The 72,089-nt window shown below is 43.8% G+C and overlaps 2 protein-coding genes across 3 annotated transcripts in view; both read right to left on the bottom strand.

The window, feature by feature from the left end:
- Positions 1-498, bottom strand: part of LOC133903609 (uncharacterized) — a 964-nt gene extending 466 nt beyond the window's left edge. Inside the window, exons 1-2 of the mRNA XM_062345031.1 lie at positions 246-498; positions 1-67 (exon numbers count right to left, since the gene is read on the bottom strand). The exon at positions 1-67 is cut by the window's left edge and continues 466 nt beyond it. Of these exons, the coding sequence (XP_062201015.1) occupies positions 1-67; positions 246-438 (260 nt within the window). The 5' untranslated portion in view covers positions 439-498. The remainder of the gene's footprint in view (positions 68-245) is intronic.
- A 17,438-nt stretch (positions 499-17,936) lies between these two features.
- On the bottom strand, positions 17,937-44,283 carry LOC133903494 (wall-associated receptor kinase 2-like). Of its 2 annotated transcripts, XM_062344897.1 has the most exons (3): positions 43,130-44,281; positions 20,411-20,569; positions 17,939-19,254 (listed from the first exon to the last, which is right to left on the bottom strand). In XM_062344897.1, exons 1-3 carry the CDS (start codon positions 44,112-44,114, stop codon positions 18,263-18,265), a joined length of 2,136 nt encoding a protein of 711 aa, XP_062200881.1. In that variant the 5' UTR covers positions 44,115-44,281; the 3' UTR covers positions 17,939-18,262. The 2 variants fall into 2 exon arrangements, with proteins under 2 accessions (XP_062200882.1, XP_062200881.1); XM_062344898.1 differs by lacking the exon at positions 20,411-20,569 and having other exon boundaries at positions 17,937-19,254; positions 43,130-44,283.
- Positions 44,284-72,089: the final 27,806 nt, after the last annotated feature.

The following is a 72,089-nucleotide window of genomic DNA, read 5'->3' as shown; positions in this document are numbered from 1 at the left end:
TGATCCGCGTCTTCCGTGATCCTCCATTTCTTGTCCGATGTGGGAGGGAACTTGGGGTGCACCAGGGCTTCAGAAATTTCAAAATCAAGTTACTAGATTTGTTTATGGCTCTCTTTCTTCTTCATGAGTCGTTATGCTTAACAAGTTGATAGATTGCAATCATTATATATTGATTCCAAAATGATATATCAAGTTCGTTTCAGAAATCCGAGTAATGCAGTACACTAGCAACAGCTAGAGCTTACCTAAGGGTTGGATGTCGTACGTGTGCTTATTCTGGGTACAGAATACGGCCGAGAGAGGCGCCCGGGAATGCTTGCTTGGGACCCAAGGGAGAGCCACAGCCGCCGCCTGTTTGCCGGGTTGCATGAGCGCGCGAGAGAAGTTTCCCGGCGGCGGCGCCCGGCTCAGGAGGGAGTAGGAACTCACCGTCGACATCGCTGCTAGCTACAAGGACAGTGTGTATTGCACTTGGTTATGTATCTTGCTGCTGCTGTTTGCTGCGATCATCATACATGCAGGTGATGTGCCTTATATAGAGGCCGCGTGGGAGGCAACTGCTGGTTAGCTTTGCTTCGCCTGCCAGTTCGGAATATTTAGAGAACTGAACAAGCAGCTTTTATAAAAGCAATGCCAGCAAAACGATGCTAAACTTGCTGTCCACCCCTGCATCCTGTTCCTGATGCACAACGTACGGACATCAGAGACTAGTCTAACAACTTCGCTCAAGCGCCCAAAAGGATATCAAAGGAAAGGGTGGAACTAATCTTCACGTGCCTCAAAAATTACTCTCTCAGTCAATCACGTGGACCGTCCAATCGCAATCCAACGCTCCTTGTTCTTTCTTCTTCCACCTGCATAATGCCAGCGTATGCTCTCTCACCTCCTGCCTCTGGCGGCGTCCCCACGCCCTGCCGCACTATGCTCTGGATTTCGTGCTCTCCCGCCCCTGCGATGGCCCATTTGGTGGCATCCCTGCGGCCCAGCCACTTCGACCTCACGCCAACCACCACCGCCGGACCGGCCTGCCTCCCGCAACCTCCTTGTAAACCCAAAATCCCGGTGGAGAAATCCACCGATGCGACCCGAACTATAGTAAAAACGCAAAAGAAATATGCTTCAACCAACGTCAGCCTGGTAGATTCAGCTGCAATACCTGCCATACACGTTTAAGTACAAGCGTTTCAGAGGTTCCTGGCACTCAATATTTTCTGCCCTTAGATTTAGAATATGTGGCTGGGATTTCCTGACATCTCTACTAATAGCTGAGATCACAGAAATTGAGCATTTCAGAGGCTCTGAGCGCCCGATTTTTACTCCCTTCGATTTTGATCACAAAGCTGAGAGATCTAATGCACTATTTTGGGCTACAATCTGAAATTGGGCCTGAAACAATTGCAAAGTAACAAACAGGCTGACAATAAATCCACCTGTACTTCATTTTGAACAAGGCCCATATAAAACAAGTACTCTACAAAGAGATTCGACATAAACAAGTACAAAAATACTGTGAACAAAACAGCATACATCATCACAAGTATAGCAACATCCCTGGGCAACCTTGCACAGAACAAAGACATTGTGGCTCTTATGATCGACTGCTTGCCCAAAGCACGCTGGCCAGCAGCAATAACAAAACCATCCACCGATTTGGAAGACATGGCGTCCAAAAGCAAGAACCAGGAATTCCTGTCGACCAGGTTCAATACTAAGATATATACATCTAGACAACAGTTATATACATAGAAATATAAAACATCTAAACGCATGCGTTTAGACTTCATCTTTGGATGTAGAATGACACTATTAAAGTTACTTAGAAAACAAAGTCACCACTCCCGCGTATAGACAGTGCTTCGCTCGTTTAATCCAATCGGCTATCTGAGATGTGGCACCACTACGGGTTACTTGTTCTTCTATCTCTTCCTACTCATCATATTTCCTCACGTATCCATACGAGCCAGTTCTGTGGGGGTACACATTCTTGTGGGAGTTGGTCTTATTTACCTCACCAGTCGTTGTGCTTCCTTTGACCACCTGTACTCTATGAAATCATTCTAAAATGGTTCCACTGTCGGATAATCATCCTATTTTGGTGTCTGACCACAAAGTAATAATTTCTCCACAGCTTACCTTTGAAATTTTTGAATGCAATGGCCATTGTAGATAGGGCACGACGCTTCGCTTTGGCCATGTTGCATCCTTCAAGGTATTCATATTTTACCACCAACTTGCTTCACATAAGATCCTTGATGTTATCGGAAACTACCCACATGTCATCTAGTCTGCCTCTCTAACTTCTATATGTTATTGCAACATGGTACCTGATTGCTGTTCTGAATGGCCTCAGAACAACTTTAGGTCTCATGGGCTCCTCGACTGAATTGACCTCTACGATGATGAAATATCCCTCAGGCATCCTGCTAGGACCTCGGGCACTCCTCTCTTCTCCTGTCATCTCGTCACCCTCCGGAGCATCAGCATCAGGATCAATTTGACCCTTCGAAGCATCATCTTCGGCCCTGCCCTGCACAACCTCAGCGGTTGTCGCCAACTCAAATTGATCCATGTTCAGGTACGCACTCGGGCTACCGCCTCCCGTCTGGTCCAACTCCATGTTTGCAGGCTCATCTTGTACCGAGGCTGGAGCCAGATCTGAGGAGGGGCCTTGTATCGGAGGGGGACGGGACGGGGCCGTGCACAGTAGTTGGATTTTGTATGTGCCATTCCTACATAAAATTTTAGAAACAAAAGCACTTGATTTAGAGTTAAAATTAATAAGATATGTCAAATTATGGTCACAATATATGCATCGATTCACATTTAAAAAAAGATCAAGTAAAACGTGCAGATGGTTAGTAAGTCGTTGTCTTGCTCATGGAAATGTCATAATAGCTCATGACATATAAATATGCTAGATCTCAAACAATCATGCTATCATATCTCATAAGTAAAAACATAATATGTACAATGCTACATAATAGAGATATTGGCGATTTGAATTATTGCTACACATAATATGTACACGATTTCACCTTACACAATCCGAACTAATTTAGCGAAGTAGACAACAACTATATAGCAAAAAAAATTACAAGTTCACATTCAATTTGTGCTTAGAGATACATCCTATTTTCAGTAAAATATGAAAGAATGATTATTGAAAGCATCCTATGCAAGATCTAGCAAACTTGCATTTTTCACAACAAATAAGCAACTTTTGATTGAATTGACTAATATAATATGTAGATTTGCATTTTTCACAAACTTTTGGGAATTTGAAAAAAAAATGAATATAGTGAATATAAATTGGATCAAAACAACTCAATAAGGAATAACACGCAAGCTTATTATATGAGTCCATTCAACATGGAGGGCTCGAGGTGGACAAAATAAAGTTCCCTTTGCTTTTGCATAATGGCTAGGTTCAGACGATTACTTCAAGTGCTTATTTGCTAAAGGCATGTATTTCAGTAAGCACTAGCATATATGTTTGTTTGTATGAACAAGCATTCTCGTAAGTTTATGCACATATGTACTGTATCAGGTTGCCCCCAATTAACAAATACCGAACTAACACAGTGGTACTAGGAATAACAGTAAACCAATACAGAACTAAGTAGAAAGGAAATATTAATAGCAATAGCAGATTGGTTTCAGTATTCTAGAAATAGTAGTAAACCAATACAAAGTAAAGATTCTACATGGCAAGATAACAATAGCAAAGAATTAGGGCTAACAGATACAAACTCTACAAAATTTCAAAAACATGATTTTTGCCAGTAGACAAAACAACCTAGCTAACAACTGCAAAATTCAGAGAATAATTTACCTAACTAGCATCTTAGTGATCAAACTGCTACAACAATTTGCTCCACAAATTCTGAAGACTTCATAATCTCTAGACCACTCAATGAGAGAAAATTTCTTGCCTAACACCAGCAGAGGGGGCGGAGAGGGAAGGGGGCGGTGATGACTACGAGGAGGGAGTGCCTTCGGCGATCGACTGCAGGGAAGAGTCAGCGCGTTGGGAGGAGGAGCGGTGACACATCGGGATGAGGTGGCAGTCGGGGAGGATGCGGCCATCAGGAGGAGGCGGCAGTCGAGGAGGCGGTGGCTGGGAAGGATGCGGCGGTCGAGGAGGCGGCAGTCGAGGAGGCGACAGCTGAGGAGGAGGTGGCATGGTCGGGGAGGAGGCGTCGGGAGGAGGCGATGGTGGCTGGGGATGAGGCGGCGATCGAGGAGGTGGCAGTCGGGGAGGATGCGGCCTTCGGGGAGGAGCAGTGCTCGGGGATGAGGAGCGTTCGGAGGAGGAGAAGCGGGTTGAAATGGTGAATAGAACGAACAAGGTGAGCAGCTAAGTGTTGGTATATATATGTACAGAAGCATTAGTACCGGTTCTAGTTGCTTACCAGCACTGATACATGTATCAGTACCGGTTCTAGTTTGTAACCGACACTGATAAACGTATCAGTGCCGGTTCTATTTACTAACCGGCACTGATATGTGGAGTATCAGTGCCGGTTACTACTTAGAACCGGCACTGATAAATATTTTTTCCTGAAAATATTCTTCTATTGTTAAATTCAGTTGACAACTTGAAATACATAGAAAAATGATTAGAATTGAGAAAAATATAAAACCAATTTTTTTGAGTTTGTATTACTATAGCCTACATGATAAAAATACTTGCATACATGAAATGTGCATTGAATTATCTTTTTTTTAATTAATAAGTCTGCAATTTGTTAATTCCCTAATGAAATTATGAAATATCCATATAAAAAAACATGTGAAACCAATTATTTTAAACTTAATTTTTCATACTCTTTACATGAAAATTAATGTTAACCACTGATTCTTGGTTAACTATGTGATTTTTAGCTCTTTATTTGGTTTTCTCCTTTTAATCCAATTGAAATTCTAACCAATTCAAATAAGTCCGATCGCATGGTGCGGCACTCAGATCAACACTTTCAAAAAGTTACTTTTCACCATACATATCCTCGATACAAACACATGAAAGCTGTTTTCATTAAACGATTAATGTTTTGTTATGGTCGTGGCGTATGTAGGTAGCTTCCTCAGTGTTATCAATGAGAGGAAGTTCGATATTCTCTCCAAAAGTTGGCAGATCATCGAATTTTTTGCAGTCTTCTTCGTCGACAACATCCTCAACACCAATAATCTTTCTTTTTCCTTGAAGAACCACATGACGCTCCTCCTTGATAGCTGGACCCAGGTCCTTTACATAGAAGACTTGTGCATCATCCCTGGCAAGCACGAATGGTTGTTCTCTGTATCCAACGAGTATTAGGTCCACGGTAGTCATACCGTACTTATCAACCTTGACTCCCCTGGGAGCCTAACCCATTGGCACCGAAATAGAGGGACCATCAACTCGCCATATTCAAGCTCCCAAATCTCCTCTATGAATCCTTAATAGGTTTCCCTGTTGCCAACGCGGTCATAGGCATCAATACGGACACCGCTATTTTGATTAGTGCTCTTGTTGTCTTGTGCTCTCATATAAAATATATAGCCATTGATCTTGTATGCTTGGAATGTACGAATCAAAGTTAATTGGCCATTAGCCAGCAGTTCCAACAGAGCATCGTCGGTATCCTTACCCATCATGTGTTGACGTAACCAATTACCGAAATTATCTCTTTGCTCTCTTGCGATCAAATCATCTGACTTTGTTGGATTTTTGGAACGTAGCATGCTCACGTGTATATTGACATACGGGATCACTACAAGTGATTGTTGCAGAACTGTAAAGTGTGCTTGAGTGAATGAAACACGATCTTTGATATGGATTGAAGTATGACCTATCGTCCCTTTCCCATTTAGCCTCCCCTCATAGCGATATATAGGCATACCAATCACGTTCAGTTTCATGTAGTCAATGCAAACCTCAATGACCTCCTCCATACTCCACCATTGGACAGTGCAACCTTTCGGGTGACCTCAGTTATGAATATATTTCTTCAGAACCCCTATGAACCTTTCGAAAGGATAAATCTGATGCAAAAACACAGGGCCAAGGCTCTTTATTTCACCCACAATGTGAACAATTAGATGGGGCATTATATTAAAAAATATTGGAGGGAAAATAGTCTCAAATTGACATATAGTATGGACCATGTCTACCTGCAGCTTTGCTAATTTGTTCGGATCAATGACCTTCTATGAAATTACGTTGAAGAATGAACATAACTTTATGATTGGGTCTCGGATCTTATCCGGCAGAATACCTCTAATTGCGACTGGAAGCATCTGTGTCATCATCGTATCACAATCATGAGACTTCATGCCAACTAACTTCTTATCTATCATGTTTACTAAGCTCCTGATGTTGGAGGAGTAACCAGTCAGAACTTTGACATTATGCAAACAACCACACATGCAGATCTTCTCTTCCTTGCTCATAGTGTAGCAAGCTGTGGGAAGTTTTTTTTGCCATTGTCTAATTGTATGTAATGTAGGTCCTTCCTTAGGTTTATTTCTCCTAGGTCTAGCCGTGCATTTAGTGCATCTTTTATTTTCCCGGATATGTCTAATAAGGTACCAATCAAGCTATCAAACACATTCTTATCCACGTGCATGACATCGATTACGTGTCGAACCATAAGATACTTCCAATAAGGCAGCAACCAAAATATTGATATCTTTTTCCACATAGGAGCATGTTGTCCAGCCGGAATTTTTGTACTGCCTGGCCCCTTTTCAAGTACAACTCTAAGTGTCTTTACCATCTTAAATATCTGTTCTCCAATGCGAATCTTCAGAGCTTGACGATGCTCCATTGTCCCATCAAAAGCTCTTTTATTCTTACGGTATGGATGATCTGGACGAACAAACCTACGGTGACCCATGAAGATTATTTTCCGACTGTTCGTCAACCACCGCCTCCTAGTTTCCTCTAAGCACTAAACACATCCATTGTACCCTTTTACAGTCTACTCTGATAGGTTACCAAGAGGAGGCTAATCTGAGATTGTTAGGAACAACATTGCATAGGGTGAAATTCTCACGTATGTACTTATCCCATACATGTATGCTATCTTTCCACAATACAAGAAGATCTTCAACCAACGGTTTGAGGTACACATCGATATCGTTACCTAGTTGATTCGGTCCACTAATCAGCAAAGACATTATAAGGTACTTTCGCTTCATGCACATCCAAGGAGGAAGGTTGTAGATATAGAAAGTCATAGGCCAAGTGCTATGAGTATTTCTTGTGTTGCAAAAAGGACTCATCCCATATGTACCCAACCCGAACCTTATATTCCTCACTTAATCTCTAAATTCCTTGTATTTTGAATCGAATATCCTCCATTGTATGCCATCAGCAGGGTGTCTAAGCATTTCATCTTTCTTGCGTTGTTCAGCGTGCCATCGTATCAACTCGGCATTCGCGCATCCCATATGTACCCAACCCGAACCTTATATTCCTCACTTAATCTCTAAATTCCTTGTATTTTGAATCGAATATCCTCCATTGTATGCCATCAGCAGGTTGTCTAAGCATTTCATCTTTCTTGCGTTGTTCAGCGTTCCATTGTATCAACTCGGTATTCGCTTTGTTAGCAAATAATCGCTTCAAACGGATTTTTATAGGGAAATACTAAACCACCTTAACGGGGGGGGGGTCTTTTCTTCTTCCTCAGTTCCTCTTCACCCTTACACCATCTCTCTCGATATCATCAACGTTGCGCTTGTACCATGGTGCATTGCAAACACGACATGCTTCTAAGTCTGCATCCTCGTCGTGAAACAACATGCAGTCGTTTTCACATGCATGTATTTTCTCTACTTCCAACCCCAAATAGCAGACAAACTGCTTGGCATGGTACATATTTTCAGGCAACGCATTCCCCCTTGGAAGCAATTCCCTCAAGAATTCTAACAATTCATTGAAGCCCTTATCGGCCCAACCATTGCTAGCCTTCATTTGCATCAATGTCAGCACCAGATGCAACTTGCTGTGCTCATCTTTACAGTTCGGGTAAACTGGTGTTTTAGAGTCCTCTATCATATAATGGAACTTTTGATGTTGTCTTACACTAGTGAAGTCCTCTTACCCATCGCACAACATTTGCTCTAAGCCGTCTTCATTGTTGCCAACAAAAGTGTCCCCTCCATCGTTCTCGACAAAAGTATATTCAAATGCTGACATATCGAAGTCTTCGTTAGCCATCATATGGGTATAGCCAGCCTTGAAACCCTGCGAATCAAGTGTGCACAAATCTGCTCTATGTTTCAAAATTGCTTCTCGTTTCTTGCAGTCGACACACGGACAACATATATAGTGATCGGCACACTTCCTTTTTGGCTTCTTGTATACTGTGGCAACCCTCAGAAAATCCTCAATGCCAACAAATAACTCTGGCCCTCGATCCTCGTACATCCATGACCGATCCATCTGCAAATCATTATAATTAAACACATTCAACTTATAATCATTAAACATTTCAAAATCTAGAACAAATTCATTGAATTACCTCGCATCCTGATTGGTCCCTATTTGAAGGCCCATCTCCTTCTGGTACTTGAGCCTGGTCAGGGAACCCGCCTTGCAAAGGCTGTCGTGTCTGATTGCGACTCGTGGGTGGACGTGCCATTCCTACAAAATAGTATTATATCAATTGTGTTAAATTCACTATATTGATTAATGAATAGAGGAAATCCACTAGATTATTATTTAAATTCAAGACTCTCCAAATATACGCAAACCACATACTAGAAAATTGGAGCTAGATTTTAGGGGCATTTGCAAATACCTCCTTGATTTTTATTTTTTGCAAGGATGCCACTTGAATGACAGTTCTAGTGGTATTTTTGCAATTTTTAATGGCAATAACGGTTCAAGTAGTGAAAAATTTGTAATTGTCCATAGAGTTTAATGTACGCACCCACATCTATTTACATGTGACTATTAATCTACTCCTTTAATCATCTACAATGATAAAATAGCGATCTTTCTCTAATTTATATCATATTGGAGCTCTTGCTCATTCCAAAATTCAACACCAAGAAACAACCACCTAAGTTCAAATCTAGAGCAATATAACAACTAAATCCAACTAAGAATCAAATGTAGATCATCTCTATACATTTAACAATGACAAAGTTGCAAACTTTTCCTAAATTAGATCTCAATTGCATCTCTAAATCCATAACCATAGAACAAGCACCAACCATCAATCCTAGAGCAATCTACTAAGTAAATCTATCTAAAAAAGAAATATAAATCATCTTATTAACCTTAGAGTACTTGACTCCTCCAAATCTTGAATCCTTCAACCCAAGAGATGGCAAAAATGGCGATCGACGCTGTTCTGGTGGGCTTGCGGTGGCTCTGGTCGTGCTTGGGGGAGAAGGAGGGCTTTATACGGCAGCGCCCCATCAGTGCCGGTTCTTAACTCCTCGGTGGTTGTTCGCTTGTGGGAGTTTAAGAATCGGCACTGATATGTTAAGAATACCGGTTACTGTTGAACTGACACTGATGGGGCACTATATATGCAGTGTTTTGTAGTAGTGCCAGCCGGTCGAAGAGGTTCTTGGCGTTCCATAGGTAGCCGTCTGTGACCTTGTTGAGGGGCCAAGGCATCGCCAGCTCCATGGAATTTGGAGTCTAGATGGACACGGGTCTTTGGGACATTCTTTGATCGGCTAAATATGCGATTGCTTGACAGATTTTGAGACTCGGGAGATTTTCACAAACATTAATATTATGAAACCTTCATATGGGCCCACTGGTCATGGGCGTATAGTAGTCCCAAACAGAATGAGAGAGTACCAACACTACTACAGAACATCACATATGTAGTGTCTCATCAGTGCCAGTTCAACAGTAATCGACACTGAAGATGTATTAGTGTCGGTTCTTAAACTCCCATGCGTGAACAACGACTGAGGAGCAAATAACCGGCACTAATAGTCATTATCAATGTCGATTCTTGGCTGGAACCGACACTAATGTAATAAATCGATAAAGACTGTCGAAGGATCCACATATAAGGTCACAAACTAAAGTGCTGGACCTAGTGTAAAACTAGTAGGAATCATTGAAAAAGCCACATATTTGACCATAAAGATGAAAACCGCAAATTCAAATATTTTTATCATGAGTTTGGTAATTCGGATTGGTGAAACGTCTGTACAGCACTAACTTTCATATTAAGCACTATGTTTCAAAAAAATTTCAAACAAATCTGAGAAGGTCAATTTTCGATGAAAAACTTCAGAGGTTCTGTCAAGGGTCTTCCGAGCCTTTTTTGGGGTTCAAGAAGTGTCCATGTCTAAATAAGTGTATTTTTTTTGGATGCGCCTCCTCGTTAGCTTTGAAAGTAGACGTCGAACGTCGAAATTGGATTCTATATGCAAAAGTTATAGTTGTTTTACTGAACACTCACAGATTGGACACCAACTTAAAATACGGAGTCGGATGGAGGCAAAATTTATATGAATATTGTAGAACTCGATGAGATGTATAACTTTGTAGTTGACAACGTTTTCATTTGAGGTCATTTAGATGTCCAAATAGCTATTCAAACGTTCGGTCAGAAGATATCAAAAGGATTTATTGTGCTACTATACTCACGAATGGATGATAGCTGAGATGTTTAGAGGGGTCACGTGCGCGCACAATCTATGAGGTCTTGAGTTCGAGTCTTGGTTGTCGTATGCGAGTGATTGCGTGACTTGTGAATGTTGGGTGCGGTCGGGTGAGCAGTCTCTGGTCGGGTGCACTGGTCGCGAATTTTTTTTTTAAAAGTTTTTTTGGGTCAAAAAACGTTGAATAGAGATCGAGACTATCAATACCGGTTGAAGTCACCAACTGGCACTGATAGTGATTTTTAGTGCCGGTAATACCGAATAATCAGTGTCGGTTCAAAATCTGCCACTAATAACAATTTTAAACCGATACTGATGAGAGTTTCTACGCTAGTGCAACCCAGTACATAATAATTAGCCCCTAGATTCCCGGAGTCCTACAACAAGTACAGCAACATATATTCATAGTACAACACATGCATCTATCTCATCCTCATCAGCTCATATCCACCGTACATCATAAGGACATCGTGGATGCCGACCAATGGGACAACGAGGACCTTGTCGGCCAGCTAGGCATCGTCGCGCACGCAGCCTTCCTCTTTGCTGGCTTCGTACCATACGGCGCCCGACCACCGTCCGGCCACCACCTGAAGCAAGCAAGCGAGATAGGCGCGATGTGTCTCTATCGTTGGTAATTGGTACACCGTGCCGTAGCTGGTGCACCTAGAGGACGTGGATGCCGCCGTGTTGATGCCGGGCGCGCAGGGGAGCGACGTCGCGCTTCTCATGTACCTCACGACGGATTATGTCGGTGACGTGTGGAGGAGCATGTACTGGGAGCGCTTGGACGTGGCCACTGTCGCGTCGCTCCTTTTCCCGCGCCTTGGATGACACGGAGCACCAGCGGTCACGGATCTGCAAGTCTCTTGCCGATGGCGCGCGCTCGGGCCTCCTCGACGAGCTGTGCTGCAGGAACGGTCTCCCAGTGACAAGCTTCATGTCACTGCGGAACGATGCCGAGGTGGAAATCCTGAAGGTGCTTACCGACGGTGAGGACCCGGCGAGGGTGGAGTGCACCAACAGGCATCTGAGGCGCCTCGTGGTGGTTGTGTCCTGCACGAGGCCATGCACGGGATCCAGCCCTGGCGCTGGTTGTGTCCGTTCCACTTTCACCCTGCCGATGCCGAGAGACTTGTGAAGGAGTGACTACAAGCTGCGAAAGCCCCTGTGCGAGGCCATGCACATGTGCCAGCCCTGACGCCGGTGGCGTCCATTCCTCCCTGTTGACGCCGAGGGTGCCGATGGTGGTCAGCTAGAAGGAGAGGTACGTGATAGATCAGGCAGCCATTGTCAGTCTATCGGTTTCCTTCCATTGCGCGGAATGGGTCCATTGATTTCTCTTGGTTGCCTGCCCGATTCTGGTTGCTGGATCTGCCGGACGGGGAGATGGTTGCATGGAGCAAGAGAGTCGGAGGCCATCGCCCCAAGGTTGCAAGGAACGCCTACAATCGGAGCTGTGTAGTAGAGATGGAGATGGAGGAGATTGAATTGAGTTTTATTCGAGTGGAGAGGAATGGGGATCGATTACCCCATTACAATAGTGGGTATTTGAAGCTCACTTCCATCTCTACGACTTCTTCAAAGTTTATATCAAAGTGCAATGATAAGCAGTCATGTAAAGAAGAAGGGCGATAATATATATTTTTTGATCTTTTACCTATCAACTATTATTCAATAATTTTTTATTTCTTTGAGTCTTTCACATATAGTATTTTTTAATCAAAGATCAAAGCAATCAAGAAAGTTTAACCATAACAAGATTCAATTCAAGTTATCCTTCGATTTAGGAAGTCACGATAAAAACTATATCCTACATATATAGATATGAAGGTGCAAAAACTCTTATGTAGTATAAGCATTATCTTCAAAAATCACATATGTATCATATATGATGCTCATTATTTTTTTATTGTTTTCTAATTTAAACTCCAACAAGCTCCAAGATATAAGAAGTCATATTATAAACAATCTCAAAGGATGAATAACACCATGTTCTCCCCGAAGAAAAGCAAAATGAGAAGAATCGAAAGGTTTGTGAAAATATCTGTCAACTGGTGTTCAGTATCAACACGGAAATTTTTAATGTTCCCTTTTTCAACATTGTCTTTAAGAAAAAGAAATATGATGTCAATGTGTTTAGTCCGAGAATGTTGCACTAGGTTTTTAACAATACTTATAGCACTAGTCTTATCATAGAAAAGTGGAACACTACCTAAATTAACCTTATAATCTTTAAGTGTAGCAACTATCCAAAGAGTTTATGGATAACAACTAGCAGCAACTGCATATTCAGATTTAGCAGTAGATTGTGCAACATAAGACTGTTTCCTAGATGACCTAACAACAAGAGAAATACCCAAGAAATGACATATACTAGATGTACTTTTTCTATCAATTCTACAACATCCAAATCAGCATCAGAAGAAGCTCTTAAGCTAATAGATGAAGAAGCAGAAAGCCAAATGCCAAAATCTTGAGTGTCATGCATGAAGATATCTGACAATCTGTTTGACAGCTTGTTGATGTGAAGCACGTGGAGAAGCTTGATGTCGTGCACATAAGCATACAACAAATTGTATATCTAGTCTTAAACTGGTGAGATACAAAAGTGATCAAATCATATTTCTGTACTCTTTTTGATCACTCGGCTCACCATCTTCATCAGGATCAAGTGCCGTTGTCACTCCAATGGGTGTCATGATCGGCTTATTGTTTTCCATCTCAAAACGTCGTAGCAGGTCTCGTGTATACTTACTTTGATGAACAAAAGTACCTTCTTTGGTTTGTTTAACTTGAAGACTCAAAAATTCTGTTAGTTCACCTATCATAGTCATCTCAAATTCCCTGCTCATTGTTTTTGAAAACTGAGACACCAAAGTATGAGAAGAATAACAAAAGATGATATTATCTACATCAATCTGAACAAATAGTTGATCATTACCATGCTTGAGCACAAACACCTCATGTCCACTTCTCCCATTACAAAACCCTTTTCAAGCAAGAAAGTTTTTAACCTATCGTACCATGTTCTAGGGGTTTGTTTTAAATCATACAAAGCTTTAGGCAGCTTGTATACATGATCCAGATATTTAGGATTTTTAAAACAGGTAGTTTCTTAACATAAATCTCTTCATTAATGTAGTCATTTAGAAAAGTACTTTTGATATCATTTTGATATAATCTAAAGCATTTAAATACAGCAAAAGCTAAAAGAATTTTAATTGCTTCTAGTCTAGCAATAGGTGTAAAAGTTTTCTTAAAATCTAGCCCTTCTACCTGTGTAAAACCCTGAGCTACAAGTCTAACTTTATTTTTAACAACAATACCATCATCACTTTATTTATATTTGAAAACACATCTAGTATCGATAAAAGTATGACCTGGAGGAGGTGCAACTAGCTTCCAGACTTTGTTGTGTTCAAAAATTTTAAGTGTCTCATGCATGACATTGATCCAAGATTCATCAGTTAATTCATGTGAAACATATTTGGGTTCAAAAGAAGTAAGAAAAGCTGAATGAGCATGAGAATTAGAATCAATAAACCTGGACCGTGTGACTCGTTCACACAAATCTCCAACTCTCTAGGATGATAAGTTAGTCATTAGTAACGGGTCATAACTTGACCCATCACTAACTCTTTAGGATGTCCCGTCACTGATAAGTTAGTCATTAGTGACAGATCACAACTTGGCCCGTCACTTATAAGTGGCCTAGGATGACCTGTTATTTATGACTAGCCTAGGATGACTCGTCTCTGAGGAGTCATAATTAGTGATGGATCACAACTATGTCCCGTCACTATTGTCATAACTGACAGATCATATTACGACCCATCAGTAATTTCGTGTCTCTTTTGTCTGTTTTTCACGTATTGATTCAAGGTAAGTACAACATATTACTAGGCCGTGATTGGATTCATATAAATTGTTACGTGCCTTCTAGCTTATATCAATTCTTAATTCAATAGGTAGACGTTGAAATAGAGATTGTCCATACAGATACATCGACTTTTGTTGCTTTAGCTGATGCTTCAGTAGATTGGCAATATGAGAATGTACAATATTTATCCGAGCAAGATCTTTCGGGTTATGATTTTCTTAGTGTTATTAAAGATGATTTTGTACCCGTGTTTGTACAGCTGATTCTTTCATCTTGGCTTGGTAATGTAATGTTATAAATGGATAAATAAAGTAATGTTGATCATTTAGTTGATCATATGGTATCGGGCGTGTTTGTACAGCTTTTAAGAAGAATGTTTTGGTGGCAAAAACTAAGTAACACCCTCGTACTAAAGATGGTCTTCTAGATATCGCGTTGAAAAATGAACATAACTTTATGATTGAGTTTTCTCTTTTCTAGTTCCAGGGGGACAAGTATACTCGTAGCCTCCTAGCGTGTTCTTGCATTTCCCGTATTAAGGATACAACATTGGTTCCTTACACTTGTTGATGTCTACAAGAGGAGCACAATTAGAGAAAAACAAGAGAAATTTAGGACTGAAGTGGTAAAATAGAGGATCGGAAAACATAAGAGATGGAGTTTGGTATGCAGAAATTAAAAACCTATGAATAAGAATTTTGGAAATAACAGAAAAAATAGTGAAAAAGAAATCAGGTTCAACTTACCATGCTCAATAAATTATGTCCTAGATTAGATCTTATATATATGCATAAATGCATTATTCTTGTTCCTCGTCCTTATCCCAATGCTTGCATTGGCACGAGTAGAATTTTGGTTCCAAACAACAAAAGGTTGCCATTGCTATGAACAAGAGATTCAGGTACCAAATGGTAACTCATATTACACGTGGCTTTGGCGTGGATGGCGGGAGCGAGCTTGCAACCGGCAGTTTTATACGCAGCATTGCCCGGATCGACACAAGCCTATCATCACAAATGCTTTCTTCCGCACAAATGCTTCAACCCGCAGTTGGTGCTGACGCTTCCATCATCGCCCCGTGCTGCCTTCACCAGCGCCTTGCATCGCCTCCTCCACTCTTGGCCACCTTCCTCTCTGATCAATTCCCCCTGCAAGCGCATTCGCATCCTTCCCTACTGCTGCAGCTCATCACAGGCGGCCTTGCTGTTTGGGGCCGGCATGGACAACGGCGCTGTGACCTTGTGGGGCACGGCGCGTCATGGGAGGGTCGCCGGTGACGAAGAAGAAGCCAGAGAAAAGAAGATGCAGACAAAAGAGTAGATCTAGATCGGTGGAACAATTTGGTTTACTATCTAAAACATTTTATTTTTACGCTTGGAACAATTGATTCATATTGATAGAACATTTAGTTTATGGGATATGGTGATTGTCAGAGGAGCTCCCCGGCCTCTTCTCCAACGCCGACGAGCTCTGGAGAGGCTGCGGATGGGATGACACCACATCTGGCGCTGATCCAGAGCGCTAGTAGAGGTAGGCTAATCAAGGCCAAATTTGGGTCGACCCAGCAGCGGCCGCAAGGGTGTGCAGACATGGATTTGCATCCAAACCAAAAAGAACCTATAACAAGCCTCCCTTTGAATTAATAATGGAATAGACGCGAAGGCATGAACAGAGGACTGGTACCTTGGCATCCACCGGATATGTAAGGTTTGCCTTGGTAGCCATCGGAGCACGTGCAGTAGTGGCTGGGGGGGATGGGCCCATCGACACATTCACTGTTGTTGCTGACGCAGCCGTAGTCCCTGGGCGCCGGGTCGCCCTCCGCCGGGCACTCAATGTCCTTGATGGCCAAGTGCAGCACGACGGGGACGCCCCTCTCCTCGTTCCTCCGCAAGAAGCTGTCACCATCAAGGTCCTGCTCGGAGATCAGTTGTACCAGGATTTCTCCACTACCATGCCGTGTGAGCACGGGCTGGCGCGCCACTCGTTGTCATTGGCTCCTCTTCCGCGCGTGATGTTCACTTTGCTTTCACGCGTGTTCACCTGTATGTCCCCCTGGCACCAGCCCTTACCCAACTCCAAGGATTGTAGTACTCAGTGCACCGACGATGCGTGCATCCATGCAAACAGTTTGACCTTTTCCTGCTCCTAAACGTGCGTCACAGCTCGGCAAGCACTGGCCGCAATCACATGCAAAGCTAGCTCCCATGACAAAAACGTGCACTCAATGCCATGCAGCACGCTCTCAAAGTAACTTAGACACTTGTCTGCTCGAAACTAGACTGACACGTGAATACGACTAACATACTACTAATGTAAAACAACAAGATTAACATACTACTAATGTTTGCTCGGCAGTTGAAGCTGAACGCGCCATGTACGCGCGCTTGCCCCTGCGACACCGATATGTCCATGAGCTCCACCGGCGACGGAGACTCGTTGATAAGGCGGTTCTGCTGGTTTGGTGGATCGGTACTAGAGTAGTAATAGTTGGAGACCATCATGTATGGTTTTCTAGACGTGTTTCCTTTGGGAATCGGCTTGTCAGCGGCAAGGAAAGGGACGGGGTGGGACAAAGGTGCTGTTGCAGATGACCTCAAAGCCCGGACGGAAGCAGCCGGCTTTTGAAGGGGTAGGGGATGCTGATATTTCCACACTTGTCAGGGCAGCCCGGAAGCGTGATCGCAAGCTGCTGCACCTTATCTGCCATTGCCACAAGGGTCGTAGCAAGGGTGACGAGCAACGGCAGCAGGCGTAGCATTCGACTTGCAGGGGTGGCCATGGTGTGGTGTGGTGCCCAACTTCTTTTTGATGATGCTTTTGCGATCTTGCTAGTCTCTACAGTATATAAGGGCTTAACTACATTCTAGGGCAACGATCGTCAGAAGCCGCAATCAGGATATAAAAATAAATAATTCGATGAAGCGGATTTTTCTGTCACAAGACAAGATCTATGTCATTCATTTCTCGATCAATCTTATTAGCTTTCCTACTGCTGAACATATGGATGATAAAGTAAAAGCTTGTCACTGAAGTAGAAGCATTAATGAAAGAGAAACGGTACCAAATAAAGCACAAGCTTTAGTGATTGAGAGCGAATACTTGTTAAAAAATTATAACAAGACGAACCACCATACGTTGCTGCCGATTTTTTACTGTCCAAGTGCTCTTATGACATCTAACATAATCTATGATGGTGAAACTGAGCGCTCAAAGGCTTCGATAGCCCGTTCAAGTTAGTTTCCAGGAACAAGCTTAAGTGCAAAGATACATTAAAATCCACTATAGTTTTTCCGGTCACAAGTCAGTGGCAGATCGCAAACCGTAAAAAGTAATTAGATTTTCCGGTTGCAGGGATGGGCTTTTGATTCACAGCAATACAGGAGAACTTGACACAAACGAGCAAGTTACCGAAACCATTAATCATAATATGTAAGTCAAGATGCCATCTAGTGACGCCGTAGATACAAATATAATATGAGTGCAAACATATTGATGTGTTCGGTAGTATAGGGTATTGCATGACCAGGAGGATATAATATGAGTGCAAAAATATACATAATGCGATACGGTGTAACACAAACTTGGTCCAAACTTGAAGATCCTTCCAGAAAGTGAAACAGGGCTAGCTGATAAGAATTATGACCAAAGGAAAAAGAAAATATAACCACACTGGTAGTTGCTTATCTTATTCCACATGCTTGTTGGCCACAGTAGAACATCCATAATCTTTTTGGCACTTGCCTTGTTATTCTATTCACGACGTAATGATCTCTTCAACACAAGAAGACGTTCAGCTACATCTGTCATATGTGGCCTTTGATTCACATCAAGGTTCAGGCATTCCACAGCAATCACTGCAACACAATTAAGGTGTTCCATATTGCTTGCTATTGCAACTTCCTTGTCAAATAACTCATTTGCTCTGTTATCCGTTTTGTGAGCTTGAAGAAAATCCCTGATTATGCTGTTATTATCTTTGTGTGTGGCCTTCTTCCTGCATATGAGTTCCAAGAGCACAACTCCAAAACTGTAGACGTCACTTTTGTCAGTTAGAAGGCCTGACTGTAAATATACTGGATCCATATATGTCATGTCACCAATTACATAATTGGTGTGCTGTTTATCTGTCGCAATCAACCTTGATATGCCAAAGTCAGATATCTTTGGTATGAAGTTATCATCCAATAGTATATTGGCCGGTTTCACATCCCCATGTAGGATTTTATGATTGGCTTTTGAATGCATATAAGCTAAACCATCTGCTGATTCTGCAGCAATACTTAAACGTCTATCCAAGTCGAGAGGTACTTTGTCATTACTGTGAAGAATGTCGTGGAGGCTACCATTGGGGAGAAACTCATAGACCAGCATTGGGATATCAACTTCTAGGCAACAACCTTTGAGCCTAACAATGTTCCTGTGATTGACTTGAGATTGGATAATGACTTCATTTGCAAATTGTTCGTTGTGTGCCACATTACCACTACTAATAGGCTTCTTTACTGCAACTAGTGTATTATCAAGAAGGCCCTTGTAAACTTCACCGAAGCCTCCATGTCCAACAATATTGGTGCTTTTTAGAATTGGCTTGAGGTCCTCCTTTTTGTAGATCTTTATATTTTCTACCTTTTCTAAAGTAGGACCCCCATTCTTTTCAAAAAAGTCTCTCATCTTCCTTTTTTCTCGGCGAAGAAGCACATAGAAGGCTAAAACTGCCATGAGAAAAAGACCACCAATGACACCTATATGCACAACAAAATATTTTGCTATTATATCAACAAAATCTTTAAATAAATAATTGTCTGAATATACAATAACAAAATAGGAAAAAAAAACTCTCGTTTTTATTTTTTTAAAGTACATGATCATCCAAAACTTGAGCAAGTGGTAATTTATTGTATGCATTATCATAAGAAAAAAATTATTTTTTTAAATTAATCTATCTACGTATGTTTTAGTAACGCAGAAAAATATTTTTCTGTTATATCAACAGAAAATTTTAAAAAGTAATTTTTCTGAATATACGATAAAAGCACAGGAAAGAACTCATGTTTCTATTTGTTTAAAGCACATGCTCTTCTAAAACTTAAGCTAGTGGTATTTTTTTTTATGTGTTATGATAAGGAAAAAGATTCCTTTTTTAAATTAATTTTTGTATGTATATTTTAGAAAAAAACTGAAAAAGAGACATATATTAGAACATTTTTGGGTAAATATGCACTAATATAATTACTTCCTCGATTCATCTCATAACATAAGACCCATAATACATGTGGTCAAGGAATCTAAACTTTGACCAACTGTACCTCTTTGCAAATTAAGATGGAACATTCGAAAATAAAAAGTAGATTTGTCTCGAACAATAGTTTTATGTGAATATAGTTTTGCTATACTTTGTAAATATATTCCAATATAAAAGGTCGTTGAAAAACATATTTTTAGAGATTGTCGATCTCTAAAACATCACATGTGGCAGGAAGAAGTAATATATAATTTTATCTTCTTTGGGATTCTATGCCTTTTATTATGTTTTCTCCTATGCCTTTATTTACTCCTGTATAAAGAGTTAAGGGAGCCATGGTTAGTCCGCCACCTCTCTGCGCACCCCCATCTTCAAGGACCTATGTGAATTGATTTTTATATCCACGTATATGTTATCTGCATGTATTTGTATATATATTGCTTGTGTACACAATTTTTTGTATGTGGGAATAACTATTATGTTTGTGGTTTTTAAAAATTACAATATATTTATTTGAGATCCTTTTCAGCACATGGACATTGATGGAAGTAGGCATGTCACAAATCACTCTCGTCCTCGAATGGTGCTACATAAAAGTTGACCTTGTAAGAGTTTTCCTTTTCTTTAACAAAGGCTGGGCAAGTCCATACACTTACCTAGAGACACCTTTGCTGCCGGAGGAAATATATCGGTGCAATGCCCTGCTTTAGGATCACCTCTCTTTCCAGTGGGGCAAGTACACTCGTAGCCTCCTGGCGTGTTCTTGCATTTCCCGTAGCAAGGATACAGCTTTGGCTGCTTACACTCGTCGATGTCTGCAAGGAGAGGAGCGCGACTAGATCGTCTCTGGATGCAAAATATATTGATAGAAAACAAAAACAAGGGAAATATAGGAAGGAAGTGGTAAAACATAGGATCGAAAAACATATGAAAAATGTAGGACGCGGTGTCTCATACATAGGAATTAAAAACATATGAATAAGAAATTAATATTGGAAAAATAGAAAAAGTAGTAAAAAGGAAATCAAGTTTAACTCAATAGGCTCAATAAACCATATGTCCACCAGCCAGTCCACTGATCTTATATGCGTCAATGCATGGCTCTCTCTCTCTCTCATCCCCAGCCGTAGGCTTTGCAGGTTAAGTAGGCAAGGATCATGAATAGGGATGGCAACGGGTAGGAATTACCTGTGTACCCGCGGATAAGAAACCCGGTGGGTACAGGTTTGGGTTTCAACGTTTCCTCACGGGTACGGGTACGGGTTTGATCACAAACCCAATGGGCAAAAGATCACGGGCAAGAAAAATACATACCCGTGCCTGTAAACCCGCTCCAATCATCTTAAGTTATATATAGGTCCAAGTCATCAGTAGGTATACAAACCCGCTCTAATTACCCATAAACCCACTCCAATTACTCACAAACCCATTCCAATTATCCTAGCAGTCGGATATACGGGTGCACCCGCGGGTATGAGATGCCCGCGGGTGGTGGGCACGGGTAACATTTCTTACCTGTGATGGGTAACGGGCGCGGGCACGGGTTTAGAAATCCACTCGTGGGTACGGGTCTGAACATCATCTACCCGCGGGTATTTTACCCGTTGTCATCTCTAATCATGAAGGGAGATGGGCAGCCGCCTGTTGCTGGAACATGGCATTAGTGGATTTTTGGTTTCTTCTAAAATTGTTGGGTGGCTACAGTATTTTCGAAGAGAATAGGTGTTTTCTTACACCATCATAACTGATTCTCATCAGGGCTTAGAATCACTTCATGAAAGGATTTTTGTTTCCTTAACCGCTTCAACGGTTTTCCTTTATAATTTCCATCATAAAGGGATTCCTAAGATCCATTCAGGATGGGATTATCTCCTTTCCCTTCCCGAATATCTTTGAAGGGAAGTTGTTGACGATGAGAGAAAATAAAAGAAATAGGAATGAAAGAGGAATCGAAAAGAAAACGAGTCGAAGGAAATATGGTTAGAAATGATCTTAGCTTCAGACAATGAAACAAGCAAAATATTGCCATTGCTATGAACAGGACATTCATGTACTGTACCTCTACAATTCGGTTGCAAAAAAAAGGGACCTTATATTACACCAGACTTTGGGGTAGATGCAGGGAAAAGTTTGGGTGCAAGTACCCCTTGCACCTGGCAATGTGATACGCTGCATAATACGAACGCAAGCCTATCGTGGCACACCCTTTCATCCCAACCAATGATGCTTCGAGACACGCAGTGTGTGCTGCTGCTTCCATTCTCCCCGCGCAGCCATCACCACCGGCCAGCATCAGCTCCTCCCACCGCCACGTGTGCATCCTTTCCTGCTGCTGCATGCGGCTCACATGCGACCTAGCATTTTGGAGCCGACATGGTGACAGCGCCGTGACCTTGCGGGGCACGACAGGGAGTGTGCCATGGGAGGGATGCGATGTGATCGGATCAGGTGTCGAAGAAGAAGCCGAATAGGAAGAAGATGAGGAGAAGATCTAGACCGGTGGAACAATTATTTGGTTGCTACCTAGAACATTTGGTTTTTAACTGTCAGACTATTATCTCCGTTCTTAAATAGATATCATTTTAAAATTTAATTTTGTTCTTCAATATATATCGTTTTAGATTTTTAATATGATATTTTATTAGAGTACTCATGTTAAAAGCTATTGGAAAGTAGAGCTTAAAGTCAATAAGTGTGATGGATTGATAGTTTATGTATTATTGATTGAATATTGAAGAAATCGAGAGCCATAAACATGTCATACATTAAAAAATTTATTACAACTTCGTTCTGTATGCCAAAAGTTAAAAATCTAAAAAAGAAGTGATGACGTAACTATTTAAAGTGATGGAAGGTGCTCGTCTGGTGCCGATCCATAGCAGTGTTGGATCGACGCGGGAGTGGGCAGCCGGGGTGTGCGGTCGAGGATTTGCGTCCATCCCAGGCAAGCGAACGCAAATACTATTTTGAGGTCACCCTTTGGCCTCTACAAACCGACCTCACAGACACGATAGCAGCAGTGATGAGCGGCTTTTTCGACGCAGGAGCTTTTGACACATGCATGACTTACAACAACTGGAGAGGAGCGGCCGTCCGCGAGGGGCACAACATCATGAGCTCGGGCAGGATGTGAGCTGAGCACCGCCGTGAGCTTTCGACTGAGCTGAGCACCATGCGTGAGTTTCCTTATCTGATTGAAAATTTTCGAGTTGAAAGTTGTTTTGGAAGGAGTTGAATGTCCTTTGAATTCTGTTGAATAGTTTGGAACCACAATTGAAAATTTTCTAACTAAAAGTTATTAGATCAATTGAAAGTTCTTAGGAGTCCGATGGAATGGGGAAAGGGGAAGGGGAAGAAGAGGAAGAAGAAGAACAACCGTGGGAGATAGCATGTGGCTCAAGAGTTGCGGTTAACTGCATAATAGGACCTTAGTATATATTTAGGGCATGATAGATGAGAAATCAAGTTGAAATGTCTATTAGTTTGATTGTGATGAGTCATTGATAACGTTGAATTTGAGTTGAACTTGCTTGGCATGAACTTGTTTGTGCGTGATTTTGTTGATGGCTAACCAAGTTGGAGTTAGAGTTTCTGTCTTAAGCCTAGGAAAAATGAACTCACCGGAATATCCGGTGTTTGGAAAGTTGGCTTCATCGAATGGTCCAGTGTGATGCTGAAACTGATGCTGGAGCAATTCTATGCTCAAGCAAAAAATGAAGGTCAAGGCACCTGATTGTCCGGCGATGGGTTTAGAGAGCACCAGACCATGTCCTACAAAGAAGAGATTTTTGGTGAAAAGTAGAATATCTCACCAGATGGTTTGGTGATGCAATGCTGACAGCGCCATAATATTTTCGAGTGCACAGCAAAATTTGAAATTCGAGGTTGGCGCCAAATCTGAAGAAGCCACCTAATAGTCCAGTGTGGGAGTTTCTGAACATTGGATAATACACCGGACTAATTTTTGCAGGGAGGTTACAAAAGGAGAGTCTGGCAGAGATAAAGGCGTCGGATGGCCCGGTGATAGGAAAGTGACCACCAGAACTTCACACAGGACCAATTCTTGAAGAGAGCAATTTTCAAGCGCTGAATGGAAACACACTCACCGGATGTTCCGGTGCTCAGTGAGTGAACAAGCTAGAACATCTGGTGCTCACGTTTTCTATAGAATTAGTTCTGAATTGAGGATTTGTGTTCTGGACTAACTAGAGATATTCTTGGAATTTGGAGATATGTGTTTGCTTGTCTCATGGTGTGCAGGTGACATATGCAACTTGACGGTTGATGACAGGATGATCGAGGCTGTCGGTGGATGAACACCGTAAGCAGGGATCTTGAGGGACCCCCTTTGAGATTCAGCCAGGGAGCTGATTCTGGATCTACCTCGTATGTGGGGTTAATGCGTGTGTATGGGACTTAGGCGGGACGAATGATCGTCAGCTAGTAGGAGTAAATGCACCAAGAATTTAGACAGGTTCAGCCTGCACGGAGGCGTAATACCCTACTCCTGTGTGTCTAGTGTGTTATTAATGCTCTTGGAATGCCTTTCTCTGGATCTCTGTGTTACAAGGTTTTTGGTCTCTTGTTGGCTTGTCTTTCAAGTGCCCTTTCTACGAAGTGCTCCCCACTTTTATCCTACCAGGGGGGAGGCCCTCTAGGGCGTGCCTAGAACGAGGGCACAAGTTCCCGTAAACAATAAATAGAAAAGAACCATCATGGGTCTACAGTTGATGTTATTGAGGGTCGAAAATGCGCCCCTTGGACGGTCCTGTCGGTCTTTACGCCCCAACTTTAGTAGGTGCAGGGGGGCCCACCGGCCAGCCACTGAGTACCCTCTCATGCCCGTCCATTCAGAGTCGGTCTGATGCAACGGGGCGATAGGCGATAAGCCTTGAGCCCATCGAAGATATCTTCAAGCCGTCTTCCTTTATAGGCCCCGTGAGGGGACATGCGATGGGACCCGCCGCATTAATTGTTCCCACGCCTTCCTGCCACGCGGTGGCAAGGATTGACGTACTCAGTATGACAGGCATGGGGGGAGTGGTTGGATGTGACCAGCCACGCTCCCCATTAAATGCAGCATTAGGCCTCCCACCGATCGACACCTTATCGTAGAGTCCTTGCGAGGTCCACCGGCAAGGGGCTTCTCAGGTCCTCGGGGAACTCTGGGTACTCGGGGACCAACTGTTCTTGGCCCCGAGCACCCCCTCCCGGGCCTGGCCCTTCTCGGGTCCTCGGGGAACTCTGGGTACTCGGGGACCAACTGTTCTTGGCCCCGAGCACCCCCTCCCGGATCTGGCTCTTCTCCGGTCCTCGGGGAACTCTGGGTACTCAGGGACCAACTGTTCTTGGCCCTGAGCACCCCCTCCCGGATCTGGCTCTTCTCGGGTCCTCGGGGAACTTTGGGTACTCGGGGACCAACTGTTCTTGGCCCCGAGCACCCCCTCCTGGATCTGACTTTTCTCAGGCCCTCGGGGAGATCGTCCCCGAGGGAGGGCGCCATGTGGCACTGTGCTGTCCTGGCCTCAGGATTCGGGAACCCCTAGTTCCCATATCACCGACAGCAGCCCCCGGGCCCATCGATAGGCAATGGCCCAGAGACTATGGATGGGGCCCTATTTCTTCGAGGCCGATCACAGCATTGGTGCCATGTGGCTTTCTGTCGCCCGGTGCCTAAATCTTTGCGGGCCTTGCAGTTTTTAGGCCCAGGCTCTTGGTATAGCCCAAGAAGGAGCCGAAAGGGCGCGTGCCCTTCCGACTTTCGAGGAAGGTGATGATGAGGTGGGAGTCGCCCCTGGCAACCGCGCGGATCGAGAAAGACGTGCCTCACTTATTGCGCCGAGGAATAAGGCGTTTGAACTCCCAGCTTGGTAGGGAGTGGTTGAGGCAGAGGAGGCCGTCGCCCGGGCAGCCGTCCGCGACGTCGCCACCGAGGTGGCAGAATTTTTTGTGGAGGAGCCGGGCCCGGGCAATGATAGCAGCGAGGATGCATGCCCTCCTCCTTAGCCTATAATAAGTTAGGAGTTTTCTTTTTTTGAAATTTGTAATTATCAGATTGATTCCCTTTTGAATGGTTCCTTTCAGTATAATAGAAGCCATCCTTGGAATCAAACTCCGTTTTATGCTTGTTCTTCCATGATGTTGTTTGTATTGATGTCCCGGGAGGCACTGATCGGGCCGAGCACCGGTAGTTTACCCCCAAGAAGATAGGTTGCCCTGGCCTCTCGCGCTCGAGCAGCAGGACCAGCTGAGCATCTAGCCCCCGAGCCCTCGCGTAGGATCCTGTACTTGGGGCACACAGCCCCCGGACGCTCGCAAGTACACGGCTGCTGAGTCAAATAAACACAGACATACACAAATTTCTTTGCTCGGGAAACGATTCCACCTGGCACGGTACACGCCACAACCAGTGAACACTTTTTGCCCCACGACCTCTCAACAAATAGACCGGAGACGCGCGTAGGTGGAAATGCAACCAAGAGTCCCCACGGTTTGGTGGTGTCCGGGGTAGGACTGACCAGGCCGAGCATCGACAACCCACCCCCGGGGTCTAGGCGGTCCTGACCACTCATGTTCGAGCAGTTGAACCACCCGAGAATCCTAGAGGCTCGGTAGTGCTCGGGGTACTGCCAAGCCGGCCGGGCACCACAGCCCACCATAAGGGACCTAGGTCAGCCATCGCCGCCTGTGCGGTACACCGACTACTGTTTGTCTTTGTCGTTCCGGAAAAGCGAACACGAGGGCGGAGTTTTGCGCGCGAGGAGATTGCCTCGCCGAATAGATTAGCACAAGAGGGTCCCGAGGATAACTCGGGAATAATAGTTTATTGCGTATATATGAACGGAAATTCATATGACTTTAGTGACTCACCGAGTCGGTGTCAGCCTTTCGGCCGACCAGGCCAAGAAAGGGTAGATGACCCAGTGCGCAGAGTGCTTTAGCCCCCAGGTCGTCCTTTTAGCACCCGAGCACTGCAAACCTGGCAATGGAACCAGGGGCTAGGCAGTCCCGACCACTCATGTCCGAGCGGTAGGATTATGGAACCAGGGGCTAGGCGGTCCCGACCACTCATGTTCAAGCGGTAGGATTACCCGAGGACCCTAGACGCTCGGTAGCGCCCTGGGCACTGAGGCCCTTGTGCTCGGGCTACTTGGTTCTCGAGCATTTATCTGTAAGCTTAAAATAGGCAAAGATTCTTTGCTTGGTGCGCTCTGTCGGTGTAGCACTTATTATGGCTTGCTCTTGTTTTTGACCCGCGACCTCTCGAATGCCCAGACCGGCAAAGCGTACAGACAGAGATACGACCAAGAGGTCCCATGGTTTGGTGGTGCACGGGGTAGGACTGACTAGGCCGAGCACCGACAGCCCGATTCCGGGGACTAAGCGGTCTCGACCACTCATGTTCGAGCGGTAGGACTACCCGAGAACCCCAGAGTCTTGGTAGTGCTCGGGGTACTGCCATGCAACCGGGCACCACAGCCTACCACAACAGACTTAGGTCAGCGATCACTGCCTGTGCCGTATACCGACCAGCATCCATTTTTATCAGCGGGAAAAAATGAGAGGGAGCGTGTTTTTCTCACACGAGTCGAGCATCTCAGATTAAACATATGGATTCCAGAGGAAAACTCGGAATAAGAGCAACATGGGTGTATATTAATGATTCATACAGAAGTGACGAAAATAAATAGCAAGTGCTAACTTACGTGGTTGGTATCAGCCCCCGGCCAATTTGGGCAGGGGGAAGGCCCCTGGCCTGGTTAGCCCGAGCACAAACACACTTATCTATGGATAAAATTTGCGAAGATACTCGATGTTCCACGCGTTTGGGAGAGGCTGCCCGTCCTCTGTGGCCAACTGAAACGAGCCTTGCCATGGGGCACCGGTCACGACGAAGGGGCCTTCCCACATGGGGGAGAGCTTGTTCTTTCCTTCGCGCGTTTGAGCACGCCGGAGAACCAAATCCCCAACCTCGAGTGACTGGGCCCAGATACGGTGTTGATGGTAGCGCCGTAGGCTCTGTTGATATCTGGCGGCTCGGATGACAGCTCGTCGCCGACGCTCCTCCAAGTGCTCGACGTTGTCGCGTCTTTGTTGTTCCTGTTCACCCTCTGAATATGCATTCACCCGAGGGGAGCTGAGCGTGAGCTTGGAGGGGAGGACAGCCTCAGCACCGTAGACGAGGAAGAAAGGTGTCTCCTCGGTGGCCTGGCTTGGCGTGGTCCGGTTGGCCCATAACACAGCGGGTAGCTCATCGATCCACCCTTTCCCATGCTTTGCGAGCACGTCGTAGGTCCGGGTCTTGAGCCCCTTCAGTATCTCTACATTTGTGCGCTCAACTTGCCCGTTGCAATGGGGATGAGCAACAGAGTTAAAGCAAAGCTTGATCCCAAGGTCCTCGCAGTATTCCCCGAACAGGGCACTTGTGAACTGGGTGCCATTGTTGGTGATGATCTTGTTCGGGACGCCGAAGCGACTTGTGATGCCGCGGATGAATTGGACCACCGTGTTCTTGGTGACCTTGATTACTGGGACCACCTCCGGCCACTTGGTGAACTTATCGATGGCGACGTACATGTACTCTTAGCCCCCGACTGTTGGCCAGTAGAAACCTTGCTGAAAGGCCTTCCTGACTAGCGTACGGAACGATGCATGGTCACCGCACTCGCCCTCGTGGATATCAGTGAGGGGTTCACTGCCTTCTGCCCGGGAGATGCATTTTAGGAGGACACCGTGAGTGCCGCGCCGGTAGAGATCACCATCTATTATGGCATAGCGTTTGGACTGCCGTGCAATCCTCTCTGCAAAGGCATCATCCCCGGGGAGGATGTTTTCTTCCAAGTACCCTCGGATCTCATCGATCCATGAGGATTCTTGAGGACTACCGGCAAGTGCAGCGCACTCACCGGGCAGCGGTACCTTGATGGGACCTCCCACTGAAGGTGCGGCCTGGGTCCCCTCGACTGAGCTCGAGGGTTCCCCTTCATCCTGGTCGACAGACAGGATAGATGGCCGTGTGAGCCTTTCTTCAAAGGTTCCGGCTGAGATGAGCGCCCGGGCGGAGGCCAGGCGGGAGAGGTCATTAGCGAGGGTGTTGTCGCGGCGAGGTATATGCCGCAGCTCCAGGCCGTCGAAGTGCCGCTCCAGCCTCCTGACTTCCGCCACGTACGCCGCCACCTGCGGGTCTGCGCACTGGTATTCCTTGGATACTTGGTTGACCACCAGTTGGGAGTCACCTTTGACGAGCAGCCGCCAAATCCCGAGACCCACCGCTGCTCGGAGTCCAGCGATGAGGCCTTCGTATTTCGCCATGTTGTTTGTTGCTCGGAAATGCAGCTGCACAACATACTGGAGTACTTCACCTGTCGGAGAGGTGAGCACCACTCCAGCCCCCTCGTCTTTCAGCGTGAGGGAGCCGTCAAAGTGCATGACCCAGTACCTGGGTCCGTCTTGCCCGGGGTACGCGGACAACTCTTCATTGTCGATCTCGGGGACCGGCGTCCACTCTACCATGAAGTCGAACAGAGCCTGGCTTTTGATCCCGTGGCGGTTGATGAAGTGCAGATCGAATTCCGCGAGCTTGACCGCCCACTTGACGATATGTCCAGTACCTTCTCGGTTCCGCAGGATCTGTCCTAGTGGGTAGGTGGTTACCACCAAGACCTTGTGCGCCTGGAAGTAGTGACGCAGCTTCCTGGAAGCGATAAGCACTGCATAGAGCATCTTCTATGCTTGGGGGTATCTTGTCTTGGCATCTCGGCTAAAATACCCTGGTTGTAGGTAGGAGTGCACTACCGTTGAAGGGTGGGAACAAGGAAACTTAAGGGCCAAGAAAGCTTCCAAGGGCTATAAATAGAGGGATAGAGCTACGGGAGAGCTTTGAGCCAGCCTTTTGATAGGTTTTGGAGGAGAGGGGAGTCTAGGTGTAGCCTTTGTAATAGGTTAGAGCTTTTGTGAGAGAAAAATCTTTATAATATGCCAAAAATAGGGCTAATCTATATCCTTAATGAAGATTATTTTCTTGCATATGCTCGTGTTCATCACCTTCTAGTCCCTAGCTTTTGGTTCCCTTGCCTTCCATGCAAGTTTTTCTATTTTATTGTTGTTTTTTGTTTTTGCCTTTGAGCTATGATTTTTCAGCCTTGTGAAGTTGTTCTTCTTGTTGTTAGGGATATAAAATGCATGTACAATAGTACAGGTTTGGGTCTCGCATTTCCTTATCTTTAAGTCATCAACTTGGAGAGTTTCTTCACCCTGTGACCATCTTCTTGAGTTTCTTTCCAAGTTATGAGCTTTTTATAGCTATGGTCATGGAATGGTCCTAAATGGAACCTCGTGTTCATATCTCATCCATGGAGCCACAGGTTTTCATGTCTTCTCTTTATTTCTCTCTATTTGCTTCCGCTTGTGCATTTTGAGGAGCCTTGGGTGATGAAGGAGTAGTCCATCTACTTCGAAAGAAATTGTAAGGCACTTATTCACCACCTCTAGTCGCCAATCTCAGTCCTATAATTTGTATCAGAGCCGGTTTGATCACTAGTTAACCTTAACTTGCTTGATCCATAGGCGACATGGAGAGAAGTGGGAAGTTTCCTTTGTTCAATGGTCGACATTTTTCGTACTAGAAAGTGCGCATGGAGGCTTATCTTCTAAGCCAAGGAAGTACAATATGGGAAATAGTTAATTCCAACTATGCGGTCCTTGCTGCTCGCACGACACAGGTTCAAATCAAACAGTATGAGGCCAACAACAAGGCTAGAAATATTTTATTCACAAGTCTGAGTCGGAATGAGTTTGACAGGGTCCAACACCTTCGTACTGTCCGGGAGATCTGGACTACTCTGAGTGTCTTTTATGAAGGCACTAATCAGATTAAGGTCACACACCAAAGAACATACAAACAACAATACCAAATGTTTATGCAAGCGCCTGGCAAATCTCTGAATGCTATGTTTGCTCGTTTTGATGGAATTATGAGCAACCTTAGATCCACTGGTGTTTTGCCCTGCTCTGACCATGAGAGTGCGATCAAGCTTCTTTATGCTCTCGATCTTAGCATATGGGAAGTGAAGATCTCGAGCATTGAAGAGTTACTAAGTTACGACACGTTAACTTGTGATGAACTCTTCAGCAAGCTCAAGTCCACAGAGATTGCCAAGGTGGCTTGGATTGGTCTCGAAAACCCCCTTGTCTAAGAACATGGCATTGGTTTCCGGACCTTGCGGTGGCAACCAGTATGGACGTGATATTTCTTGTGCTAACACTTCATCTAATGGATTTGCTTTGTGTAACACTCAAAATTCAAATTTTTGCAATAATTTAAAATTTTTCTAGAAATCTAATCTAGTGTTGCAACTTAGCTCAATAGGAAATTAATTTCTAAAATTAATTTGGCCTAGGACAATTGTTTGAATGCATTCATGCCGTTGTAGATGCAATAAGGTTTTATTGGGTGGAAAAAGTTTGCAAAATTTTGCTAGATTTAGCCGCTTTAAAACCTCATTTGAAATTATGTTGAAAATTCTAATGGAAAAGGGTTTTGGAAATTAAGAAAATGCGCTTGGGCCGATTTCTTTCTTCCGGCCCATTTTACCTTCCTCCCCTCCCTCCTTTCCTCTCCCGGGTGGGCCGGCCTCTCTCCCCGCGCCAGCCCAAGTCCGCCGAGTGCCCGTCCAAGTCCGCCGAGCGCCCGCCGAGCCGACCACTCCAGCCGGCCCGTCGCCCCTGCTCTCGTTGCTGTGTGGGACCCACCGAGCCGCGAGCTGAGCCGCCGCCTGATAGGCTCCCCTTCTCCCACCTCCATCCGCCCGCCTGCCCAATTAACGCCGCCGCCGCTGCTGTTTCAATTGGAGCCGCCCCGCTCGTCTCTCCGCCCGAGCGCCAAATCGTCGCATGCGCATGGTCTTCCCCTCCTTTTCCCCCTCATCAATTTTGTGAAACGGCCGCCCGATGCCATTTCCGGCTGCACGGTGTAGCTCCGGCATTGAAGGTTCGGCCGGCCATGCAGCTCTCTCTCTCGCCCTTCCCTTCTATAAAATCCGTGCCACCAAGTTCTCCATCCTTTCGAGCACCCCATCCACCCATCTCCTCTTTCTCTCCCGCACGGAATCAACCCCGACACCGGTCTTCTTCTTCGCCGCCGGTGAGAGCTCACCGCCACCCTTGTTCTTCTTGTCTGAGCCCTCTTTTGACCCTGGCTCTTGCTCTTGGACGTCGCAGGGCCCTCATTGAAGTCTCCCGACGATTCCTCGGCTTCTCCCCGTCACCGGAACGCCGTCGCACCGAGCTCCGAGGTCGTCGACCGCCGTTCTGTGCCGCCGGCCACCTTCGAATCCTCTCCGCCGGCAAGAAGCCCACCGTAAGACTCCCCTTTGCCTCCTCTATCTTTTGCGCCATTCCCCGCCGAGGTCCGTGCTCGTTTGCGCCATTCCAGTGAAGGTCCGGCGATCCCCGTCGCCGCCGGTTGCCGCCCCCGCGTCCCTGTGCTGCCAGCCAAGTCCCCTTCAACCTCGGCCGCCTGATCAAGATCCAACGGCCCAGATTATTTGGTGCAAACCCCTTTTGAATCCGGTGCACCATAGGCATGGACTGGCCTTCCAGGCCGTGGTCCATGGTCCCGTAGACCTTTTCCATACGATTTTGTTTCGAGAAATAAATCTGTTTCGCTTTATGACATCATAAATCCAATTTCCAGTATAAAAACAATTCGGATTTTCTCTGATAATAAGGAAATTTTGCAGAAACACCCCTGGAACTTCAAATAATCATAACTTTTTGCTCGTAGCTCCGATTTAGGCGATTTTCGTGCTCAAACGATCGTAGTGTTGCGTAGAATCTGTTTATAGGGTTTTCATCTAGTTTTAGGAATGTTTGGTATACTGTTCTTATATTAGATTGTGTGCTTGTGTAGACAATTCAGTCCAGGAGTTCGGCAACTTTCAAGAGGAAGATTTTGAAGGACCTGTGCAACACTTCGACGAAGGCAAGTGTCTTGACCATGTTGCTAACCCAATTTTTACATAAAGCGAGTCTTTGTCAAATATGCATGCTGTTTTACAAATGGGTAGTATAGCAAATACTAGTGTTAGATATAGGTGCTTTATCCATACAAAGATCATCATGTTTATGTTTAGCCATGCTTTAGATGAACATGTAGCGTGTAGGTGATGAATCTTGAGTTATGAACTAAAAATTGATATAGGAAGAATATCATGGAAACTAATGTTGTTAAGGGAGTTAACAATAAAGATAATTGGGATTTTGGGCAAGAAAGGGCTACTTTTCCCGGCATGGTTGGTTGTTTGGTAGTATACCCTTATGGGGTTATTGGAGATCTTGCCCAGACCATTTTAAGGACCGGTTCGTGGAACGAACATCCATGGCAAACAGAGCAACCATGAGACCAATATGGTACAGCTTGGCCTAGTAATTAGATGTTTTCCCAGTGTTGTATGAGCCAATCGGATGTATAGATAAGGAAGGGTTACTTCCCGATTCTACCCAGCATAAGAGGGGGCTTCTGGGGTGGAGGGTTACTCCACTTATGTACGGCGGTGAAACCTCAGTGGGCGACTGCATACTGGGAGACTCTCTGGAAAAGCCTCGTAGTGATCTCTTGGCGCACACCCCGGAAGTGTGTAAGGTACCATCAGGTGCCGGCAACAGAGAAGATCACGACTCATGGGTAAACTGCACAAACTCTGCAGAGTGTCAAACTGAATATTCAACCGTGCTCACGGTTATGAGCAGCATGGACCCTGACATGATTAGTCGGGTGGGTGTTTCTCTTGGTTTGGGAATTGGGTTGAATTTTCGGAGGTTAAAGAAGATCTTTGGGAATTGGGTTGAATTCCCGGAGGTTAAAGAAAATCTTTAGTACATCTTTTCCCGGTTAAAAATAAAAATTTGTTTTCCATAGTTCAGGACTAAAAATTGGCTTTTATGCAAATGAAACCCTAGAATAGGAAGCCTTGTTTCAAGCCACCATATCAAATTAAATGTTTTCCCCCACTTGTTGAGTATTGGAAATACTCACGCTTGCTGTTTCAGAAGGTGAAACCCTTGAAAAATTTCCTAAGGACGACTTCCCCGAGGATGATGCCGAGTTCTAGGCTTGTGGAACTCTCAGTCGGCTGCCTGTTGGCTTGGAGCTGCGCCGTTCCTTTTTCCGCTGTGGTGTTCTTTTCTTTAGACCCGTGTGTGGTCATTTTGTAATAATTTAGCGTTGTAATAAGAAGCATTGTGTCTGTTACACTAATGAAGTCGCTATATGTATGAATAACTGATCCTGGCATACATATGGTTTACATCTGATTTTGGTCCTAAAATCGGGTGTGACACTTTTGTCATCCCTTGTTTTTATCATAGAGGAGAGGGTGGAGGTACTTTATGATGAGGACCTTACTTTCATTGTGAAGAAGTTCACCCGCTTCTACAATAATCACCGAGATCAGAGGAGGGGTGGCTCTCGAGCCTGGTTTGAGTGTGGTGACACCAGCCACTTCAAGGTGGATTGCCCCAAGTTCAAGAAGAGGGAGGACATCAATCACGACTACAACAGGTACAAGAAGAAGAACAAGAAGTCCTTCTTCAGGAGGAACCGCGATAAGATGGCCAAGAAGGCGGCCAAGGCGGCTTCTAGGGCATTCATTGCGGCTCTCAGTGATGTCAACACCTCTTCTAGCAAGGAGGAGTTCTCGGAGGAGAAGAAACCACAAGTGAAGAACAAGAAAAAGGCCAAGGACTTCACCGGCTACTGCTTCATGGTGGACGACAACCACCCCGAGCTTGATCCCTCTGAGATATTACCTTCATATGACCAGCTTTCCATCCAAGTCTATACCTTGAATGATGCTCTCATTAGCCAGGATAGGTTACTTAAGAGAGCTATGCGTGAGTTGAAGGAGCTTAGACCTAAGTATGAGTCTATTTCTTCTGAGTTGGAGTTACTTAGATCTAGGGCCAAGGTTGAGGTTGAGGATTGTGAGAGTTGTTTGGTTGTCATGAGTGAGCTTGTTGAGCTTTAAACTATCTATGTTCAAGTCACCAGTCGGCTTGAGACTGCCGAGAAAAAGCTCCTTGAGGAGGAGTCTAGACCTACTTTCTTAGACGCTTGCAAAAATTTCCCTTTGCTCTCAAAGAATGCTGATGTAAAAGACAAGTGTATAAAGGAGCTAAAGTCTAGATTGGAAAGTACTGAGAGTTCTATGGATGTGCAGCCAAAGTGTCCCACGTACATTATCCTTAAGGATAAGCTTATCTAGGTTAGAGAGCAAGTTGAAAAGCTTATGGCTACGAATGAGTACCTCCTTTTTTTGTGGAGAAGTGCTCAGAAGGCAAGGGCAAAATAGATTTGATCTTGGCCAAGACCAAGATGTGTGGTGAGAAGGTTGGGTTATCTTTGGGTTTAGGCTTTGAGGGAGTTTCTTACACTAGTTTTGGCAAAATAGTTTTCACCTCATCCACTACCCTAGGGTCGGAGAAAGCCATGATCAATGCCTCACAATACATGCCAGAAAAGAACAAGCCTACATCTCAACCTACAAAGAAGGAACACACACCCAAGAGGGCTCCACAACCTAAGATGAGGGCACCTGAGAGAGAGCCTAGAGTGACTGAGAGTCGAGTTTCTGAGAGACGCTACCACTGCACCTACTGCCAGAGAGAGGGTCACCTTGTTGGGTTTTACTTTCATCGTAGGAGAGATGAGAGGTGTGAGTGGGAGTGAAGCACCCGTGACATGTACCGCCCCTCGATTGGTGTCCATGAGCCTTTTTCTCACCCTCTCCCACGAGGATCAGATGCTCTTCAGTCTATTCCTAGGGGTGTTGCCCGACATGGGTTTTACCTTGACTCATATGGTTTTGATCCACGTGTAAGAGATTTTGAGTCCCAACTTTTGGCTAACCATGTGTTCCCCATCGTAGTGCTCGTCCCTAGCGTTTTGGTGTTGAGTTGTATGCACCTACTATTTTTACTTCAGGTCGGATGACTTGGTACTGGATTCCAATGAGGTTTTTAACTAACCCCATACCGAGCCATCCACCTTCTATCCTTCTTGTATGTAGGTGGCAGGCGGAGGCCTGGAGAACAAGTGGCTCATCGACTCCGGTTGTTCATGCCACCTGATCGGAGGTTTATCATGGTTCTCCAGCCTCACCCCGATGAAACATCATGAGTACATCACTTTCAGGGATGATCAGAAAGGTAGAGTGAAGGCTAAAGGAACGGTAAAAGTAAATGAGAGTTTCACTCTTAAAGATGTGGCTTTGGTTGAGCATCTAGGATACAACTTGCTTTTTGTATCTTAGTTGATAGATGAGGATATGGAAGTGTGCTTCAAGCGTGATACTTCTCGAGTTCTTGATTATTTTGGTGTTTTGATTTGCAAGATTTCTAGAGTTTGGAGTGTTTTTAGAGCTGATTTTTTTAAGTCTTCTGGTTCTTCTCGGTGTTTACTTGCTCAACCTTACTTTAAGCTTTGGATGTGGTATAGGAGACTAGAGCACATAAGGTTTGAATTGCTTACTCGTTTGAGTGCCCTAGACTTGATCCGAGGATTGCCAAAGCTCAAGTTCGAGAAGAACCTTGTTTGTACTCATTGTTGTCATGGCAAGATGGTTTCCGCTCCTCACCCACCAGTTAATCTGGTGATGACTGAACGGAGGGGAGAACTTCTCTATATGGACACCTTGGTTTTTCTCGGGTTCATTCTTGTCATTGTTGATGATTACTCTTGCTACTCTTGGGTCTTCTATCTTGTGAACAAGGATAAAGTGTTCTCACACTTTTGGAGCTTGCCTTTGAAATTGTTCAAGGAACTCTCTGGTGCTTTGAAAGCAATTCAAAGTGATAATGGCATCAAGTTCAAGAACTATCTCTTTGATGCTTTCTGCCTTGAACATGGTATTGAGCATCAATTTTTTGCCCCACATGTTCCTCAGCAGAATGACGTGGTTGAAAGAAAAAACATGACTTTGGTAGAGATGGCTAGGACGATGCTTAATGAGCAAGTGCTCCTAGAAAGTTTTGGGTTGAGGTTATAAGCACAGCATGATATATCTCCAATCAGATTTTCTTGTGCTCGATGTCGAATTTGACTTCTTGTGAGTTGCATTTTGGGAGGAAGCCGAAGGTTTCATATTTGAGAGTTTTCAGTTGTCGGTGCTTCATCCCAAAGTGTGGCAATCTTGACAAGTTCGAGTCGCGCTCTTCTGATGGTATTTTCTTGGGGTATTCTCTTCATAGTCATACTTAAATGGTTTACACTCTTGACACTAACACTATCTTGGAATCCTATGATGTGACTTTTTATTAGTCAACCTCCTGTGTTAGTTCTGTCTTTGAGTGTGCAGGTGATCAGGAGATGAGCGAGAGCATGTTTGTAGATGGCAACCTTCCAGCTCTCGGTGAGGACGAGGATGATCCACTACTTCCCTTGACTATACCTGCTTTAGAGCTGGCTCCTGCTTCTTCTACTCTAGCAGAGGGTCCTGCAGCCTCTACATCCAATTCAACTGCTCTTGAGCCTGCACCAGTTGTGTTTGAGGGGAGATTCTCTCAGGTGTGAGGCCCCTCAACACATCCAGTAGTGACACCCTCCACACACGATGATAGGAGATCTCGATGAGAGGGTAACGAGGTCAAAGTCCGCATCTCATGCTCACTTTACTGATTCTGCATTTGTTGCTTCTTTCGAGACCTATGATGTTGGACATGCTCTATTTGATTCAAATTGGGTCAATGCCATGCATGAAGAGTTAGAAACTTTTGAGAGAAATTAAGTTTGGGTCCTTGTAGAACCACCCCCAATATACACACCATTGACACAAAATGGGTTTTAAAAAATAAACAGGGGGAGGATGGGTCTGCAATGAGAAACAAAGTTAGACTTGTAGCCCAAGGTTTCACTCAAATTGAGGGGATAGACTTTGGGGAGACCTTTGCACCCGTAGCTAGGTTATAAGCTATTAGGATTCTTCTTGCATTTGTTGTATTCAAGGGTTTGATGTTGTATCAAATGGATGTCAAGAGTGTGTTCCTAAATAGTTTCATTCAGGAAGAGGTCTATGTCAAGCAAACCCTGGGCTTTGAGCACCCTAAATACCCACATAGAGTATACAAGCTTCAGAAAGCTTTGTATGGACTCAAGCAAGCACCTAGGGCTTGGTATGATAGGCTTAGGTCATTTTTACTAGAGCATGGGTATGTGATGGGGTCAGTTGATAAAACTTTGTTCACTCTCACGCATGGCAAAGATTTCCTACTTGTTTATATTTATGTTGATGATATCATTTTTTGTGGCTTTTCTCATGCACTTGTGGCGAAATGTTTATAAACTATGAGCAGGGAGTTCGAGATGTCGATGATGGGTGAGCTCAACTTCTTCCTTGGACTTCAAATCAAGCAATATACATTCGTCCACTAGATGAAGTACACCAAAGGAGCTGTTGAAGAAGTTTGCTATGAGCGACATGAAGCCCTTGGCTATACTGATGGGTACCTCGACCGTGCTTGATCCGGATGAAGATGGCGAGGTAGTAGACCAGCGGGAGTTTAGGAGTCTGATTCACTCCCTCCTGTACCTGACGGCTATAAGACCAGACAACCACTTCGCCATTTGCTTGTGCCCTCACTTCCAGGCTTCACCACCGACGTCTCATCACTAAGCGGTGAAACGCATTTTAAGGTATCTCAAGCACACTTTCGAGTATGGACTTTGGTTTTCTGCTTCCTCTTTGCTTTCTGTTCAAGGTTTCTCGGATGCGGATTTTGCTTGTCGTAGAATTGATAGGAAGAGAACCTCTCGCAAGCAGTCTAGCATTGCACAGTCTAATACTGAAGCTAAATATGTAGCTACCGCTAGCTGTTGCTCACAAATTTAATGGATGATTGCTACCTTGAGGGACTTTGAGTTAGATTTCAAGAGTGTGCCACTTTTGTGTGACAACACCAGTGTCATAAGCCTAACCAATAACCTAGTCCAGCATTCCAAAACCAAATACATAGATGTGAGATTCCACTTTTTGAGATATCAACAATGAGAAGAGGGACATAGACTTGAAATATATTGATACCTAACACCAGCTAGCCAACATTTTTACCAGGCCTCTGCTAGATTTGCCTATTTGAGGGGAGAGCTTGGTGTGTGCCATCCCTATGGTATTGTGTGAGAGGGAGTTATTTTTGTACATACTCTATCTTACTCTTGTTGCATTTGCATTTACATCGTATTTTGTAAGATATTCATAGTAGTTAAGGTTCACTTATATGTTCATTGCACTTTCTTATACTAGTTGTGAATTTGTCCTAGGTGTCATGAATATATAACAAATTGTGCAAATTTAGACTCTTTTTGAAACATGGCATGAAATCTGTTGAGCTAGCTTGTACTTTCTAAGAATGAACTTGAAATATGAACATAATCGCTTGTCACCCTTGATTATTTGCTTTAGTTTGGTTAGTGCTTATATTAGGGATGGTTCTATGAAAAACTTGTGCTAGACCGATTTTGTTCAATTCAGCAAATTGTGGGGTTTTGACCTTTATCTATATAAATGTTTAGCCTATGATGAACCTTTGGGAGAGCACGTGCTCTTTTGTGTCACAAAGGCACAACTGGCTTTGGCTTTGTAAAAAATTCTATATCTTGAATCCTATGTTGAGTTAGTCAAATGAATCATCGAGTTTTGAGCTAAAAATTGAATCCAATATGGTGGCTTAAGGCTTCATGTGGTTTTCCAAAGAAGTGAACCCATGGTTGCTTAAGTTCACTTGAGGATAGTTAAATGATCAAATGTTTAAGCTAATTTATGCTTTGTAATGTGCTAAGAATATTCTTTTTCATCTTGTCAAACTAAGGCTTGGATGATATGTAGGTGTTTACATAGCCCGTCGGATTGAACTTGGTTGCCTAGTTTGAAGTTGACATAGCACTAGTTTCCCTAATATTTGCACTAATCATGAAAATATAGATGCTTTAGTGGTGACATCTTTTGGATAATTTAATAACATTATCAAAACCTGCTTCACTACCGGTCCTTGTGACATGGAATCACTTTGAGACTTTGTGTACCTTTGAGTTATATTGTTTACTCCTCATAGTGCTTTGACATCTCTAATCCTTGCAAATGCTTTGTGATCTATATGTGAAGCCTTGTAGATTTGCATCACATTTGCAAATCTTTTGCATTACCACAGGGGGAGTAAAATGGGAGAAGCTGACTTGGGTTTCATTCTTGGGTGTTTCTGTCTTGGGTCCAGGAAAAATGAACTCACTGGAATATCTGGTGTCTAGGAAGTTGACTTCACTGGACTGACACTGGAGAAATTCTGTGCTCAAACAAAATGAAGGTCAAAGCACCGGATTATCCGGCCATGGGATTAGAGAGCACCAGACCATTTCCTGCAGAAGAAATTTTCGATGAAAAGTGGAAGATCTCACCAGATGATCCGATGATGCAATGCTAATAGCGCCGGAGTATTTTCCAGTGCGTGGCAAAATTTGAAATTTGAGTTTGGCGCCAAATTTGAAGAAGCCACCTGATAGTCCGGTGTAGGAGTTTGTGAACACCGAATAATACACCAGACTAATTTTTGCACAGAGGTTGCAGAAGATGAGTCTGGTGGAGATAAAGACGTCGAATGGTCCGGTGATAGGAAAATCAGCACCGAAGCTTCACATCGTACCAATTCTTGCAGAGAGCTTTTTTTAGTGCGCTGAATGCAAACACACTCACCGGATGTTCCGGTGCTTAGTAAGCGAACATGTCGGAACATCTGGTGCTCATGTTTTCTGCAGAATGAGTTCTAAACTGAGGATTTGTGTTATGGACTAACTAGAGATATCCTTGGAATTTGGAGATATGTGTTTGTTTGTCTCATGGTATGCAGATGATTGATGCAACTTGACAGTTGACAGCAGGATGATCAGGGCCAAGAGGGTACTTAGTGCCAGCCAATCAAGGAGACCAGACAGAGTAAAGGGTGATCCTAGTGGTACATGTGGAGTTCAAGTAATGCATGGAGAGGATGAAGGATGAAGACAGCATGTGACAAAGTCAAGTGAAGGGGATGCTAGTGCAAGTGATAAGGCAGCCCGATGGATTGGGAGTGGGAGAGACTTACCAGCAGTCAAGATTGCAAGATAGAGGACACATGTTGACATCAGAGCGCTTTCTTGAGAAAAAGCAAGTGGCGGCTAGTCATACTTTAAGAAGCGTGCTAGGGTTTCACGATTTGGCTGCAAAACTATGAGAGGACTGGAGGGTATGTGGCATCATTGTGAAACTTGCGTCGAGGCAAAGCTATGTTGTGAAGAAGTCGTGGTCGTTTGATGAAAGGAGCGAAATCTAAACTAAAATGCCCTGATGGTAGGTAGGAGTGCACTACCGATGAAGGGTATTTTAGGAACAAGGAAATTGAAAGGTCAAGGAAGCTCCCAAGGGCTATAAATAGAGAGGTAGAGCTGTGAGAGAGCTTTGAGCTAGCCATTTGAGAGCCTAGTGATAGATTTTGGAGGAGAGCAGATGATAGACTTAGCCTTTGTAATAGGTTACAGTTTTTGTGAGAGAATTTTTTTTATAATCTATCGAAAATAGGGCTGACCTATGTGGTTAATGAAGATTACTTTCTTGCATATGCTCGTGCTCATCTCTTTCTAGTCTCCTGCTTTTGGTTCCCTTGCCTTTCGTGCAAGTTTTTATATTTTCTTGTTGTTTTTGTTTTTACCTTTGAACTGCGATTTTTCACCTTTGCGAAGTTGTTCTTCTTGTTGTTAGGGATAAAATGCACGTACAATAGTACAAGTTTGGATCTCGCATTCCTTTATCTCCAAGTCATCAATTTAGAGAGTTTCTTCACTTAGTGACTATCTTCTTGAGTTTCTTTCCAAGTTGTAAGATTTTTTTAGCTATGATCATGGAATGGTCTTAAATGGAACCTCATATTCATATCTCATCTATGGAGCCACATGTTTTCGAGTATTCTCTTTGTTTCTCTCTTTGCTTCCGCTTGTGCATTTTGAGAAACGTTGGGTGATAAAAGAATAGGCCATCTATTTCCAAAGAAATTGTAAGGTGCATATTCACCTCCCTCTTATCGCCAATCTCGATCCTACAATAGACATGCCTAATATTATTTTTGACAATGTGGACGGGCCCAATAATTGAATAATTAATGATGGAATAGAAGCAGGTACAACAAAGGTCAGTACCTTTGCATCCATTGGGAATGTAAGGATTGCCTTGGAACCCATCCTAGCAATTGCCGTAGTCGCTGGGGAGGATAGGCCCATCGACACACTCACTATTCTTGCTGACGCATGCGTAACCATCGGGTATTGACTCGCCCTCGAGCGGGCACTCAATGTCCTTGATGGTGAAGTGCAGCACGATGGGGATGCCCCTCAGAGCGTTCATCCACAGGAAGTTATCGCCGTAGAGGTCCTGCTCTGAGAAGTTGTACCAGAAGTTGTCCACCACCATGCCGTATGAGCATGGGCTGGCACGCCACTCGGTGTGGCGTCGGCCGTCATGGGAGCAGCGATGGTCATGTTTGTAGATTGCTGCATAGTCCAATGGGCCGCCTGCAGCTCCTCTAGTTGGGCCCATCGGGCCGCCTACAACTCCTCCAGTTGGGCTCGCAGGGTTGTCATATGTCCCTGTTGGCTGGCAGTGGCCGCGTGTACGTATGTGGCCTCAGTTGTAGCCCCTTGGGGTGCGACGGGGTTTTCACAGTACTGCAGCTGAAGTGCCTCTGACCCAGCAGGAACACCACCGCCAGCCATGGATGGGGTCGCAGCTAGATCAGTAGTGGCCATAGGGTCCTCGTTCTGCCCAACTAGGACGCTGGTGTCGGCATAGCGTGTGCTTGGCTGTGGCTACCGTGCAGACTTTCGCACAGGCATGGCCGTGGCAACCGCTTAGGCCGCGACCCTGGTGGTCTTCTTCTCCGGTGGCATCCTACCTCTCCTGGTGCTTCTCAATCCCCACGGACGGCATCAGTTGTTGGTGAAAGAAAAAGTCTTCTACGAACAAAGTACGGCAAGAGCCGACCCACTGGGATGGCTCAAGCTTAGAGGAGAATTTGAGAGGAAGAGAGTGCTAAGTTATGAATGAAAGGTCTGTCCTCTAGTGATTTAGCCATGGGTCATTATTTATATTACCCTTTAGGTTGTTAGTGTATAAGCATACTTTTACAGGGTTGGTAGAGATCAAGTCCTGTATATATTTAGGGCATGATAGGCAGCCCTAATAGGACCTCAGTATATATTTAGGGCATGATAGACAGCCCTAATACTTTTTTTACAACATGGACGGGCCCAATAATTGAATAATTAATGATGGAATAGAAACAGTAACAACAAAGGTCAGTACCTTTGCATCCATCGGGAATGTAAGGATTGCCATGGAACCCATCGGAGCAGTTGCAGTAGTGGCTGGGGAGGATAGGCCCATCGATACACTCACTATTGTTGCTGACGCAGGCGTAACCAACGGGTGGCGGCTCGCCCTCTGCCGGGCACTCAATGTCCTTGATGGTGAAGTGCAGCACGATGGGGACGCCCCTCTCCTCGTTCCTCCGCAAGAAGCTGTCACCATCAAGGTCCTGCTCTGAGAAGTTGTACCAGGAGTTGTCCACCACCATGCCGTAAGAGCATGGGCTGGTAGGCCAGTCGATGTAATTGGCTCCGGGCTTGATCTCCACTTTGCTGCCACGCGTGTTCACCTGTATGTCCCCCTGGCACCAGCCCTTCCCCAAGCACCGCCCCGCGGTCCTTACTCCAAGGGTTGTACCACAATCGAGTGGCACAGGCATACTGGCTTCGACCTTGCGCCCGATGACCAACAGGACGTTCCTCTCTTGCGAGACGAGGAATGATGTCGCCATCGGGAGATACACGAGCTGGACTCTCGTCGAGTGGTAGGTCTGATTTATTCTGCAATCGAAGCTGAACGCGCCATGGACGCGCAGTTGCCCCTGGGACACTGATATGTCCATGAGCTCCACCGGCGACAGAGACTCGTTGATCAACTGAAGCGGACGTTGTGGTTCATAGTAGTAGTTGGAAGCCATCATGTACGGCCTTGTAGCCGTCGTTCCATTGGAAATCGGCTCGTCGGCAGCAAGGAAGGGGCGAGGGGGGGTGAGGGTTTCATTGCAGACGACCTCAAAGCCCGGAAGGAAGCAGTTGGCTTTGATTCCGAAGGGGTAGGGGATGCTGACGTCTCCACACTTGTCGGGGCAGCCCGGAAGCGTGATAGGAAGCTGCTGCTCCTCATCTGCCGTTGCCGCAAGGACCATGGCAAGGAGGACCAGCAATGGCAGCAGGCGTAGCATTCGACTGGCCGGGGTGGCCATGGTGTGGCGTGGTGTGGTGCTCAGCTTTATGCTTGTTGATGATCCTTTGGCGATAGATCTTGATAGCCTCTGTAATATATAAGGGCTTAATTACATTCTAGGGCAACCATCGTCAGAAGCCGCAATCAGGATATAAAAGTAAATAATTTGATGAAGCAGTTTTTTCCGTCACAAGACGACAAGTCATATATGCCATTCATTTCTCGATCAATCTTATTACCTTTCCTACTGCTGAGCAGATTGATGATAAAGTAGAAGCTTCTCAGTAAAGTAGAATCTCTAACGAAAGAGAAATTGTACCAAATAAAGCACATGCTTCAGTGATTGAGAGCGAATGTACAGGATAAAAAATTATAACAAGGCGAACCACCATGCGGTGCAGCCGATTTTTTACTGTGCAAATGCTCTTATGATTGATGCACTACGTGGAGCAAAACAGACATCTGAATTAATCGATGATGGTGGAACTGAGCGTTCGAAGGCTTGGATAGCTCGTTCAAATTAGTTTCAAGGAAAAGCGCGGTTTAAGTGCAAAGAGACATTAAAACCGGCCCGAAGTAGTTTTCCCATCACAAGTCAGTGGCAAATCGCAAATACTACTATAGAATAATTCATCAGTGTCTATTTAAAATCGTCATAATTGGTGGATTTTGAACTAATACTGATTATTTGGTACTGATAGTTAGTGACTATCAGTGTTGGGTATGGAACCGACACTAAAAATTACTATCAATATCAGTTTCATCCACGAACCGACACTGATAATGAATTATCAGTGCCGATTCCCTATTAGGAATCAACACTGATACTGATTATCAATATCGGTTCTAAAATAGAACCAACATCGATAGATAGATATTTGGTAAAAAAAAATTGCACAATCCAAAATACATCATATGCACATACATCCATTCTATAATATTTAAGTCACCATAAACACTTAATATATTAATTCAAACTACGGGCATTTCTAAAATTACATCAAATACCATTACATGTATAGTTGATATCTAAAATTTTGACTCCAAATATTACATCAAAATGATTCAGTGCATAAATGAGCGCACTACCCGGACCTTTCTGTATTGTTTGGTACTTTCCTTCCCGAACCTTCCTGTATTGAGGACCAAGTAATGTGTACCTCACTGCTGGGCAAGATGATGTAAGATTGAAGTCATGATATGATCCATCTGCATCCGAGTGTTCCAGTAAAAATCCTACAGACAAAGAGCAATAATATAGAGAAGAAATTAATATTATTGAAATAATCCTAGCTACAAACTACAGGTTCATGTCACCAACCGTTTCAGCTTCATGTATCTGCGAGAGCTTAGGAGTTATTGCAAGCACATCTTCATTTTGTTCAAGCGCTTTCAATTTAAAATAGCTGTAGTCCGAAAATATGTATCCAACTTGCAGGTTAACCGATTGTAGAAGTGCATGGATAGCAAATCTTTCAGCCATAAGTTTTTGGTCCGTTTTGAAGCTTGATGCTGTTGAAGTGATATATCCTTCTTTAGAAAAAGCAATGCTAACAGAGATAGTGATATTCATTTTATTGTTATCAGCCAACGTGGTCGTCACCATAGGTAGTGTGCCACTAAAGTCCACAATAATATCATGTAGTCATTATAGATGAGGAAGCATCTACATCAATCGGCATGTTAGTTTCTGAATTTGTTAACTGCAAACTGCAATATTTACTAACTTTCTTATAATTTATAGCAAAGGGATTTTCATCTCTGAGCATGTAGATGTACCTAGGATAATTCATAGGTACGTCTACATGTCTAGAGAAAAAAAATACCAATACCATATCAATCGGCACATGTGGATAATCTCACAATTATGTCAAGTCATCAATTGCAGAACAAGGAAATACCAAACTAATTACTCACTGGAAAGTGATGGTAATATTAAAACAACGATATAGCGATACACATCTAATATCATGACATATACATCTAATAATAAGCCGACATATTTTGAACTAAAATATATATATAATTTCAGGACCTAAATTAGCTAACTAAAATTGCCAACTATAATTTGCTAACTACAATTTGCTAAATATAATTTGCTAACTTGAATTTGAGAACTAACACATGTGTTTTATGGCCCTTTCGGGTAGGAAGGGGATACGCCGTTGAGGATCTGGAGGTCGGGAGTATGACGGTGGTCATCCGAACCTAGGCAACTGGATAGGATGGAGTGGCCATCTCCACGCCGCCTAGATCTACCCCCTTCACCTCCATTGCTGCTGCTACTTGCCATGGGGACGTCGAGGAGGCGATGAGGAGGCGGCTATGGGCCGACGCGTGATGAGGATGAGGAGGAGGTGGCGGGCTGATGCACAACGAGGATGAGGAGGCGGCGGGCCGACGCACGACGAGGACGAGGAGGCGGCGGCCGGCACATGACGAGGAGGAGGAGGAGGCTGCAGATGGGGAGGAGGCAACGGTCGGGGTCGAGGAGTGGCGTCGGGCTGAATGGAACAAACGAGGAGAGTGGCTAAGTGCTAAATATACATATAACAATGACATCAGTGCCAGTTCTAGTTCCTACCGGCACTGATAATGAGTATCAGTGCAGGTTTTTAAACTCCCACACGTGAACAATAATTGAGGTGCTATGAACCAGCACTGATATATAGGTTCGTGGCTAGAACCGACACGGATAATGCCTATCAGTGCTAGTTCTTAGCACCTCAATTGTGATTTGCGCGCGGGAGTTTAAGAACCGACATTGATATGTCAACAATATCAGTTACGCTCGAACCGATATTGATGATGTACTACTTATAACATATCCTGTAATAGTGGAACCGTAAATATTAATTAGGTATTAGGGTTGCACAGATTAGTTTTTCTTGTCAAAAGCTGACTGAGACATGAACAAAATATCAGGCCATGGTGTGGTGTGGTACTGTGGTGCTCAGCTTTATGCTTGTTGATGATGCTTTGGTGATCTTTCTAGCCTCTGTAATATATAAGGGCTTAATTACATTCTAGGGCAACGATCGTCAGAAGCGGAAATCAGGATATAAAAGTAAATAATTCGATAGAGCAGGGGTTTTCCGTCACAAGACAAGTCATGTATGTCATTCATTTCTCGATCAATCTTATTACCTTTCGTACTGCTGAGCAGATGGATGGTAAAGTAGAAGCTTGTCACTGAAGTAGAAGCTTTAACGAAAGAGAAATGGTACCAAATAAAGCACAAGCTTTAGTGATTGAGAGCGAATGTACTAAATAAAAAAAATTGTAATAAGGCGAACCATCATGCGCGGTGCTGCCAATTTTTACTGTTCAAGTGCTCTTATAATCGATGATGGTGGAACTGAGCGTTTGAAGGCTTCGATAGCCCGTTCAAATTAGTTTCAAGGAACAGCACGGTTTAAGTAGTGCAAAGAGACAATAAAACCCAATGTAGTTTTTCCGGTGACAAGTCAGTGGCAAATCGTAAACCATAAAATGTATTTAGATTTTAGGGTTGCAGAAATGAGTTTTCTGTCAAAAACTGACTGTGACAAAAATAAAATCTCAGGCGACTGACAACTAACGGTGCTATATCCTTTTGATATTCTCCAGCGCCATGCATATACTTTGTAATAGTTACATAAAAGAGTATTTAGATCCTCTGGTACTTGTCATACAATCTCTCATAAAAAACGTATCAATAATTAATTTCTATAATTTGAGGTTGATCACGATTCCTGCAGATTCCATATCAATGTAGATTTTCTTCTGGATATTTTTATCATGGAAAAGCTTCTAGATGGCTGAGGGCTTGACTGGCCCTTGACTTGAGCTACAGTGAGTTTGGTGGGCCATGTGCACCTATGGGTGACCTGGTGGCGTCCATGGGCAGCTGGGCCCACCTAGCTCAATAGCCTCGGTATTTTCTCAAGTATTTTAGTCTCTTTTATTGTTACTCCAAATATGAGCTTTTCTTGTGTATTTTGTTGCATTTTTATGAGATTCTGCAAAATACTTCTAAAATGACAACATACTCCAAAATAGTTAAGATTAGCGGCAAAACAATGTAATATTGCTACGAATTATCAAATATATTAAGAAAATTTGGCATAAAAAGGTGCAATAACGAGCACCAACACTCAGACACAAAGTGGTAGACAAAGTAGAATCCATCTCTAAGGCTTATCTTCATACATGCTTGACGTATACTTCGTGTCTCCAGTCTACTGAAACATTTGCTCTTATCTGCTGATTGCGATCTTTTGTCAATGCCATGAGTTCTTGTTAGTGTAAAATAATGAAAATTAGATGTTACTAAGAGAATACCTATATATTGTAGTAAAACTAGTGAAAACCAGTACCTTGATGAAAGCAACCGAAAGTCCTAGTCTTAATCATGGAAACTACTATAGAAACCTACTTTACTGTCGGCTCCAAAACCCCCTTCACTATCAGTTTTGGAGCTAGCAGTGGGTAGCAGGCAGTGATAGTCTGAGGGACCGGTAGTGAAGTGGATTATCATTGCTGGCTAAAGGATTCAGTCGGTAGTGATGACCTGGGTATCACTGTCGACTGATAGTTTCGGCCGACAGTGATGTCCAAAGCATCACTGCTGGCTCAAGCCTTAATCGGTAGTATTTTGCCTCTCCTTTCTCCCTTCTCCCTCTCTATACACCCTCTCTTTCCTCCCTTCGTCTCTCTCTCCACTCTGTCCTTCCTCTCTCTCCTTGATCTCTCCATCTCTCTCCCTCTCAATATACATGCATAGAATGAGACACATATTTAATGTAAGTCAATATATATAATATAAATCAATTATTAATAAAGACACATTCATCAATATATAGAAACTCATGTCCTTCATTAATACATAGTAATTAATTTCATTCATTAACATTGTGTCATTTGTCGAAATATAATAAGTTGTCAAGTCCCTTAGTAGACTTACTCCTTGTCGCATGCTCTCTACTAGAAGGTATGCTGTCATTTGAAGGTCTCTCACACATCGATGACATGATGGGTTCATGAAACTCACCGTTTGGGTTGATAACATGTTCCGTGAAGAACCCGACAATCTATTCTTGAAGGGCATGTATTTCTCCTGGTTGTAACGCACTTGTGCGTAGTTTGGAGCGCTGTGTTTAAAGAATTGAAAGAATTATTCCTTGAACACGTATAGAAATTGAAAAGAAAACATCGATATATAATTTCATATCTTAAGATCATTAAACATGACATCATCTCCATCAGAGCTGAATCCATGCATGAAAGTAAAAACATAAAACCCGAAAAGCTTGTTGCCGGGTGGCTACCTCATACACTTCGAGAGGAAGTGATTCGTCAACGGAATAAATTGAAATTTTTTATTCAGTAGGAAATGCAAGACATGAATATTCCCTACTTACTAGAAAGTCGGTTTTTATATTATACTGCTTCCTGAATAGAAAGTAGATAACACTCTTTTTGCAGTATCTTGTGTACGCCTTGTATGTGAATATGATACCAAACAAACTTAGATTCAATTAACGAGAAGATTAAATGATTGAGTTTACTTGTTTAGCGTGTCGATGAGTTTTTGTAAGTCATCTTATCTCTCTTTTCTGAGTCCAAGACAATGATCTTACCCAAGTTTGGGTGGATAACAAGGAGGATCCAATTAAAACTATAGGAATATGTGACACCATAGCAAATTAGTACTAGAATCGAGTTACCCATAAAGCATAACGCCCTAGCACGCAAACATATACTCAAAGTTGTCGGGTAAGAGTATGAATTTCTTGTGTTGGTAGTGAAGCAGACACTTCAATATGTAGTTCTCGGTGAAGTCTAGACTCTCTCTTACTAGTTTCTTGTTCACAAGCCCAAGATTGATGTATCCTACTTTATTATCTAATTCTTGTCTGTATGCGTAGATTCTTATCTTCATGCGCAAATCTCCATTCTACGAAAGAGAGAAGTTAGGCATGCAATTTCAAGGTACAAGATTATATAACGGGAATTATATGCATAAGTCACTTACAGAGTCCACGCTCTTACTATAGCCACGTCGAGGGAATCTTTCTTGTACAATTCATACAAGTACAAGAATTCCACTCAGAAGAAGTCGTCCCTATCGAGGAAATATTAATCTCTGTAAGTTACGGGAAATGCCTAAAAACTCTATCTGAACTGCTCCAAGTAACACTAATGTAATCGACGCATTTGAGTTGTAAGGTTTATTTCTATATCTAATTTGACTAAAGGTTTGCTCAACTCAAACGGCCATGTAACATCTAACTTTTGGATATCTGCTCCCAGAGTAAGTCATGCTAGTTCCTCTGCTGTTATTCTTGAATTAGCCAGGAAGTCTGCAATGCTTGGAGCATTCTTAATGATTGGACCTGGTTTGCTCTTAGCCTGTTTCTTGCTGATGCATTCATAGTCAGGTGGTGGCTTACTTGAAGCTACCCTCGTTTGTTTAACTTTCACTATATGCATGAAAAATTTCATGCTTTCTTCAGGCACAACAGGCTTCGATGGAGGTGATAGAGGATGGAAATGAGTCATTACACTAGCATTCATAATCTTTTTTGTTTGCTCAGGAGTAAGTGAATAGATATCCTTGGGCTACGTGAACTTCTTAAATGGCACCGACTTCTTAAATGATGTCATCCGCTTGGATGCTGTGGAACCTAATTGTGTTTTCTGAGATGATGGCCAACTTTTTTATGGTGTTGACTTCTTGAGAAGTGGATTTCTTCGAGGCGATGGCTGGGGAGGTGGATTTCTTCTAGGAGATGCTGAGGAGAGGGAGATATATGAGGCGATGACGGCCCAAGGTGTAGTGGAGAGCAGAGGTTCTTAGGAGTTGTACCTAGTGGAAACACTATATAGGCCTTCTCCCACACGATGAATGTGTGTTCTTTCTCTCCTATGGTGTTCGCCTCCTCCTCTGCGGGGTAGTCCACCTGAACATGATGGTAATTGTCAACTACCTCATATACTTTGACCACTGCGTAGCTCTCTGGTATCGAATGTCTGTGCAAAAGGTCATGGGCATCGCGGGGATAAGCCATGTCGGAAGTCACCTTGATGGTAATGTTTTTAGCATCAATGTGTAGTTTGCACAGTGTCCGTGTTGTGATGCAGTCCATGGGATAAGTGATGGAGTCAGTTCTCGGAACTCATGTGGACGCACAGCTACTTCGACGATCACCGGGGTTGGAGCGCAAAACATTAGGAGATGTTGCTGGCCATTCCTGTTCGTTCCCAATGGTGTCCCGTTCACGCATGAGGGCTTGCTGTATTGCTTGTGTTATTTTTTCATCTGTATGTTCCCTCTCACGTTGTAGCACTTGTTCAAATATTTCCATCATCCTAGATTGTTTTGCCTCTCATTCTGCATCTCACTCTGCTTGGGATCTCTTTTGACTCTTATCATAGTCGATGACGTCTTGGAATCCATATTTCTAACCCATCACACCAACACCTCGTGTGCGACCACCATGCTCCTTGTTTCTCAGGGCCAATGTGAGCTTGTCCCTATCTCTGTCTAGCTTGAAAGAGCCTTGTGTAGAATGCGCGTGGGCTTCTGCAAGCTTTTTTGTAAGAGTTTGCGTCACTTCCTGATCTTTGGAGGTTGTAAAGCATAAACTTCCATCAGACGAGTAAGAAGCATCTCTCCCAAGAAGGAAGCATGTTGATCATTTGCTCCAGCCCTTTGTCTCAGGCGTGCCACCTCTCTCTCGTAGTTCATCTAGCAGTTGTTGCTACTGTCGTTCTTTCCTCACGTACCCATGATTACTGGCTTTATGGGGGTAGACGTTCTTCTTTGAGTTTTCTTTGTTCACCTCACTCAACCTTTGTGGTTCTTTCGACAACTTATACTCCACAAAGACTTACCAATGATCTTCCAGTTGTGACCATTTGCTGAAATTTGGCGTTGTACCTTTTTGCACATATGTTCTGTTTAATGTGCCCTTCCAATTCTTAATTGAAAGCCCCATAATCATTTGCGCCTTACACTCAACTATGTCCATATCTATCTCTACAGGGAACTTGAACCTCTCTAATATTTTTTGCCATAAGATGTTGTTCTTGATTGAATCATAAACTATGTGCGGATCACCTCGTTCGCCAGTTCACAATCCGTAGCTGATGGACACGTGATCCTTAATAGTTATCCCACATACTGACTTGTATGGTCTCAAAACTCTCTCTGATGCAGTTGGCTCCCCTGCTAGTGAGACCTCCGTGATCATAAATCATTCCGTAGGCATCTTTGAGGGACCTCGAGCACGATACCGCTTTTGGGATTGCTCATTGCCGTGACCCTTCAGAGCATTAGACATATACACATAAGAGAAATAATTATTAAGAACCTATACGATAATATGCAGAATAGATACATTTATCTACTTATGAATTACCTCATCGCTTCCACAAGCGTCTATTTGGTCCAGGTTGAGGTAATGGCTCGGACTACCTTCTTCAATGTTCGACGACGCCACTACATCTCCTTCTAGCACCTAGGCCGGATCTGCAGTTGGTGGTACCATCATTTTCTAGGAGTTCTGCATACGATGATGACGAACGATTGAGTATTCTACATATAGAGAGTTGAGAAAGGAGAGAGATAAAGATAAAGCCGAGTAAGGAGGGAGAGAGGCTGTCAAAAGAGTGAGACAACGATGAAGGTGTTGATAGATAGAATACATACACATACACATACAATATTATAATTGAGTACGTTATGACCACTTTTAAAAAGAGTCATATCTCACGTAGCAAAATAGGTACAAATATGCACAAAGGTACTAACAAGTGATACATTAATCTTACAAGTCACATCATCTTACATAGCAAAATAATGATATTATAACCAGAACCAGGATTATGACATCTTACACGTGAAATCAAATTTGTTCTACTTATTTTCAAAAGTAGCCAATTTTAACTCTGTTTGGATGACTTGATTGTCATATGCCGCAACAGCTTCATGTTTGAACTTGTATTGATCTTCTGTAACATGATCCTTTGAATCAATTAACTTGTGTGTGACATTCCTCCCAATTGAAGAATACTCCACTTTACTGACTACGATGGACAACATATCATGTTATAGCAGTCCTAAATTTCAGAGAATATAAAAAATGATATGTTACAAATCACACTAAAAAAATATATATTACTGCCACTTTCTCATTTTGATTGTTTGGACTGCTAAATACAACACAACCAAATTCTCAATTAGTGTTACAACTACACTGTTTATGTTGACATGGTGTATGAATACTTATGACTATACCCCTGCAAGAGATAATGATTGATTTAGCTGACTCATCCAGAGTTGCATCCGACCTATATTTTCAACTGTAAGAACAAACCAGAAGTAACGATACCAGAATGTGATACTTTCAGTTCATAGAATAAGAGGGTTTGGATGACTACGTTCACGTACCAGTTCTCCGAAGTGAAGGTGCAAACAATCATTTTATTATGAAAAGCATTTCTGAATTACAATGAGGAGGGATGAGAAAGGTAATTATTTAACCTTTGATCTTTTTCCAGGCTTGACTTTGTTCAACTTAACGGATGATATGCCTTAAGCTAATCATTTGGATCTATATCATTTGTTGGAATCACATTTTGCAACAGAAAAAATCTCGTATGATGGGCCATGCAGTGCGGCAGTCGATGTGGTGCCATATCCATCTGATAACACCGTGTTGCAACCTCTTTTTTATATTGAAAACCATTACTGTTTCTTCCAAATGCAACCTAAAAGCTTCAACTAATTCCATGGTTAGCTTTAATTTACTGTTTCTTTTAATCCCATTCCCCTTCAATTCCTACATGCTCTCTGCCTCCAACAAGAGAGAACATTTACAGTAGCAGTGTATACCATAATGCCCGGAATAATGAGCAAGATGCCTCCATTGCTGGGGACAAGGACAAGGACGGTGAGGCTCCAGGGCAGTAGTGTCGGAGATGAGGAAGACGGCCTCTGGGATGGGGATGATGGGGCTTCGGGGCGGCGGTGTTGGGGACGGGGACAGTGGCCTCCGGGACAGGGATGGCGGTCTCCAGGATGGTGACGTCGGGGCTCAGGGGCAGCCCTTTTCCCTAAAAAAGAGTAGGGGATGTCCTGAATAGAAGACACGGGAATAGAGAGATTTTTTTTTCCTTTTGTTCCTTTTTTTTTAAGCAAAGGACGTCAAAATATACCATAAAATTAGGATAGATAAAAATTTATTGGATACCTACCTTACCTCTATTTATTTTTTACCTAAACCCTACTACCCCGCTTTCACTGGCCTCTGGGGCGGGGACGCCGGGGCTCCAGGGATGGTGGCATCGAGGACAGGGATGACGACGTCAAGGATGGGGACGGCGGCCAATTGGCGGTGGCAGGAAGGGGAAGAGAAGGACCGGCGAAGGTTTTCTAAGTGTTGGGGCAAGATTTAGGGGCGTTGTAGTGCTTTTATTGGGTTGTGGATTCACTGCCGGCTCAAGGAGGGAACCAACAGTGAAAGTAGATTAATTGCCAGCTCAATGAGTGCACCAGTAGTGAAAATGGCTTCACTGCCGGCTCGTGAGGTCTACCGGTATTGAAACCCCTTTCAGTGCCGTTTAAGGAGGGAGAAAAAAAAATTTGCTGCACGCACGAGCGTCGAACCCACAACCTTTGTGCTCGAGTCCGAACAAACATACCGCTGTGCTACTCATATCGGTGGATTAAACCGGCAATGATGAGGAAGAAGGGTATCATTGCCGGCTCAATATCCATTGGCCGATAGTGATAGAAGGGCCTCATTGCTAACCCATTAGAAACTGATAATGATTGGCCGACATATAAGACCGGTTCTGAATAGTTTCCCACGTAATGGCAAGTATTCATTCAAATACAAAAACCTCCCTAGCATATGCATTGTAAAAGTAATAAGCTTCTTGCTCAGAATTAAATTTCATGCCAACCCTCGGCATCATGTCTCCAGGACAATCTTTTTTTTTTAGAAGATCCAATATTTGCATGATCCTGATGTATTCACGACATTATTTCCCCATGGAAAAAAGATATCAAATGAAGTGAGTAATTTGGATGCACATAATCATGTTATTATAATCAACTGAGCAAAGAAACAGATTTACAAATCTGTAGAAATTTTAACTAGATTCATTAAGGATTGCAAAACACAAGAGAGATGTGAAGATATCGATCTTACATTTCCCAATTGTGATGTTGCTCCCATGTTTCCTTCAAAAGATGTTGTTAGCAGAGGAGGATTAGGGGCCACCAAACTTGCCGATGACTCCATGCTTCAGAAGTATCCTTATGTTGCCGGTACCTGGATGCCAACTCTGATGCCATCCTTGTATTGTTAGCAGCCTCTATGTTGGGATCCGTGAGATTAGGCAAAGATGCTATGATAAGTGTTGACAGATGTAATTCCACGCACTGTACGTGTTGTTTTGGCGCGATTGTCGGCTCTGCCCCTTTTCATTTGGCACCAGAGCTCTGACTATTACCGCTAGACGGAGTTGTTTATTTGGCATCGTGGACACGCAAACGACGTTATGCGCGGATGGTCGCTCTGTTGTGCTAGGCCACCAAAAAATCTGGAATAAATAGAAAAGCTCCACGGAGCAGGAGCAGGAGCAGGGACGGGAGTAGGAAAATAGGAGCAGGGAAGCCGCGTCCGGCGATGATATGGTGCAGTGTTTGGAAGCATGCACCTTCGGCTGGCCGTTGCGAGACGCAGAGTGCACTTCCAGTGCTAAGGCCGTTTTCAACGGTTTCGATTTGCGAATTCCGTTTTGTTCATAAAAGATTTTTATTTTTTTTCAGTGTTTTAATAGTTTCTCTTCACAGTTCTCTGTATAAAAGGATTCTCTCTCGTTCCTTCTATTTTTAGATTCTCTTATTTTTCTTTACGATTTAATTTAAACGAAAACTGTCATAGATAAAAAAAAAAGAAATGAGAATAAGAATAGGAATCAGAAAGAGAATAAAATAAAAAGAATATGATTAGAGATTGTCACATGTGGGTTGTGATGCTACTCCAAACTGTGGTAGCACTACTTAAGTACATCACACATTCTTAAAAAATATGAATGGATAGAGTATGATATCATCTACCATCATATAAAATTTAAGCTTGAATACAAATTTGTGCACGAAAAAAAGAGAAATCAGCATATAAATAGTAGCAGGTTGCAAATCAGACATAAATAGTTGCACCCGCAATTATTCATGTCCTGATTTCTCTTTTTTTTCTGATTACTAAAGTTTTTGTTTCACCAAATTTTGTATGATCACACTACGTGAAAAAGAATATGGGTGACGGGTGATAACATTAATAGGTGTATCCATCATTCTGAACCTGTCACTGATGACTAGTCATTGGTGACGGATACGGACCCATCACCAATGATGCACAAAGGTGACGGGTAATAACTGTTACCTGTCACCTATGACCGTCTCCCGTCATTTATGGATTCCTATCACCGTCTTCCATGTGCTGGGGAGAAATTTATAGGTGACGGATGACTCCTACACCCGTCACTTATGTTCTTTATAAGTGACGGGTAGCTATGTTACCCGTCACTTATGGCTTTCACCCATATACTGAGAGAATAACATAAGTGACGAGTAGATATTTTACCCGTCACTTATGTTTATCTTGCTCGGTAGGAATGAGTTGTTTTCTGGCTGCATCCTGGAACGTAGCCAGGATTTAGCAGTCATCTTCTCCCTGCAAACAATAGCAACGCATCTACATACATATCGACAAACACACTTGTAGGAGTACTCGCTTCATCACAGCATTGCAAATATTACAAAGTTCAAATGTATTCATTATAGAATCACAAATGTTACAAAATTCCGATCAACTCATAATTACTTAAGACTTCACAACTTAATGCTCCTATAGTGGAACTCGCCCTTTGGGCTGGTAATGTCAGACACCATGAACTCAGCGATTTGTTATCGAATATCCGGGAGTGCACCGGCGTCGAGAAACATACACTTGTATTGCTGCATAATTTAACGCGTAACCAATGTTATGTTATCATGGAATTAAACTAATTACCGAAATTAGTTATGAATAATCTTGTATTGAACTTACATCGGGGGATTTGATATTCTTTGCTCGGAGCGTGAGGAGCATGTTCAACGCAACATAGAATCCACAAGTGTTGGCCGGTGGTTGTTGTTGTCACTTCTGAAAAGAATCTTTACTGCTAGATGAAAAGAGGAAAAAAACAGCAAAAGAGAATATTTGGTAATTTGTTTGGTAGCACTTACCGCGTACACGATCTTGTGTGTCAGCCTACGATTGGCTTTCGCGTTGTAGTCAGGTTGAGCTCGAAGGTACTTGTCGAAAGCCCTGTATAAAGAGGGACTAATTATGGAGCCTTTGAATGTTAGAAAAGTTTAATATGTGAACTAAGACAGGCAGAACTTACATGTCAAGGAGTTGTTTTACAATGTTATAATCACGCGATCTAAGTTTGCCTTTTGCAGATGTTGGTCTTGACGAGTCGACGTAGAACACCAAGTCCCACTCGAGGCAAATGTTAAGTAAGATCCAATGGCCATCGGTGTTGTGGGCGCCCATCAGGTACTTCACTTTTGAGTATTGTTGTATTGCCCTGGTCACATGATTCGCAGCGTAGTCGGGGTGAAGTTGGATGACCAATATTGTAATAGCCTCAAGGTCAAGAAATGCGACGGGATTCTTGTTCTTCCTTGTTTCTTTCATCAAGTGTCTACAGATAAGGACACAGTTAGATTCAAGTCTTAATGGTATTAATTAATGAATATCCAGTATTAAGGGACTTACAATGTGAAGACTCGTAATAACGATACGTCCAGGCCATCAAGGTTGAAGAGGTCGTATAAGTCATTGAAACCCACAATGAAGTAGCCGTCTTGATCGGTTAAGAAGTGTCGTCGTTTGTACTGTACGACTAGGGATTGATCATTACTGTCTCTACAAGCCTGTACGTAGTAATTATGTAGGTCGATACATGCTTTTCCCGTCCTTGTTAGCTCATCTACCGTCATCAAGGGCTTCCCATATTTGAATTTTGTGTTGGCCTGAGTCCACACTGGTGCAATGTCTGTGAACTTTTTCACCGGTACAATCGACTTCGACTTCGCCGGTACAATGGCATTCGACATCTCCGGCAGGGGCTTCTTAGAGTCTTTCTTCTCGACCTCATTTTCCTTCTTCTTTTTTGGGCTATCTGGGGGAGACGGTATTGGGTCTGGAAGCGAGACTGTCGGATGCGGAGGAGAATGCGGTGAAACCGGCTTCTCTGGAGGAGGAGAATAGGAGGTGACCAGCGCGGCGACGGTGCACTTGGAGCTCGTCCAGACTGGGATGTACTGGAGACCACGATATCGCCTATCTTCCACTGGATCCTTTGATGAAGAGCTTCACCGAGAGTTATGACTTCCTCATTGGGGGGATCTTCAACACGTGATCAGTGGCATTGCTATGTACCATATCCACCGTAACCACGGCATAGCCTGCACGTATCAGGACCGTATGTAATATACGGACGCCTGGAAGCACCTGACCCCTTGCAACCTCGATGTGATATCCGTCAGACCTGATTATAAGGCTGCAGGATGTGGACCCTTCTAGCAGGTCGATTGTATCCAGCTCAGTCTCGGTAGCAGCTACTTGTTGCTTGACCTCTCTGGAGACGTAACTACTCTTCCCTGTAGCTCCAGAGCTAAAATCCTGTGATATAAAAATCTCTATTCACTTTGTTGCAAGCCACCCCATGATGCAAGCTGCCCCATAGATGGTTGCATACTCTATCGATTCATATTTTTTTTAATTTTGTGTGCGCTTATAGAGGTGTTTTTTTGGTAGCATGATAGCACCAGCAAGGGTTGGTAGCACCTTGATATTTTGCCGCGGACGTGGCGCGTGCTTTCCGGTTAGAGCAGCACCGACGGAAACCGTCGGGTGCGCAGCGGATGTGATCATGCGAGACAGGGGCACAGGGCATGCTGGTCCTGTTCGGCGTCCAGGCCGGAGTTGGATCCGAGGAGGCAGCAGGCCTAACAGGCTGGAAAGGAGATCGATTTGGCCTATTAGAGAAAACAAAGAAACGGAAACAGGTTTGGCAGAGACAGAAATTTTACGGGCTCACTAGGGATTTCAGCCCATAGATGGATTAGGATTCGAAAATGGTTATCCACATAACAATTTTGAGGTTTGGATTTGAGTTCCTGAGTTAGCACATGGTTCTGAATGCAATTAACTTTTCGCTCATTTCAAACCATTAAAAACTTTTTGAGACGAAACTATAAAAATTTGAATAACTTGTTGTTACTCGTGGTTAACTTTTGGTTTGTTGGATTGTGATTCGAATATTTTTGGTCAAATAAGGGAGGTTTTCGGTCTATATTCTGGAATAGTCCGTCTTATACTAGAGTCGTATGTGTCTATCCCTATAAATATATCTTGTAAGCTGCAAGAAGAGTCAAGACGCTCGTTGTAATCATTTGCACTGTACACATCCCTGATACAATTAAGATCGTCAATTGGCGTTCGTAGTTTTTTCCCGAAAAGGTTTTTCACATAAAAATCATATCTCGTATTCGATCCTGTCGTGCTTTAATTCTAACAAATGGTACTAGAGCCGGATCAAACACACGCGCACAAGAAAAAAAATAGATCGGTTTTGTTCTTTCACCGAATCGATTCGCCGCACCTTCTTCGTCTGGTTCGTCGCCGTGTCTCTACATTCGTCAAATTCGCGACCCTCTCTGCCAAATTCAGCAGCCGCCGTCGTCGTCCGTTTTTTCTGCCTTCACACTATTCGACGTCGCGCTACCGGACGCCATCTGTTGGTCGCCGTCCAAGACATCGACGATTCATCCAAGATCAGTACACGTCGACTGCGCCGATCCACACGTCGCCTGATTTCCTCATCAGAACCATCCTCACGGAGTTCAAAACGCGAGTTACTGACCTCTCACGTGAAAAAGGAAAAGAGGATCAAGTCCCGAGGACTAGTTGCATCGGCTGCTAAGAGTAACAAAATTGCTATGTGCACCCGAGGAAAGCTACCAGGAGATTTGTTTTTGGTTTGATTGCTGCACGTACACAAAGAGTACCAGGACTTCTGTAGTTTTTTGCTTCGTGCACATAGGGCTGTACCAGAGGGGCTGCAAGCTATTTTGTTCCTGATTATTCTTCATCATGGCTTCTATGAAATATGATATTTCGCTGCTAGATCATGATACAAGATTTTCTCTATGGCAAGTAAAAATGCAGGCTATTCTTGAGCACACTGATCTGGATGATGCGCTTGATAATTTTAAAAACAAAGATCAAAAGTCTGGGTCCGATGAAGAAAAGAGAAAGGATAGTAAGGCTTTGTCACAAATTCATCTTTATTTATCAAATAATATTTTGCAAGAGGTTTTGCAGGAGAAAACCGCTACTGCTTTATGGCTAAAGCTGGAATCGATCTGCATGTCTAAGGATCTGACCAGTAAAATGCATCTGAAGATGAAGTTATTCACGCACAAATTACAGGATGGTGGTTTTGTGATGAATCATCTTTCGGTCTTTAAGGATATCGTTGCTGACCTACTGTCTATGGAGGTAAAATATGATGATGAGGATCTGAGTCTTATTCTTTTGTGCTCATTACCTACTTCTTTTGCAAACTTTAGAGATACCATATTATACAGTCATGATACACTAACTTTGAAAGAAGTTTATGAGGCCTTGCATGCCAAGGAAAAGATGAAACAGATGGTGTCTACTGATGGCTCTATTTTCAATGGAGAAGGTTTGATTGTGCGTGGTAGAACAAAGGAGAAGAATTCGCATAATAGCCAAAGAGATAAAAGTTCGAACGGTTACAGGGGTCGTTCAAAGTCTGCCAATTTATATCATCTTCGAGGCACTACAATCACAGGTGATGCTGCTGTAAGTTCACATTCATTATCATATTCTGATGCTACTAATCTTTGGCATATGCGTCTTGGGCATATGAGTGAACTTGGTTTGGCAGAATTGAGCAAGAGAGGTCTTCTTGATGGACATAGTATTAGCAAGCTGAAATTTTATGAGCATTGTATTTTTGGCAAGCATAAGAGGGTGAAATTCAACACTTCAGTTCATACAACAGAAGGTATTCTTGATTATGTGCATTCTGATTTATGGGGACCATCTCGTAGGTCTTCACTAGGTGTTTTTCGTTATATGTTAATTATTATTGATGATTACTCGAGAAGAGATTGGCCTTATTTCTTGAAGCATAAATCAGAAGCATTTAAAGAGTGGAAGGTTATGGTTGAAAGACAAACTAAAAAGAAAGTAAAGAAGCTTCACACTGATAATAGGATGGAATTTTGTTCTGATGAATTTGATTCATATTGTAAGTCTAAAGGCATTGTGAGGCACTACATTGTTCCTGGTACTTCACAACAAAATGGTGTAGCTGAACGTATGAACAGAACTATCATCTCAAGGGCCCGTTGCATGTTGTCTAATGCAGGTATGCATAGACTTTTTTGGGCTGAAGTCGTTTCCACTGCTTGCTATCTTATTAATCGATCACCCAACATTACCATTGATAAGAAAACTCCAATTGAGGTATGGTCTGGTTCTCCAGCTAATTATTCAAAATTGAGAGTTTTTGGTTGTCCTGCTTATGCTCACGCTGATAATGGTAAATTGGAGCCTAGAGCTGTTAAGTGTATCTTTCTTAGTTATAAATCTGGTGTTAAAGGTTATAAATTGTGGAATCCTGCAACACAAAAGGTGGTGATTAGCAGGAATATTATCTTTAATGAATCTGCTGTGTTGCCAAATGCTCCTGTTCAAAGTCAGCAGAGTTCTAGCGTGCAGGTGGAGCATTTTATTAATGCAGAAAGTACACCAGATACCGTTGTCCAAGATACACCTATTGCTGAAAATTTATTTATTGATCATGATTCATCTAGTGCTCCACATCCTTCATCCGTTGTGCAGCCTACACAACATTCTATTGCAGTTGATAGGCCTAGAAGGCAAATTAATCCACCCAAGAGGTTAATTGAGGAGTGTAATATTGTTGCTTATGCTCTGAGTTGTGCAGAAGAAGTTGAAGGTAATGCAGAACCTTCTAATTACAATGAGGCTATTACTTCTGCTGATCGCAATAATTGGATGACTACAATGCAAGATGAGATGGAGTCACTTGAAAAGAATGGTACTTGGGATTTAGTTAAATTGCCAAAAGAGAAGAAGCCTGTTCGTTGCAAGTGGATTTTCAAAAGAAAGGAGGGTATTTCTCCTAATGAAGCAGCAATGTATAAAGCAAGGTTGGTTGCTAAAGGTTATAGCCAGATTCCAGGTATTGATTATAATGACATCTTCTCCCCTGTTGTGAAGCATAGTTCTATTCACATTTTACTCAGTATTGTTGCTATGTGTGATTATGAACTTGAGCAATTAGATGTTAAAACTGCATTTTTACATGGGGAGTTAGATGAAGACATTTATATGGATCAACTTGAAGGTTTTGTTATTCCTGGAAAAGAAGACTTTGTCTGTAAATTAAAGAAATCTCTTTATGGTTTGAAGCAATCTCCTAGACAATGGTACAAGAGGTTTGACTCCTTTATGCTCTCTAATGGTTTTAAGCGTTCTGATTATGATAGCTGTGTCTATTTGAAGACCGTTGGTGGTTCAGCTATTTATTTACTTCTCTATGTCGATGATATGTTGATTGCTGCAAAGGATAAATCAGAAATAGCCAAATTGAAATCACAGTTGAGTAATGTATTTGAGATGAAGGATTTAGGTGCAGCAAAGAAAATTCTTGGCATGGAGATCATTAGAGACAGGAAATCCGACAAGTTATATCTTAGTCAGCAAGGTTATATTGAGAAGGTCCTTCATCGTTTCAATATGCATGATGCAAAACCAGTGAGTACTCCATTAGCTGCTCATTTCAAATTATCTTCAGCTCTATGTCCTGAGTCAGAGTATGATATTGAGTACATGTCTAGAGTTCCATATTCTAGTGCAGTTGGTTCACTTATGTAAGCCATGGTATGCTCTCGTGCTGATTTATCTCATGCACTGAGTGTTGTTAGTAGATTCATGGCTAATCCAGGCAAAAAGCATTAGAAAGCTGTTCAGTGGATTTTCATATATCTGCGTGGTAGTTCTAATGCTTATTTGCAGTTTGGAAAATCTGGAGATGGACTTGTTGGTTATGTTGACTCAGATTATGCTGATGATTTGGATAAGAGGAGATCTCTCACATGTTATGTTTTCACCGTTGGTGGTTGTGCTGTTAGTTGAAAAGCATGTTTGCAGGCTACTGTTGCTTTATCAACTACTGAAGCTGAATATATGGCTATTTTTGAAGCATGCAAAGAAGCTGTTTGGTTGAGAGGTTTGTATACTGAGCTTTGTGGAGATAATTCTTGCATTAATATATTCTGTGATAGTCAGAGTGCTATTTGCCTTACAAAGGATCAAATGTTTCATGAAAGAACAAAGCACATTGATGTGAGGTATCATTATATTCGAGATGTCATTGCTCAAGGTGATATTAAAATATGCAAGATAAGTACTCATGATAATATTGCTGATATGATGACAAAGTCAGTTCCTGCTACTAAATTTGAGCTATGCTCAAGTTTAGTTGGTGTTACAGTTTGAGTTCTAGAGACTTTTGGCGTCGGTGATATTAATTATTGAAGGGAGTTTATTGATGGTTCTTTATTTGCTACAAGATGGAATTCATCTCAATGTGGAGTTTGTTGGATTGTGATCCGAATTCTTGTTGGGCCAGACAAGGGACGCCTTCGGCCCATATTCCGGAACAGTCCGTATTAGACTAGAGTCGTATGTGTCCACCCCTATAAATATATCTTGTAAGCTGCAAGGAGAGCCAAGACGCTCATTGTAATCCCCTGCATTGTACACATCCCTAATATAGTGAAGATCGTCGATTGGCGCCCGTGGTTTTTTCCCGAAAGGGTTTTCCACGTAAAAATTGTGTCTCGTGTTCGATCCCGTCGTGCTTTATTTCTAACATGGTTGACCATAAAAAGGTCCTTTTACGCTTGTAGGTGTTCTTAAAATATAATACCCCCAGAAAAAGAATATCTTGAATTGACCTTTTAACTTTCAACAGAATTATAAATTTGAGATTTTACAAACCTACGTGTTCAAAACAATCTCATCGTTGAGAGTCGAACAAGGAGGAATGAAGATTAACTCTCAGAAGAACAATCTCATCGTTGAGAGTCGAACAAGGAGGAATGAAGATTAACTCTCAGAATTTTTTTCATGTTACACTATTACATAATGGCTCATTGCGGTCGGCTCTGAACCTTAATAACAGTCGATTTCCCATCCATCTGGCAAAAGTGACTATGATGACCACCCAATGGCAGTCGGTTCCTAGCCGACTATGAAAATAGTAATTAGAGTCTGTTAGTACTACGAGCAGACTGTGTTATCTCCTGTTGGAGGCAGGGCTACCGGAGCCACGTGGCTCTGGCCGAAGGTGTAGTCGACGGCGTGTCACACCCGGTTTTAACGGACAAAACCAGATGCAGCTTATGTGTGCCCAGGATGTTCAACACACATAAGGACGTCACAGGTGAAGTAACAAAAGCAATACTTTTATTAAATAAACGTTAAACCCTTACAACAATTGACATATATTGTCTTCTATGAAGATATCTGCAGCGGAACAGAAGCACTGGTGCCCAACAACACCGCAGGCAACTGACCGGGAGACACGCGCCTAGAACGTCACAACCTCGTCTTGATAGTCTTCAACATCTTCATTCACTGAGCAGCAGCATACATATCGCATGGTGTAGGGAAAATAGCAAGTGTGAGCACACAGAGTACTCAGCAAGTGGGGGAAAGTAATGATATGCAGGCTTATATCAAGAATAGGCTAACAAATGGTATTTTTGCGTAAATGCGAGTAATGAAAACATATTTGGACTCAAAAGCATTAAGCAATTATTAAGTGAATGTAACCCATACAGTCCAACACGCAGCATACAAGGCTCCCCACCCTGCATACCACAACTGTCTTGTGCTCCCCGCACTAAGACCAAGACCACAACATCTAGTACTCCCTGTACCAGAATCAAAACCAAATCATCTGGTACTCCCTGTACCAGAACCATAACCACAATCCATAATCACAACCCAACTAATCATGTGAGGATCCAAGTCTCTCATAACCGTGAGCACGGCTGTTATAACAGTTTTACACTCTGCAGAGGTTGTCCAACTTTACCCACGAGTCAGTGAATTCCATGTTGCCGTGTTCGCGAAACACTTAACACACGCCAGTGGTGTGCCGCCAAGAATCACTGTATGACACTTTCCACTAACCAGAGACTAATCCAGTGCATGTCTGCCCACTAGGTTTCACCGCCAGGCTTTACGCAAGCAACAGCTCCTACCCAGAAGCCCCCTTTTGTGCTGACCCAACGCACACTGGACATACTCTAATCAGTATGTCACACTTTACCCATATCAGCCTCGTGGTTGGTACGTTACTTCTTGGGTTGTCGCTCCACGAACCGGTCCTTACTTAGGTTACTTGAGCAAACACTAAACCAACATCATAACCATGATAACTATCAAAACTACTTTGCTCAAGGCCTAAGGTTCCATGTTGCTAGACCATTAACACATTAACGACCATTGTTGCATATGTTCATTGATTATGACACTTCTCAACATCCCAAAAGCAAGGCTAAGCAATCTACTCATAAAAGACTCCTAACCATAAACCATCTAGGTTCCAAGGGATGATAAGGGAATATCTAGGGAAAAACCCTAACATAGGTGACTACCCATCATATTGACAGACATTGCATGCAGTTTTGTAAAACAAAACATTTAAAAACATAGGTTCAATATGATCAAGGACACTTGCCTTCTCCTTGCTGCTCAGTGTTGTCGAAATCTTGGTCTTGAAGTCCCTCGAACTGCTCCGGAACGTTATCAACTAATCGCGAGAACTACCGACAAACAACACAAAGGAAAACACTAAGAACAACATACCAAACATCATTAAAACACTTTAAAAACACTATGGTTGGATAGAGATGATTTTAGGAACATTTAGACACAAGAATCATCTAAATCGGAGTTAAGATGAAAAGAGAATGAGCTTTCGAGAGATGGATTAGACTGAAAACAAAGACTAGTTTACTGGAGTTATCTTCCTATAGGAAAAGAGTTTATTGCACAATCACTGTGTTAGGCTTGACAACGTCATTGCGTAAGATTCAAGAAGTGTAGGGCAGACTAGACTTCACTGGCTAGGCTAAGGAGAATGATATGACTCTGACTTGGCATACTATGCAAGTACCATCTTGGATTAAAGAAGGGATACGCTGAGATCCAGTATCGACCACCTATGATGGATCAAAAAGGCTGAAGGTTGAGCTTCTAAGTTAAGGATACTACTGGTGACTCTATGTAGCGATGGTGGTTCGGGTTTCGTCGAAGATGGCGATCGGGCATGTGGTCACAGACATCAATGTCGGCTTCAGTGGTGTTTCAGTGAAACGAGGGGAGCATGGCGTAGAACGCGGAAAGACTAACTCAGTGGTATGGTTGGTTTTGGAAGGGGTCATCCGAGGTAGCGGCAAAACAGCGATGACTGCTTCTAGGTTTGGTGGTGACCGCGAACAGATGTAGGAACGAAGACGCTCGCGTTCCAGGAGATTGGCTATGAAATTTGAGGAACCGTTTGAACAAGGATGTTCATATAACCCGGGAACACAATGCTATGGCATGGGTTTTGGTAGATCATCCACTGAGAGGAAAAACAATCAGCATAGATGAAACGGGTGATGGCTGCGACATGCTGTGGTTGGCAATGGCGTCCTGGTCGTGTCGCTGCACAAACGGGGATGGGCTCCTAGGGTAACATAGAAGACTCCATGGGACACGCCGTGACGTGGTTGGTGCATCCATATGGCTTTCGGGTTGACGGGAGACGCGAATGCAAAACCGGTGCGCGTGCTGAACACGTGCAGAAACCGGACAGCGGGTATGTCAACTTTGATTTCTATAGTTTGGCTAATCTACTGGCCAAACCGGTTGGTGAGGGTGTGGGGAACATCATGGGACATGTGCTGGTAAAAGGGCATGGCAAACGGTGCACTAGTTGGCCGGGAACATCGATGCCAATCAGCTACAGCGCTGCTGTCTCGCGGCTGTCCGCGACGGTGACGACCATAGCGGCATAGATCGGGCTTTGATTGGGGCTAGGGCTTTGCTAGGGACTTAGTATGATGCTAAAATAGTAGTAAGGGAGGAGAAGAAGGGGTTCTCACGTTGCTTTGGTGGCCGAGGAAGAAGAATTCGCGGAGAAGACGACGTAGCGCATCACGGGCGGCGGCGGCGGCGACTCCGGCGAACGGCGGCGCTCCGGCGACGCACGGACAGGGCAGCAGCGACTTCTAGGGCTTGGGGACGTGAAATAGAGGTAGGAGAGGGCGTGCAACTCATATATATAGGGCTAGGGGCGGCTGGATGAGGTAGAGTCCAAACCGAACACGATTCGGATTCGAGTCCGAGTCGGTTACGATTTCCTTTTTCGCAGCTCTATATTCCGAGGATGATATCTCCATCGTTCGGACTTCAAATTGGACGTTTCTTGATTCTAAATTGTAGTACTCGAAAAGATCTACAACTTTGGTAGTCATTGGAACTTCAGAAAACGTCATCTTGATTTCCAAAAATGCGTCACAAGATAAACTGTCTCAACTCGGACTTCTCTGCGCAGCACTGATTTCGGGGGCCATAACTCCCAGCTCCATTATCCAAAAGAGGAGTTCCGTAGGTTCAAATCGAAGCTCTCGACGAGACCTACAACTTTGGTATTGTCAAGATTTGCATTTGAGGCCGTTTTGAACTCCAAAACTTCATGAGAAGATGAGGCTGTCCAGGACTCCGCGAAAATTTACAGATTTCGTGAATCCTTTGTTGGGCCATCTAGAAGACTTGGCTAATGGTTTGGACTTGAGCAAGATTGAGCCCAAAGACACTTTAGGTATATCTAGGGTTTAGAAAAGAAACTTTTTCAAAGAAATTTGAATAGGATTTGAATTTGAATTGAGTTTGGAGTGAATTTGAGAGAAACGAAAAATGAGGTTGAACAAGAATAAGACTAGATAAGGAATTTGAATCTAGATTTGGGTAGAATTTGAGAAAGAGGAGTGATTGGCTTTTAACAAGGATTTGAATAAGATTTGATTTGACCTGGAGAAGGATCAGGTATGATCAAGGATTGAATAGATGATGAATTCAAAGATTTTGAATTCCAACCCTTAAGATCCTTAACTTATTCACTACTGAGTTTTGTAAAAACCTTTTCAAAATCTTTTTCACTCAAAACACCAAAGAGAAAGAAAAAGAAAAAGAACTCTAATGCATTTACCTGGCTCCTAATAAAACTCAGCATGCAATGCACACAAAATAATAACCTATGTTGATTGATTGATTAAGAAAATAGGTTTTAAACCTATACTACTGGTGAAGCTATTCAATACTCTTGGAAAATTTTAGAAATTTGAGAAATCTGAAAATCAGGGTGTTACACGGCGGAGCCAAGGGAGGAGGTCTGCGACCCCCGCAGCGCTAGCTGCAGCGAGGCATGATGGAGACAGGGTCGATCGGAGCCGCGTAACGATGGCCGAAGGGGTAGTCAACGGCGAGGTTGAGGTTGGAAGTCTACAAACGCCTCAGCGCTAGCCGCGGCTAGGCTCGATGGAGACTGGGCTACCCGAGCCGCGCGGCGGTTGCCGGAGGCGAAGCTAGATGCGTAATCGATGGTGGATCCGAAGGAGGAAGTCTTTGACCCTCTCAGTGCTAGCCGTGGCGAGGCTCGATGGAGGCAGGGCCACCCGGAGCTGCGCAACACTGGCCGGATGCGTAGTCGATGGCAGAGCTGAGGGAGGAGGTATGCGACCACCTCAACGCTAGTCGTGGCGAGGCTCGATGGTTGCGGGGCCACTCAGAGTCGTGCAGTGGTGACCAAAGGCATAGTCGACGACAAGGCTGAGGGAGGAAGTCTGCTGCCCCCTCAACGCTAGCTGTGATGAGGCTCCACGGAGGCAAGGCCACCTAGAGCTGTGCGGCAGTGTTGGAAGCAAAGTTGGAGGAGTAGTCGACAGCGGAGCCGAGGGAGGAGGTCTACGACCCCCTCACCGCTTGCCGAGATGAGACTCGATGGAGGCGGGGCCCTCGGAGCCATGTAGCGGTGGCCAAAGGTATAGTCGATGGTGAGGCTAAGGGAGGAAGTCTATGAACCCCTCAGTGCTAACCACGGAACGTCGAGGCTCAATGGGGACATCATGGTCTGGAGCCAACGCAAGGCCGATGGTCGTCATGATGACAACAAAGCCCTAGAGCCAACATATTCTGAGTCCCACTCATGTTTCTCATGATCTCGGCCGTTCCATTGTTCCTGCAATTGTCTTGAAAATAATATATTTTGACAGGGTCAGCGAAATATGTGTCGTATGACTCGTGTTGATCCCCCGACCCCCTCGTGTCTTTCGGTCACAAGCAAGCAGTCAGTGCGTCGCACACCTTATGTGATGCATGTGGCGTGTGGCTCATCATCCCTCGACCCCCTCGTGACTTTCAGTTGCGAGCAAGCAGAGGGTGTGACTGCGGGGATCCTTAGGTGCCACTAGAGCGACGATGCAACTCATTAGTGATTTCATTGTGAGGACTTTGGTGTGAGGCCTACGGCCTTGGCTCAACATGACGGAGGCCTATAGCCTTCGTGGTACAGGGATTGATGCTCGATGCAATGGAGGCATACGACCTTCGAGTTGGTGGAGGAATTTACGTAGTGCGTTGCGCGACCGATGTCCATAGCCTTCGAGGTGTGGAGCTAGTGCCACTATGATGGGCTTATTTATTCCATTGTCATGGGCTTTTGTAGAGGCATGGGGCCGTCTAGGTAGTGTGTTACGTGATCGAAGCCTATAACCTATGAGGTGTGGAGTTAGTGCTACTGTAATGGATTAATTTATGCTATGGTCGTAGACTTTTGTTGAGGAATGGAGCCGTATAATCCCACTATCTCTATTTAATCGCCAGTAACTGCTGACAAGCAAGATTGCTTAATGCGAGACTGCAGGAAGAAATTAGACCAATGGCTGCACGGACCTAGGTTCCTGGTTCATGCGGGTCATGCAAGGACTATGTGCGAAGCCATTGGCTTGGAAGGGAACGAGTACCTGGTGCATGTGTATGCCTAGTGCTTCATTACGTAATGGTATTCTATGAGCAACTGGTGCAGAGAATTGCATTACAGGTATGGCATGGAGTTTTTAATCTATGAGCATGCATGACTATGCGCTAAGGAATAAAGAATTTTTAAAATAAAAATATGATGCATGCATGGCTCAAGTGGAGTAGTGGTGGTCTGATGCTGTGGGACACGAGTGCCATATGCGGCTATAGGGCGAAGTGTTCAAATGTGTACTTAGGCTAGAGCTGTCATTCCTAAGAACCCATCAGAGAGCGTCTCTCGTGCCTAGCTGCAGCGAGATAGCACCAGCAATTTGGTGGGGGTGGGTTCAATTCTCACTGCCTACGTAAACTTTTGCTGCCATTTAACAGTAGCGGTTTGAAGTACCTGGCCAGTCGTTGTAGGGCTTTGTGTCGGGAGGCCGGGGAGTCTTCATGACGGAGCGGGCTTCATAGCGGAGCCAGAGGGGGCTTAGGTAGCCTCGGAGGCCAATTCAGAGGCCCTTCGGAGCCTGTTTGGAGGCATTTTGGAGCCCCGTTCAGAGGCCCCTCGGAGACAGTCTCGACGCGACGGCCTGTGGAGGTGCGGCGAACTCTTCGAGCATCTCCCGTGTGCTAGTGGATCCTTCATGTATGGTTTCGTGGAGAAAAATATTTCTAAGATGCAATAACTTTTAGCACTATGGACAACACCTAATAAATGTGGCAGGTCTTTTAACCATGCCCCAAACTCTCATGCCCCTAAACTGTACTACCTTTTTTAGGAGTGGCTAGCAGGCTGCCAGCGTGAGATATTTTAATTGCTACCACATGCTGTCTCTAAAGACGCAATAACATGATGTTCACTGCAATCCTAGCCACACACGACTCATACAATAGAAAGCAGTAAAGTCTACACACGTCGTAGTTTAGCAATAAATGAGAGCATTGCGTGCACATAGCATGCCACCAGCCAGCTGTAGAGCAGCACTGTACTCACACCGTTCTGCCATAGCAAACGTGAAGCACTATCCATAGTAAAAAAGCTACCTCTATCACATGTCATAGTACTCATCTACTGAGTTACGTATGAATAAACAATATGCAGACTTCCCAAGTAAGAAAAAGATGCCACATCCTCAGCGCGTAGCCCTCCATGGCCCTGACGAGCACGAAGAAGGGGCCCCAGAGACACCGCAATGTCGGGTGTATGGAAGACTTACGTGTCCATGCATACCTACGGGATTGTCCAAGAACATGCCTGTGCAATCTGCTGGATGGTGACGGGTGCTGTCAACATCGTGCGGTGGTGCTCGACTTCCCTTGGTGGCAGCGATGGGAGCTGCTCCGCCCATGGAGCACGGTAGTGACCTAGGGGGCATTGGTGTTGTGGAGCCCATGACAGACAACGAGCTGACGCGCCATGTGGCAATAGTGGCAGCCGCGGACATCGAGTGTAGCACCGGTGAGTCCACCCGTGCCGGACCATGTTTCGAATGCGATAGTCGACTGGCTTGCACATCATGCCGTGCAGTGGTTGGTAGCCACCTTGGATGGGAACTTTTACTCCTGCTACTCTATCTATCCTCATCTCCTTTCTCATGACTTCTTGCTCAAGTCCCCACGGACGGTGCCATCTATTGGAGCACAAAAACATACCCCAGACAGAATACACCGAGAGCCTCTTCCAATGAAAAGGCTCAAGCTTAGGGATGAACTGAGAACCAAAAGGAGAGGAAGAAGAT

The sequence above is a fragment of the Phragmites australis genome, chromosome 21 (assembly GCF_958298935.1).
Source record: "Phragmites australis chromosome 21, lpPhrAust1.1, whole genome shotgun sequence".
NCBI classification, from domain to species: domain Eukaryota; kingdom Viridiplantae; phylum Streptophyta; class Magnoliopsida; order Poales; family Poaceae; genus Phragmites; species Phragmites australis.
Note: the sequence above shows the minus strand (reverse complement) of the source record. Positions and strands in the feature narration are given on the sequence as shown.

Excerpts from the sequence above, each read along its gene's own strand:
- LOC133903494 (XM_062344897.1), bottom strand. The coding sequence starts at position 44,114 with ATGGCCACCCCGGCCAGTCGAATGCTACGCCTGCTGCCATTGCTGGTC. Across the intron at positions 20,570-43,129 it reads CATTCCCGATGGATGCAAAG|ACATCGACGAGTGTAAGCAG; the intron begins GTACTGACCTTT and ends CTCTCCTTGCAG. Across the intron at positions 19,255-20,410 it reads GGCAGCAAAGGTGTCTCTAG|GTGTCATTGGTGGTCTTTTT; the intron begins GTAAGTGTATGG and ends TTGTGCATATAG.